Source organism: Ceratotherium simum, chromosome 12 (genome assembly GCF_057802395.1).
Source record: "Ceratotherium simum simum isolate JZ-2026a chromosome 12, ASM5780239v1, whole genome shotgun sequence".
Taxonomy (NCBI): domain Eukaryota; kingdom Metazoa; phylum Chordata; class Mammalia; order Perissodactyla; family Rhinocerotidae; genus Ceratotherium; species Ceratotherium simum.
Genome location: NC_141911.1, coordinates 48044219 through 48116307, shown reverse-complemented (window position 1 = coordinate 48116307; position 72089 = coordinate 48044219).

Genomic DNA, 72089 nt, shown 5'->3' with positions numbered 1-72089 from the left:
ATAAGAGTAGATTTTTCATCAATGATCAATGTACCTTTTCATTATAATTTTCAATATTTAAAATAAGTGAAATTATTACGCAAAATAGTGATTGTGAACATAAAAATTGAATAGCATATGAAATCTGATTTTGTATTTTTTTCCAGCTTCATTGAGGGATAATTGAAAAATAAAATTGTAAGATATTTAAAGAGTAAAACATGATGATTTGATATATATTGTGAAAAATGAAATCTGATTTTAAATCGCACAAGACTAGTGCATATAGATGGTCCTTTATTTGTAATGGTATGAGAATGATATATTTTAAAATGTTGGATTGTATCTGCTTTAATACATTAATACTTCCAATTTAACTCACATAACCTGATTAAATTCATACAGTAATTTGGCTTTAATATGAGAGATGACTGAAAAAATAAACAGATTCAACATACTTTAAAATCACAAATCAACAATTGCACATATCTTCACTGTCTTTTTATTGGATGCTAATCAATCTAATTTACTAAAATAAATCACATGTTATAATCACTAAATATCATGAGGAAAAGTTTATCATCCTAAAAAGTTTTTAGTGTAGGGCCGGCCCCGTGGCTCAGCGGTTAAGTGCGGCGCTCCGCTGCTGGCGGCTCGCGTTTGGATCCCGGGCGCGCACCGAGGAACCGCTTCTCTTGCCATGCTGACGCCGTGTCCCACATACAGCAGCTAGAAGGATGTGCAACCATGACATACAACTATCTACTGGGGCTTTGGGGGAAAAATAAATAAATAAAGTTTTTAGTGTAATGAAACACTACAATACAGAAATATGGTGAATATACAATATATAGAAATACACAAAACAAGTTAATCACCTTAGAATATCTATACAGGTAGAAAACATATTTGTCTTCAATAATTATAAGAAAAATTAATAAAATTTTGAACCATTTCTTTTTTCAGACTAGCAAATCCAGCAAATTACACACACACATAGCAAATTTGGCAAATTATACATATTGGGCAACGTATCTATATATCCAGATATAGACACATAGATATATAAAACTGGGCAAATTATATACATATATATACACATATATATTTGTCTTTTAACTTATATTCATTTCTTGTTTTTGTAATTCACCCATTAAAGTATACATTTCAGTATATATACAGAGTTGTGTAACCATCACCACGATCTAATTTTAAAACATTTTGATCATGTCTCCCAAATAAAACCTCATATTCATTAAGCAGCCACTCCCTTTCCTCCTCCTAATTCAGCCCCTGGCAAGCATTAATCTACTTTAAGTCTCTATAGATTTGTCTCTTCTGGACATTTCATATAGCAGAATCATACAGTACTCTTTTCTGTCTGGCTTCTCATTCTTGGCATAATGTCAAGGTTCATCCATGTTGCAACATGCTTTAGTGTGTTATTCATTTATTGCCAAATAATTCGCCATTGTAGGGATATACCATATTTTGTTTGACCATTCATCAGTTGATCGGCATTTGGGTTGTTTCCACTTTTTGGCTATTATGAATAATACTGCTACAAGCACTGTGGACAAGTTTTGTATGGACATATGTTTTTATTTTGTGGGGTACATATCTAGAGGTAGAATTGCTAGGTCATGTGGTAACTCTAGGTTTATATATTATGAGGATGTGGTAAACTGTTTTCCACAGCAGAGACATCATTTTACATACATACTAGAAACATGAGGGTTGCAATTACACCACATTCTCACCAACACTTGTTACTGTATCTCTTTTCTTTTTTTTAATTATTTCATGGAGGTCATATTAGTTTATGACATTGTGTAAATTTCTGGTGTACATCACTCTATTTCAATTTCTGTATAAACTGCATCATGTTCACCATAAATAGTCTAGTTTTTATCTACCACCACATATATGTGCCCCTTTACCCCTTTAGCCCTCCCCCCAGCCACTTCCCCTCTGGTAACCACTAATCTGTTCTCCTTATCTATGTGTTTACCTTCCACATATGAGTGAAATCATATGGTGTTTGCCTTTCTCTGTCTGGCTTATTTCGCTTAGTGTAATACCCTCAAGGTCCATCCATGTTGTCGCAAATGGCATGATTTTGTCCTTTTTATGGCTGAGTAGTATTCCATTGTGTGTGTGTGTATATATATATATATATATATATATATACACACCATATCTTCTTTATCTATTCATCTGTTGATGGGTACTTGGGTTGCTTCTATGTCTTGGTTATTGTAAATAATGCTGTGATGAACATAGGGATGCATAAATCTCTTTGAATTGCTGATTTCATGTTCTTTGGGTAAATGCTCAACAGTGGGATAGCTGGATCATATGGTATTTCTATTTTTAATTTTTTGAGAAATCTCTGTACTGTTTTCCATAGTGGCTACACCAGTTTACATTCCCGCCAGCAGTGTATGAGGGTTCCCTTTTCTCCACATCCCTTCCAACATCTGTTATTTTTTTTCTTTTTATTTGTGGCCATACTGACAGGTGTGAGATGATATCTAATTGTAGTTTTGATTGGCATTTCCCTAATAATTAGTGATGTTGGACATCATTTCATGTGCCCATTGGACATCTGTATTTCTTCTTTGGAAAAATGTCTATTTGTATCCTTTGCCCATTTTTTCATCAGGTCGTTTGTTTTTTTGTTGTAGAGTTTTATATATTTTGGAAATTAACCCCTTATCTGATAACGATTTGCAAATATTTTATCCCAGTTGGTGGGTTGTCTTTTCATTTTGTTCATGGGTTCCTTTGCCTTGCAGAAGCTTTTTAGTCTGATGTAGCCCCATTTGTTTATTTTTTCTTTTGTTTCCCTTACCTGAGTAGACATGGTATTTGAAAAGATACTGCTAAGACTGATGTCAAAGAGTGTACTGCATATATTTTATTCTAGGAGTTTACGGTTTCAGGTCTTACATTCAAGTCTTTGATCCATTTTGAGTTAATATTTGAGCATAGCGTAAGCTACTTTTGCACGGGGCTGTCTAGTTTCCCCAGCACCATTTATTGAAGAGACTTCCTTTCTCCATTGTATGTTTTTGGCTCCCTTGTCGAAGATTAGCTGTCCTGTGTGTCTTTTTCATGATAACCATCCTAGAGTGTGAGAAACGGTATCTCATTGTGGATATGATTTGCACTACCCTAATGACTATTGATATTGAGCACCTTTTGGTGTCTTTGTTGCTATTTGTATGTTTTCATTAGAGAAAGATCTTCAAATCTTCTGCCTATTTTTATTTTTTCAGCTTTGAGATATAATTGACTTATAACAATATGTAAGTTTAAGTTGTATGGCAAGATGATTTGACGTATGTATATATTGAGAAATGATTATGATAAGGTTAGTTAACACGTCCATCACCTCACGTACTTACCATTTTGTGCGTGTGTGGTGAGAACTCTCAAGATGTACTCTTTTAGCAACTTTCAAGTATACAATGCAGTATAGTTAACTATAGTCACTATGCTGTATGTTAGATCCCCAGAACTTATTCATCTTATAAATGGAAGTTTGTATCCTTAACCAACTTCACCCTTTTCTCCCACCTCACCTCACCTGCATCTGAAAACCACCAATCTACTCTCTATTTCTATACATTCAGTTTTTTAGAGTACACATGTAAGTGATACCATGCACTGTTTGTCTTTCTCTGTCTGACTTTTTTTACTTGGTATAATGACCTCAAAGTTCATCCATGTTGTCACAAATGGCAGAATTTCCTTCTTTCTTATGGCTGAATAATATTTCATTGTTTTTCTTTGTCCATTCATCCACTGGCAAACACTTAGGTTGCTTCCATGCCTTGGCTATTATGAATAATACTGCAATGAAAATATGAGTGCAGATATCTCTTTGAGATAGTAACTTCATTTCCTTTCTATAAATACCCAGAAGTGGGGTTACCAGATCATATTGTAGTTCTATTTTTAATTTTTTGAGGACCCTGCATACTGTTTTCCATAGTGACTATACCAATTTACGTTCCCACCAACGGTGCACAAGATTAAGTTTTCTGATCCATGCCCATACAATGTTTTTCCACTTATTTAGCCACTTCTTTAATCTCTTTCAAAAATTTTTTACAGTTTTCCTTATACAAACTTTGCACATCTTTTGTTAAATTCATTCCTAAGTGTTCCATTCTCGTTGATGCTATCATAACTTGAATTATTTTCTTAACTTAATTGTTGAATTATATACTCTTAGCATATAGAAATACAATTGATTTTATTATATTGATTTTGACCTCAGTAGGCTGCCTCTAATATTCTAATATTTCATTGTTGATTAGGTTGTGAATTTAGGGCTTAATTATATATATGCTTATAATATATCTCCATCCAAATTAAGGAACTATTTGTTAAATTTTTATTTCTTTGAATGTTTTGATAAAGAATGGGTGTTGAATTTTGTCAGAGGCCTTTTGAACATCTATGGAAATAATATGATTTTCCTCCATATATCTAGTGATGTGATGAATTATATTTTTGGATACCCTCATATTGGACATAAATTAATTTTGAACATACTATTAGTTTCTGTTTGTATTTTCTAGGATTTCATACTCCAATTACTCATTAGTAAGATTGGTTTATCATGTTCTTTTTTGTGCAAACTCTATTATGATTAATTAATAATATTCTTGCTTCATAAATATAGTTTAGAAGTTTCTCTATTCTATGGCAAATGTGTCTGTTTAAATCTTTTGTAATTTTTAGTAAATAGTATTTTTAAAGAAAAATATCTATTCTGTCGTTATACTCAAATTTATTTTTGCAGAATTTTGCCAAATAAACTTCAGTACTTTTTAGAAAAATTAGCATATTTCAATAGTTTTTGCTATTTTGTTATTTGTGTGTGTGCTACCTTGTGTTGTAACAGGATCCAAACTTCATATTTTTATTGTTTGAATTTGTTTTTATACTTTTATCCATCTGTTTATTTCAATTATTTTTAAACTTTTCATATAGTGGAAGGCTTGGTTTAGGTTTATGAGACAATCTGATTTTTTTTATTTTTAATAGGCAGTTTAAGACCATTTAAATTCATTGATATGTCTACATTTACCTCAATAATACATTCTTTCATATTACAGTTATTTTATGCACATGTCAATTTCCTGTTTGAATTTATATAGTTGGCCTTTTCCCCCTTTTCATATCTTCACTTATTTACAAAAATTTGTATTTTTCTTGTACTGTTCTAGTGAGTGAGTTTTGTTGTTTATTATTATTTTTTTTAACCATTTGATTTTATAATAGTCTTGGCCACTTTCATCTTACTTGAGTTTATCCTATTTGTTTTTTCTCATTTAAAATGTTATCTTTTATGCCTACCTGTACTTTATATATCAACTAGTGAGTTTGAGTGTTTCTCCTTTCTTGCTTTCTCCTATTTTTATTAGTTGTGTTACTAAATACTGCAGAACATATACAGTTTACATTATATTATTACTTGTCCTAAACTTTGTTTTAGTCTTAGATCTACAAAAATATATATTCAAACTTCATCATGAATCATTTGCCAAAAATTCTTTGGTCATCTCTTGCTTGAATAAAGCTCATCCTCTTGTAGATTCCCCAGGAATTGCGTTTGTTACTCCTGAGTTCTCTCGTGCTTAAAAATGATTTTCTTTAGCATTGATACTTAAAAGACAGCTTGACTGAATAAAAAATCATGGATCACACATTATTTCCTTCATTTTCTTGAAAATATTGTTACACTGTTGCTACGGTATGTTGCTTATGAAAAATTCTATTGCAACCAAACATTGTTTCCATTATAAGCAATTTGATTAATTTGCCTGGGTGCTTGAAAGAAGAAATCTATATATATAGAGAGAGAGAGAGACAGACAGACAGACAGAGACAGAGAGTTTTCAACTATTATTTCATTTTTTTTCAGGGACTCCAATTACATATATGGTGAATGTCTTTTCAATGACTTTCTTATTGACAATTTTTACCTATTTATTTTGTTTTTGAAATTTTATTTTTACTTCTCCACTTTCCTCATTAAATTTTCAGTTAAATCTAATTATCCTGGACTCTGGTATTTACTCTTAATTTCTGAAATAATTTTTTCTTCAATTTTTCCTAAGTTTGATCAACTATTACTTTATCTATTCCGAGTTTTTGTTCATTTCTTTTATAAATTTGAATTTCAAATTAGAGTTATTCTTCCATATCTGCAAGTGCTAATTGTTTAATGACATTTAATCCATGTTCAGCATTATGTTAGAATTACTAGCTGATTAATACTTATTTTGGAAGGATTACTTTCGTTAACTGAACCATCTTAATTCTAATTTTGATTCCCTTTTTCTTAAAGTAGAATTACATGGGTAATGACTGCTTTTTCTCTGTTTATTTTGAAATGCACGTAGTTTTCCTGGGTCAGCAATAACACTTGCTTCTGTGTAGAAGGCTTGAGGGATTGGGTGGATTACTAAATTTCTTAATTTAAAAATACTTTTTCCTGATGGAGCAAAAGTTTTGTTCTGTTTTTTTACTTTAGGGAAAAGATTATGTGCAAAATGTAAAGACATTGGAGTATTTTTGTTTTTAGATTCTCTTTTGCTTCTTTTGGGCTTTAATAATCATTTCTATTTTTTCTTTTACTTGCACCACTGCCAAGTCTTGCAACGGTGCTCGTCTTTCCAAATTACTTCTCTTGCTGTAGAAACAATGCCTTCTCAGGGCTCTGCTTCAGTGCATTTTTTTTTTTTTAATTTTCTTTTTTTTTTTTTTTTGTGAGGGGATCAGCCCTGTGCTAACATCCGCCAATCCTCCTCTTTTTTTTGCCGAGGAAGACGGCCCTGGGCTAACATCCGTGCCCATCCTCCTCCACTTTATATGGGACACCGCCACAGCGTGGCTTGCCGACGCAGTGCATCGGTGTGCGCCCGGGATCCGAACCAGCGAACCCCGGGCCACTGCAGCGGAGGGCGCGCACCCAACCACTTGCGCCACCGGGCCGGCCCCTGCTTCAGTGCATTTTTAAACCCCTTTCATTTGATTTCCTAGAAGCCAGGGCTCAGATGAGAATTTCGTTAGTTGAGTAAGTGCCTTGCTTTCTGGACATGATTTTGTGTGTTTCCTAGTATTGTGCCCACTGCCCTCTCCTGTTTGTCACACAACTTCCACCTAGCTTCCTGCTGAGTTCAGGCATTTATTTACCAACTTTACATCTAAGTTGAGACTTTTAGAATTGTCTCATTTCTCTTTATGCTGTAGGCATGGATATTGTATGGTTTTATTTGCCTTCTTATTTATTTGCTTTTTTTTGCTTATCTGGATAATTGTTGGAAGATGTGTGGAGAGATACATACTCTCCACACTCCAATTATTTTATAGAAATCTCTCATGTTAAATGTGAATCCTATTGATAAATTTATGTAACTATCAGTATAAGACTTCACATTATTTTTCAGCTTTATTTTATATAGAGGCACCTTGTTGAGAAAATAATTATTTTAACATATATAAGTTTGGTTTTATGGCTGTTTCAGATAATGGTCCAAGTACAATTTATTTACTTGGTAAAGGTAGTAAGCATCTTCCTACTCCTGAAATTGCAATGAGCAGATTTGGGAGAGAAAGATTTCAGTATATAGCTTCTTTCTTTCTTTACCCGTGAGTATAACTAATATGGCATATCCTAATCATGTCTACTCATTATTCCTGCAGACATAGTAATCTTTATTAAAAACAGAAATTTTGAAAGTGACAAGAAGATAACTGTGTTTTTTCTTAATATTTTCTCTAAATTCCTGACTATCTCTCTCCAAAGAGAAAAAACAAAAAATGCATTCCTCTGACACATTCTGATTTATTCCACAAAATCATTGAAGTTGTGAATAAATTAGTCTAAAGTTATAACTCAATACTTTCACAGTGAAAGCAATAGGGTTTTGCTTCTTTTCTCCTTTCTGGCCCTATTCGCCATTTCTAAGGAAACTAGCCTTTCCTTGCTTGAAAACTCTGCAGTGCCTCTCCTGAGGCAGTCAGCTTTGCAATGGGCCACCATTCTCCTCAATATTCACTCCATCCCCTCACTGCCTCCAGGCTTAGAACTAGAGGTCAGATACCTGTGCAACGGGATGTAAGAGAAGAATTGCAAGGTCTTCCCAGGAAGAAATAGTGAATAAAAGAAATATGTTCTGTGATCTTAACAGTTTATGTCTTGCAGGGATGTAGAGAAACAGTTGTGCAGTATAATAAAATATAATTTGGCCTATATAACTGGAAATATTTTTTTCTAAATTGTGTGTGTCGGCATCAAATTTGAATGATTGCAACTGAAAAGGAAGGTCTTGCAAAAGTTTCCAGATTCAAATGAATACATAGACCCAAAGCTTTTTGAAAAACAGGCTAGTTCTAATTAAAGAAGAATCTGGTTCTATTGTCATAAGTATATACTGTAAATCTTTCCTTAAGCCTTCCTCAGAGGGACTTAGCAGATGATCTCCAACTGACTTTGCACTGGAGAAATGGAAATATTCACGTTTTTGGGAATTATTAGACATTGGCTTTGGCTTGACACTAGGGGGCCCATCTGTCAGTGTATGGCCCAATGAATACCTGGCGATCCATGAAGTTTTAGATTTCTCATGATAAGAGTGGGCCCATTAGATTTACACATCACTCTCTGCTTTTCCTCTAGTTCCTAGGACAGATTTTACGCAACAATGAGTATAATCCCTAGCACCCTATGTGTTTTTCTTTGTTGTTAGGAAGAGTCAATTGAAAGCCCTTGGCCCTGACCCTTCCCATCAAAGGAATAAAGCAAAAGCGATATTATATTCAGTATCTGAGGGTGATGATAGCTACTACATTCCTGGTTAGCTGGAAAACAGCTGTGGATTATCTCAAACTTAATGAAATGATAAATCTAGTTGTAGCTACTATTCCAGTTTTGGTACCTTGGAGCAAGTAAGTATGGGCTATTGATTTAGCAATTACATTGCTCTCCATATAAATTAAACTAACAAGGACTTCCAGAAGTAGCTTATATTCACTGAAAGGGAGACCAGTAGATCTTCATGATATTAATCTAGGGCTAACTCAACTATTCTACTCTGTCAAAATATGCTACATGGAGTTATTGATTGTCTAGACAACCCATTAAGCATCACTCTTGCCAAGTCCATTAATGACATCATGATATTTTGATGTGGTGAGTAGAGGTATTAAATAACTGAGATACTTGAGTAAAACACTTGTGTGCCTAAGCATGATAGGTAAAATCTCAAAATTTAGGGATTTTCTACAATAGTGAAATTCCATCTAGTGGTTAAGTGCAGTGCTTCTCAAAGCCTGATGTGCATGCACACAAATCATCTGAGGATTTGTTAATAGTCATACTGTGATTCAGCAGGTCTGGGGTGAGGTTTGAGATTCTGCATTATTCACAAGCTACTAGGTAATGCTGATGTTGCTCTTGGTAAACCACACTTGAAGGAGGAAGGGGCTAAGGTTTTAAATTTAAAAATAAGTTGCTGCATCTTGTACCACTTACTAGTTAGAGGTACAATGCTAAGCAAGCCTCTTAAGATTTTAGAAGCAAAATGTATCATATCTAGGTGGACTTCAAACATTCATCCAGTAACTTGTGAGGTTTCTAATTTCTAGGGGTGTCAAAAACCAAAAGGTTGTGCGGCAAGTCCAGGTTGCAGTGCAAACTTCCTGTCATTTAGGCCTTAAGCACAGCATATCCAATGGTGACCCACATGTCTCCAGGGAGTGCAGAGTGGGACCTCTGGCAATCAGTTCCCGAGAGGAGAATGACAGCACACATCACAGGAGTTTTCACATAGTTCGTTTCTTTGTTGATAAACAATCTCCTTTAGGAAAGTAGCTTAGGTCTCATTTCTGGGCCTTGTTAGAGATTTTATGCTGTATTTGGGACTCCAAATAGTATGTATTGAAAGCAGCCTCTTATGAACTGGTTTCTTTCTCTTCCACAAAGCTGGCTGTGAATAGCATCTCTACATGATGAAATGGAAGTGAGATTGTGCACAGAGTTTAAACAAGTTTTGAGCAGATAACAGACTCTCACAATATCTCCTACCGATGCATAGTTGCCCTTGCGTTTTCCCACACTACCTACCTTATGAACAATTCACCATGAACAGTTGAGAGAGCAAGAGAAATATTTCATGAGTCAGTATGAAATTTTGCGTTTGGTAGAAATGGGCTCCTGCTGTACTTCAGCCCTCTCATGACTGGCCTGAAGGACAATGGTAAAGGGAAATACTTCTTTGTGCAGAATTTTGGCAGGACATCTGGTTGTGAATTTTATATGGAAGGAGAAATGACCAGAGTTTAACATGTATGCTAAATAATGTGCAATTCCTATTGATTTGGCTAGTTGGTAAGGGACTAGAAAGAAAATGTTTGTAAGATTTAACAAGAAAATATGATGAAGGGATATGTGGTTGGGTTTCTCAGAATGAGCACTGAGTGTGCAGATATTTGTGGCCTTTATGAAAGTTCACTTAAGTTTCTCCATTGCAGAGGAATCCATCGATAGTCAGGTGGACATATGGTTCACCTTTTGGATATTAGGCTGCTTCTATCATGAGCCTTCCTGGTGCTTATGCAATGGGCCCAGGTACAAAGTGGCCATGATAGCAGAGTCTAAGTCAGGCATGAGCTCAACAAACAAGATTTGTCTTTATCAAAGTCTGGTTTACTGCCACGGCTGAATGCCAAACTTGCAAAAAGCAGAAGCCAAGTCTACACTCTACTATGGTACCATTCTCCAGTGAGGATCGCTCACCCACCTGGTGGCAGATTAATTATATTGAACTCATTCCATTGGATGTCTTCCATCATAGAAGAGGCAACAATTTGCCCTCTCTAGTGTAGACATCTGTTCTAGTAAGCATGTTCATGCCCTGGGGGCAATTATTTTGCTAGCATTGCCATATAAGGCCTTATGGAGTGCCTTGATCATTGTCATGGTACTCTGCACATGTTTCCAAACAAATAACAGATTTCATAGCAAAAGAAGGATAGCAGTGTACTCATGCCCATGGAATTCACTGCCCAAATAACACATTTTAACACTCATTTAAGTCACAATTGGGGTGAATGGAAGGAAGTGAAAACCTTCATTAAGCTAAAAGATATCATGCAAAAAGATTGGAATGAGCAAAAACCAAAAAGGAACAGAAGATTTGCTTTATTTTTTATTTTTTTTGCACATGTATCCAAAAGTTGTAATCAGTTCATTGACATTTTATTCTCAAATTACCAGTACTACAAAAAAAATCTTTCAGGATTATTATTATTTAATTTGGGTTAATTTTACATGTATTTACTTCATGTCTAATTAATTTCACAAGAAAATTAGACTAGGCCAGTGATGGTGGTTACAAGGTAAACCTTTGCAAAGCAAAACATACAGATCTGTAAACTCAAATTCTCATAATTACTAACAGCATAGATATGCATATAAGAGCAAAATGCAGTTTTTAATGTATATTAATGATTTTATATCTCTGAATATCTCTTTAGAATTCAAATGCGAAGATAGTGGGGTAATTTATACTGTTTGTTAAATGATTTAAAATATTTACATAATGCCCACATTGAGCCAGTATTTTGCTTGATATTGGGTAAATAAGTCAATACAAATTATTAAGCTCAAATTTATTACCTTGGTGCAAGCCCCATGGCCTAGTCCTTCTAGTCCTTAAGTTTGTGTGTTCTGCTTAAGAGGCCCAGTTCACGGGTTGGGATCCCGGGTGCCGACCTACTCACTGCACATCAAGCCATGCTGAGGCAGCGTCCCATACAGAAGAGCTACAACTCTACAACTATGATATACAACTATGTACTGGGGGCTTTGGAGAGAAAAAGGAAATAAAAGAGGAAGATTGGCAACAGATGTTAGCGGAGAGCCAATCTTCCTCAAAAAAAAAGTATGCCTTTACAAAAAAAACAAAAATTTACTACCTTGACTTTTGTTTCCCTGTCACTACTCTTCTCAAATGTAGTCCAGTCACTAGTATTGTCAGTACTTTTAGAGCTATAAAAATTGAGGCCACAAGAACCATAGGCAGCCATAAAAAACTGATCCCAAAAAATCTGTATAGTGGGTCATCAATAATAATATCAAAGGCCAACTAAACATAGGAATCTCACGATCATCTTTCTGCAATATATTAAGATACTTCCCTTTAAAGCTATTTAAAATGTATTTTTTTACATTATGCTTCTCTATATCCTATCTACATTTTTTTCTACTGTGTTGATCTATTCATGATATTTTTCCCTAAGCAGAGTTCTCACTTTATTAGGCTTGCTTACTTTTTATCTTTTTTTCCTCCTTTTCTACTACATATAAGTGGCATTTGATCTTCTTTGCTATCAAATTTTGACAGGTGAATTTTTTTGCAAACTAACAGTATTCTTTAACTTCTTTTGAAAATTGACTTTGTTCATTACACTTGCTAATCAGCTCAACCATAGATTTGACATCCTCAACCATCATAGTTATCTCCAAAAGACACAGAACTCAAAATTAAAATAAAACATAATAAAAATGTTAAAAAGGTAGGAAAAAAAGAGAGCTAAACCCCTCCATCTTTATGATCTCATTAGATTCTCTTCTTGAACAAGATGGCTGTCAACCTTGCCAACTATAGCACTCTTCTTTTTCCTCTTTTCTTTCCATTTAGTTTTCTTAGTCAGCAGGTAGTATTTCTTTTCATTGTTCCAATTCTACTCTCTATCCTTGATCGATTAAATGCTCTTCGTGTGACATAGTCTACAGCGAACTGGAGCGTCACCTCCAGAGCTCCTCACACTGGTTTTCCCTTCACATCTGTAAACCCTTTTTTTGTGTGTGTGTGTGAAGAAGATCAGCCCTGAGCTAACATCTGATGCCAATCCTCCTCTTTTTGCTGAGGAAGACTGGCCCTGGGCTAACATCCATGCCCATCTTCCCCCACTTTTATGTGGGATGGCACCACAGCATGGCCGGACAAGCAGTGCATCGGTGCGCACCCAGCATCCGAACCTGGGCCACCAGCCGCGGAGTGCGCGCACTCAACCGCTATGCCCTGGGGAGGCCCTGTAAATGCTTTTCTGTACCACAAGCTTTTGCAGTTCTTTGAAGACTTCTCATTCTGTGGCTCACTAACTCAGGTCATGAAGCTGCCATACTTGGTGGGGGAGGTTTTCTGACTGCAGTTTGGATCTTTCTTGGAAGATAAACTTTTTATCCTTTTTCTAGACGTGTGCTAATTGGTGATCTAGAGGAGATCACAGAAAAATGATGTTGGTGTCTAGAGAGTTTGCTAATTCCAGTGAAACTGTTTTTATTTATCTAACACATATTAGATACTTGAGTATCATCTTGTTGAAGAATAATTATATTGTAAACTTTTCAATGCTAGTAGCTAAGAGATAAGATAATTTTGGAAGAAGAAAAATGCGTGTTTTATATGGATCTGTAACCTCTTTTAGGACTAACACTTTACATCAAAATAGTAATAAACAGGTTTAGTGAAATATCATATCTATCTGCCCTCTGTAAGATACTGATGTGGTAAATCATCAAGAGAGAACACAAAATGCATATACATTTAAAAGTTTCTCTTAGTTTATTACATACAAACATCTAAATGTATACTGATATATGCACAAATTCAATTGACCCCTGTGCTTATGTAGAGAATTTGAATGTTGGCAAGATAACTAAACATGAAGATTCTGTTTTTTATGTACATAATTATAATAATAATGAATTAACACCTCTTCCCCAAATGTCTCTATTTTCTATGTAGATATATATATGCACACATTCTTTTAAGTAATTTCCAGCTATTCTAGTTACTGATTTTCTTCTTCTTTTTTTTTTTGTTGAGGAAGATTGGTCCTGAGCTAACATCTGTTGCCAATCTTCCTCCTTTTTTCCTTTTTTCTCCCCACAGCCCCAGTAGATAGTTGTATGTCATAGTTTACATCCTTTTAGTTGCTCTATGTGGGATGCCACCTCAGCATGGCTTGATGAGTGGTGTATAGGTCCACACCCAGGATCCAAACTGGCAAACCCCTGGCCACGGAAGTGGAGCGGCAACCGAAGTGGAGCGCGACAACCTAACTGCTGTGCCGCCAGCCGGCCTCTGATTTTCTTCTTTATTTTAAAAAGATGAAATGCAAACCTCCATCTTCTTGTCTTTGGACATTTTTCCTCTGCAAGGAAAATATATTTCTCCCTAATCCTTCCCCAACCCCCAATACTGAAAGCTATTTTCTAACATTCTTCTCTCCACTGAATTCTTAAGACTCATATACTTAACAGCGTCCTTGACATTCAACAGACTTTTTAAGCTTACCAGGTCCAAAGAGAACTCCTGATTTTCTCTTAACGAGGTATTCTCCTTAGCAGTCCCCATATGAGTAATTGACATCATCATATACTAAATTTCTCGTAACAAATACCCTGTATCTACCACCCCCAATTCAGCAGCTATGCTTGTCAGCTGTATTTCTAAATACATTTCAAATGTGTCCAATGTTTATTTCCAGTGCCATCTACTTGCTTAAATTATCTGCATAATTTATGTGAACTATTATAATATCAATCTAATTGGTCTTTTTGCTTTTTCTCCTGTCCCCTGTAATTCACTCTTCTTAAGATGGCCAGAATACATTTTTTAATGTGAATTACATATACACTATTCTGCTTAAAATCTACCAGTGATTTCATGGCAAATAGAAAAATATAATCATATTTTGGCCCGAAAGACCCTAATTGATTTAGAGTCAGGCCACCTCTGTGACTTTATTTTGCTCCACTCTTCTGTGTTCTCTGTATCCACAGCAGCTTTTCTCTGTGCTCAGAACACGTCAAGTTTTTTTTCTCACTTCATATCTCTAGATTTGAACCATGATCCAGGTGCCATCCTCCATCTATTAAACTAGTCTTTTGAATGAGCAATTCTTGGAAAATGTTCCACACGATCAAAAACTTCCTGACAGTCAGATATTTGGTATCCTGTCAAAGAGAAGAATAATTATTAAACTCTGTATATCACTGTAGGGGAGGAAAATAAATCTTCCAGCCTCTAGGTCCTTCTGACTGGCCTAAGAATTAAATTGACATGACACAGAATAACAGGAGAAAATCAAACAAAGCATTATAACTTGTATACATGGGAGAAACTGAGGAAAACTGGGTAACTCACACGAATGGCCAAAGCTACCACCTTAAATGGCATCTTTAGCTAAAGACAAAGGAGGATGTTGGGGGTAGTGGTTTGGGAATTCAAAAGAGGGGAAGGCATGGGCCGGCCCCGTGGCTTAGCGGTTAAGTGCGCGCGCTCCGCTACTGGCGGCCCAGGTTCGGATCCTGGGCGCGCAACGACGCACCGCTTATCCCGTCATGCTGAGGCCGCGTCCCACATACAGCAACTAGAAGGATGTGCAGCTATGACATACAACTATCGACTGGGGGTTTGGGGGAAAAATAAATAAAAAAAAAAAAAAAAAGAGGGGAAGGCAATTCACAGGGAGATGGAAAAGGAAATGATTGGTAAACAGAACTTTAATAAGAATGGGCTTAGCAAGGACCCTCCCAGTCTATGATACCCAAAGTTATCTATGGTGATGCCTGTCCTGGGGACAGGCCTTTTATCTTAAATTCTTTTAGGCAGTTAGGGGGAAGGTCGAAGTTTCTTTCAGAGCCTTTGTTCTTAAAAATAATCAAGGCAGGGGCCAGCCTGGTGGCATAGTGGTTAAGTTCACGTACTCTGCCTCCATGGCCCGAGGTTCCCTGTTTCGGATCCTGGGTGCAGACCTATGCGCTGCTTATCAGACCATGCTGTGGCAGGCATCCCACATATAAAGTAGGGGACGATGGGCACAGATGTTAGCCCAAGGCCAATCTTCCTCAGCAAAAGGAGGAGGATTGGTGACAGATATTAGCTCAGGGCTAATCTTCCTCACCAAAAAATAGCAATAATAATAATAATCAAGGCAAAGAGACACATTTTGGGGTGGTCACTTCTGATCCTCCACATCACAGATAAAAAATTTTGTAAAATATTAATGTATATCTCAATTTATAGGAGAAAGATGATGTTGGCTAGGAAGAAAAGGTGTATATTAATAAACATCATAAATAAATAACATAATAATATCATATAACATATAACATATCATATAATATCATAGAATCATATAATAAATAACATAAATAGATATGTTTAGAAACTTCTATGTACCAGACACTTGGTTTAAGTGTTTTACTTTATCTCAATTAAAATAAAGATTGTTCTCATCTTAGATCTATCTCTACCACATTTTTGGATTGTCGCCTTATGCTCTGTATACTTTTAGTTTTGGACTTTGGGAGGAGTTTTGTAAAGTTTGAGTACCTGATCTGAGAGTACACTGATCCCACAGGAATTATATTAGTATATTGGGTAAGGCTTGATATTCCTAAGGAATCTATGCCCGCCAACAGCTGCAATTCCACTATAGAACAGGGAATCTTAACTATTTTAGGTTGAACACCCTGCTGAATATCTGATGACAGTTAAGGAAAATAACTCCTCACTGTACGCTTATTCACTCGTTTTTTCCCCCACACAATTTCAGAGTATTATGGACTGCCTGAAGTTTGTCCATGGGTCACAGGATAAAAAATCCTACTGCAGAGGTAAATTTTGCTGAATCAATTTTTAATGATGATCAGTTACCCTCAATACTTATGTTAATAAAATCCTACATGTTCCACCATCAGGCTCTCTATCTTTTAGGACCACTCTACTCAAAAGTCATTGCTTAAGTAACACCAGAAATATGTACCTCTAAGAATATTTTGTAAAATTCGTCTCTGTTCAATTCTTGGGTAAGACATAGTTTGGTTACCACTGTTTAAATATCTGACTGTGTTTTCCACTCCACAATAACTCCTGTTGATAAGTAAAGGTTCCATGGGACAAATAGTTGACAAAAGTTCACTTACTTTATCTTCTTTTTTTGTGAAGTCTTCTTTTGAGAGTGAATTCTTAAGTTAGTTTATCTCCTGCTTGATGCTCAAACAACATTTAGCCTAATATAAATATAATAGAATTCTTTAATTAAATACAATATTATATTCTATTACATATTTCTTAATTCTTTGACTGAATGATTGAGTTAGGAATATAATTTCTTACAAGTTCTCGGTATTACTACGTATCCAACAAAGCATATATTTCCTTCTCCACTTGTCTCACAAAAACCTGGCAATCAATGTGTACTTTGGTTGATCACTTCACTTTAGTTTCTGATGTGGTCCCAATACTGTTGCCCTTTCACTATTCTTAGAACATTCTATTTTAAAATATTCATTCTGAACAGATAGCATAATCTTTTATTGCCAGACCCCCACCAAAACCTCTCTGATTTTATCTTAAATGTGACTTTTATTATATTTCCATCTCTTAGTCTAGTGCATAAAAATGGAAGATGGCTCATTATATTTATTTCCTAGAAACTTTAACTCAACTATACCCTCTGTCAACTGTTCCTTTTTCTATAATTCCCCTCACCAACCCCCTCTATCTTTTCAACACCAGTGTATTATACTGGTATAAAAAGAGCTCAAGCCCCCTTCCTTTTAATCTTTTTTTATTTTAATATGTACTTAATGAACCTCAACCAACCTTAGAATTCAGGATATTTTGTTTTGATACATACTCAAATAAATATTACCTGACTTAGACTTCAATACCTAGGAAATCTCAATTCTTAACTGTCTGTGTATCTAATACCACAGACGTTTTTATTGCATCCTAGATTAATTCTCTGTAATAAATTGGGAAGAAGCTTGACCTTTATAGTCATTGCTACTCAAAAAAAACAAATTATCTATACGGTTCCTTGTGTAAATTGCAGTTATGCTGCAACTAATTTCCATATTGCTCAATGTTCCATCTCTCTCTTTCTCTCTCTCTCTCCGTGTCTCAAGAGTTAAAATCGTTTTGATTTCTAAATACTTGAAATCTCTGCCCTCTTAAGAGAGGAATCTTCTGTTAAATCAAAACTTCCTTATTATCAAAGTTAAACAAATAAATAATTAGGTTGAGCATCGGTCTAGCACATAAGAATTATGGCTTCAGATTTATTTAAATATGAAATTTCACTCTTCTCTAATATATAAGTTGTTACTGCTCATTGTTATACACTTTTTTTTGATGCGGGTAAATACTTTGCTGCCTGTATCACAGCTATTTGTGTGTAAAACATATTTTTACTTTTTAAAAAATTTATTAGAAGCCAGGAAGGCTTTTATGTCTGTATTTATTTAGACTTACTTTTAATGTAGACATATTTCTCATAGCTTAAATGAATCTGAAGGAAAATATTCTTGGCTTTATTAACATTTAAATTTAATGTTTATCTAGCCCAATCCTCTCACTGTCCTGAAAAGTAAAATAAATCAAATGCTATCAAATTTTCAGTTATAACATTGAAATATAACTTCTCATCACATAAAACAAAAACAGAAAAGTTTAATGAAAAGTCTTTATTTTAAAGCATCTTTCTAGTGTGTATAGGTAGGTTTCTCCTACACATTGTGATTTATGAAGTAATGGAGCCTTCTAGAAACAATCCAGATTTCATCAGCACAACCAGGGATACTGATGTTTGGTTGGCTTTGGATAAAATAACAATAATAATGATAACAATAATAAAGATTCACCAGAATTAGTACTTTTCATCAAACTAGAGATACTAGATTGAATCAGCCTTGCTGTCAAAATCAAATTGAATGCCTTTAAAAGTATTATATTTTTTATTTCATCCAGAAATGAGTCATATTTTCTAATATGAGTATATTCTAGATATCAAATAATTCATCTTAAAGTTTTTTACGTATATATGTAAGGTTACCTAAATGTGACAATTTAAAAAAACCTTTTATTTGCATTTGAAACTAGGTAATGTCAATCAAAGAAAATAAAATATCACTTTCATTTATGTCCCGTTAGCAATTTCAAAGAACAAAGTGTCTGGTAGACTTTGGGATTTATGAGTAAGCACATAATGAGCTAATGGCAAGGTGTTTGAGAAACATGAGGACTACTATATCTAACCAAAAAAAACTCAGACCAATTTTTGGAATTGAGATGCAAGATTACTAGGCTTAGATTAGGCAAGATTCAGAACATGTGATGTTTTGAGACACGAACCAGGAAGAATGTCTGATCACTTTATGCAGAGAACAAAGAATATGGTCTTCCCCATAGGACCCAATGGGTTCCATTTTGTTTGATCAATATTCTAGGTTGAGATTTTGTCATCCAAAGGAAAACTATATTCATTTAGGAATGGTTTATTTTTTGATGTATTCAGGTTTCATACACTTCAGCTGAATATAGAAAGTTGAATACTATTTAGCTGGGAAGATTAGTGAATCCTAAATAGGCAAAAACTAATAATTAGGAAATTACCATTAAAACAAATCATTTTTATCTTCACCAATAAATAGTCATAGACAAAATAAAAACCACATTTTCAAAGATGAGCATCTCAGTTATATCTATCACTGTATCAATGTTTCAAAATATAAATAAATTACTTCAATATGGAATAAAAGATGACTTTTTATAAAACAGTTCATCCATAAGCATTAGAATTCACGCTTTTGACCACGTTTGGATGTTTTATTACTAAAAAACATTCACATGTTTAAAATATTGTAAATGTCTCTAAGAACCTTGTGTTCCACACTTTTAAAAATTTGAATTCTTTCAAAGTTACCATGAAATAGCTTATCTTTTACAGTTATAGCCACTCTTTTTTATTACGCACTCTAGTTTTTGTATCTCTTATACAAATCTTTGAGTGTATAATCATTTCAGGTAATCTTTTCTGTTTTATATTTCTTGGTTTTTATAGTTTTCATTTTTCTGTTGATATTTCATTGTCAGTTAATTTATGCTGGCTATATTTATATTAATAATAGTTGTTTTAATGTCTTTGATGCTTACAATATGTGAGTTATCTCTGGATTAGTATCTATTTACTGACTTTTATCCAGGTAATGGATTCATTTACATGCTTCCTCATATATCTAATATTTACTTTATTGTAGGCTGGATATTGTAGATACCTCATTGTTGAGAGTCTGTATTCTGTTGTCTTCTTTTAAAGAGTGTAGAGTTTTGTTCTGGCAAGAGTTAATTTACTGGCAGCTCAGCTTTATCTTGCCACAACATGATTTTAGACTTTGCTGAGACTTTGATTAGAGTAGTCCATAACGATAGCCTAGAATGGCCCTGTTCCTAAAGCATGGCCTTTCCAGAGAGGCAAGAGAATGCCAGAGTGTTCGACAAAGTTTTCTCCACTGTAATGACTTTGACACTGTGCAACCTTTGGAATCTCTGTTCGTTTCACAGCTCCCAGGAGCTGTTCTTTGAAAATAGAAAAAAGAAAAGAAAAAAAAAAAAAGAAAAAGCACTCAGAGTCTAGCACTATTGATGCCCAGCTTAGTATTTGCCTAACAACCAAGGAGGACTCCTAAGCAGTTGTCTAGTTCTCCTTCTCTGAGTGGCTTTCTCAATTCTGTCACCCTGCCCTGCAAATTTCAACTACCTCAGTAGGCCCAACCTCCAATTTCTGCTTCTTCTGCCCAGCAAGACCCTCTTCCCTGTTTGGACACCACTTACCTTTGCACGATTTGGAAACTGTTCCAGGTAGAATGTTGAAGTGAATGAGAAGTTCACCTGTGTTTCCTTTCTTTCAATGCCCATAAACCTGCAATGTCAGATTTCCAATTCCTGAAATTAATTGTTTCATATATAGTCCAGCTTTATAATTGTTTTCCACATGAGAATAAGCCAGTGACCTTGAGTATACAATCAGAAAGAATTTTTTGAGAACGAAAATTGAAATGATCAATTATTAAATATTAGACAATTTAGGTATGTTGTCTCCTGTAAACTTCACAAAAAATTTATGAGATAAGACTGTGCTCATTTTACATGAATTGAATATGAGGTTCAGAAAAGTTAAGTAAAATCCAAGAATCATGTTTAGGAGATGTGGAACCCAGGCGTGACCAGTTCCAAAGGCTGTGTGCTTTACATTACTGCACCTCTTAACTACTTCTTCGGCACTCTCCATTCTAAACACTGCCTCAGAATCACAAAATAAGCTTGCTTAAACATCAAGCAATATTTGAAAATATCAGCTTCTCTAACAACTCTCGTCAATGACTATTTCCCTCATCGTCACCAGCAAGCAATAGTACAGACTTCAGCAATAGCAATAACAAATAAGTATAAAAGCAAAAGTTCACCAAGTGGTTACCATATTCCAGACACTGATCTAATTCCAATACATATAATTTTTAAATCATGAGGAAGATACTTCTTTATCATCATTTTAGAAGTGAAGAAATTGAGGCACAGAAAGTTAAATAATTTGCCTGAGAGTACGTAATCAATTTTAATATCTGTCTGACTTGGGAGTTCATCTAATTAACTATATGATGGATAAGAGTACAAATTGAGAATGATAAAACAAATAGGATACAAGGTAGATAAAAAATTATCAAATTAATTTTAAATTAGAAAGAATAGTACAAGGAATATTAGTAGTACACTTACTTATTTTTGTAGACTAGTAATAAATATGCCTATTTAGTTATGAAGTAAGAATTAGGATAATGGGTTTAGATTATAAAACAATGCCATCCATTTACAGATATGGAAAATAATTTCTCAAATAACTCAGTGAATAACTTAGTGAAAAACATTGAGGTTGTACCAGAGTGGATGCTAAAATTAATATTTTCAACTCCCAGTTGCTTTTTTTCTCTCTTATACTGTTTCTCATTTTGAATACACAGATATTTACTGATATTTTCTTGCTGATTGTCTCCTCTTTTTATCTGGGCACTTACTAAGTACTGATTACCATACTAGAGGCTAAAGTTTGTCATTTTCTCCCCACAGAAACCATGGAGCAAATATTTTCATCCCAATTATTCAGATAAAGCAAGAATTAAATAAATCGAAGTAATCTACCCAAGGCCCGTAGAATTAAAACCCCAAAGCCCTTGGTTCAATGATGATGCTGTACTGCCTCTTGTATAAAACTATTTTATTAACAAAAGAGTTTTAAGTAGGTCATTCGGTGTCTTCTCAATTGGTTTCCATCGGTTTTTGAGTTAATATAAAAAATGTATCATTTCACAAATGACCGAGCTTCTATCTAGCAACTCTCTCTCGCCTCTCTCTCGCCCTCTCCCTTGTTCTTCTCCTCCGCCTTCCTTCTCTTTCTCCTCCTTCCAGTCATTCTTCTCACTCTCCATCTTATTCTTTCCTCCTCTTCCTTCTGCTCTCTCTTCTCCTTCCTCCTCCTCTTCTTTCCCAACATTGGAATTCTGCCCCTCTCTCTCTTGGAACAAGTAGCTGCAGAAGTTTCTGAATAGCGCATTATCTGAACACCACTTACATATAGAAATATCGAGACTTAAAAGCATACTGCGGAACGCAGCTGTGTCATTTATTGGGAGCAGAAAAATTAACACTTTGGCTCTTTTATCTCACAAATGGGCAACATGACAGCATATTTTCTCTAGTAAATAAATGTATTTTCTTTCCCGATATTCTCCAGAGAAAATTTCCTTTATCGGCTTCTACCACACACCTGAGAAGTTTCCAAAGTAAGTATAGATACCAATATGTTTGGTAGAAAATATATACACTAATTTTCTCTGAGAAAATTATCCTGACTTCAGTTTAATTCAGAAATATTAATTGAACTACTATATAAAAAAGAGCTGTTATAGTTGGAATGCATGATTTTAAGCTTCTTTGATCTTCAACACTTTATAGTATTTCAACCAAATTGAACTTACAAGAAATCTTTTTTTTCTTATTAGCAGAATATGTGAGTTTAAGCTGAGTATTCAACTTTGAAACTGAATATTGCTATGTTTTCTGTCTCACCATTTTGCTAAATTTTGATTTTTTTTCTCAAAATGGCACTGCAATTCTTTTCTCCCCAGTATTGGTTAATAAATACTTCCCATATATCATATTTATAAAAAAATAGTTAAAGTAGGATGAAAAATAAAACATATATTTATTCCAAAATGAATAAAAAATACAGATTCTGTGTTTTTCAGATTATACACACACACGCGTGCGCACGATATGTGTGTATCTGTCTATCATCAATCAATGTATCTATCTATAAAATTTAGCCTTTAGAATATGTAATGTGTAAATCTTTGGCCTTTGTACTCATCTATAAAAACACTATTTTACTATTTAATGGAATTTTAGTATTGCTTTATATTTCATCACGCCAACATTGAATTCTAATATTATAAATACTCAAACAATGCATAGAAATGTTTGTAGAAGGCAGTAGTCATTATACATGGTATATGTGTTTATAAAGGAAGGTCAGTGTGGAAGCTCGTTGTGTGGGGTATTAGAGCAGCATAACACAGGGTGCCAGGCAGAGAAATTGATTTGAAAGTAAAAATAAAAATGTTAAAAATTTGCTTGAATTTTTGACAACTGCTTGTGTCCTGGTGGGCTCCAAATGGATCCCCTTATTGTTTTTCTCTAATCCATCTTGGAGATGACAGAGGTGCAAGTTGTGAGTCACAGCTTGCACATCATGCCTTAGGATGACAAAGCTCAATAAAAACAATTATTTCAAAACCCATATCTCATCCATTATTAAATCTATGAAAAGAGTTTTAATTTCCTGTGCAATTACATAGTGAAATGTCATACTCTGGATGAAAAAAGATTAATTGCTTTTGATAAAATACTGTGTATTTTTGTTTGACTTTTTGGACATCCATTTAATGTAGTAATATCATTTCAATCTAATGTGCTTCATATCATACAGAATTATTGTAATTTTGTAGAGGAAATATTGTTTAATTATTTTCTTTTCTCATAAAGGAGTAAGAATCAAATATTAATTCTTCTTGGCTCAAAAGCAGCACAAGCCACACTTTGTTTTTGAAATCACATTGGAGACTTACAAATGAACAATAGCAAAATTTGATTAATGTATTTTGCAAGAGATTCATAAGATTACCTCAAGTAACATTTATATGTCATGTGTAGACACAAATTACAAATTCTTTCATTTGTATTTGTTTTCTACTTACCAATGATTATTAAGTAATCCATAACAATGACCAGTCACTTGCTTCCTGTCACAAATATGACATCAATTTATTCTCTCATGGAGGCTAAACTAATGGCAAATGAATTTTCAGGAAAATAAACTGCCCAAATATTGTGAGTCGTACTCTGCATAGTGACAGAGGGTGAAAATAACATTTGAGAAATAGCAAACTACATAAGGCAATCATGACATTTTGACCTGTTGCATCTAGCCCACTAAATGCTTGGCTTTGATAGAATTTAATCATTCTGTTGTGTTTCTGAAAATAGCTGGAATAGGCATTGGACAGGAAATTAATATTTTAACAATTTCACCTTTCTACAGAGAAGATGTAAATTTACATTTGGTAGTATTCAGTCTTCAAGTGCCTACTATATTCACTGATGTTAAATAGCAAATAATAAAAATACTGAATAATATATAGAGAGAACATTCTGCATAATTACAGTACAAGAAAGGGACAACACTCTTTATGTGCAACAGTTTGACATGATTGGCAGTCCAGGCCTCGGCAAAATGTGTTGTAGTTCAGGAAGGAGTCTGATCAGCACGTATGCTTTGGAAAACTTACACAGTACCTCATCTATCTCTATTAAAAACGAATATAGGAAACTGTAAGCTCTAAAATCAGCACATTTATTTTTTTCCAGAATTACAAATCAACTAGAGTCATTTTATATCCAATGTTTTCTTCTCTTTTGCTGATTTGTGAAAAAAGAAAGCTGGAAAAAGATAAACAGCAGAAGATTGCCTTTTCAGAGGTGACAAGGAAGTGTTTCAGAGGGAGCACACTGAGTACCAGAGATAAAATTTCATATTCACTTGTAATTTTGAAATACCTATTTAGGTAAAACGTGAAAAGATAATTTACTTTGTATATGTCAGTCATTATTTGCCAGTAATAAAGTACTGGTCATCTCCCCATTGCTGTAATTTAAGGAAATGTCAATAAGTATATATCCATCCTGAAAATGTGAACTGGAAAATTGAATGGTTATTCAATTTGATGTTTATGTAAATTTAATCCTGTGATTCATAATGTAATTGGAGAAAAATGTAAACTTATGTAACGTTTAAGTATTACATTCAAATCTCCTTGTAATATGTAGATTCCTGAAATATTATACATACGTTAATTGACGGGTTGCAGTTCAGATATCTGAGCTCATTGTCATACAAAAATTGAAAAGCTTTTAATCTGAAATTATGCCTGATGTTTTAGATTCGCAGACCTTTGGTCCTAGATATTGGGTCCTGTCCAAAATGTCTATGGGGACATTGGGTCCACGCCAAAATGTCCTTGATATCTGCAGGATGATTTGTTCCAGTCCAAAATGCCCATCAGACATTTGGTCCATGCCAAAAGGTCCTTGATATCTAGTCATATTTGGTCCTGTCCAAAATGTGTATGGAGACATTGGGTCCACACCAAGAGGTCCTTGATATTTGATCCTGTCCAAAACCATTTAGTATGGACCAAATATGCTCATGGATGTTTTGAACAGGACCAAATGTCAAGGAACTTTTGATGTGGACCAAATGTGTGATGGACTAAATGTCTTATGGATGTTTTGGACAGGATCAAATGTCCTGCAAAGGCTGTTTTAAGGATGATATTTGAGCTCTGGATACAAACAGTGAAATATAAATATTTTAGTTTCTTGTGCATCTCCTAGGCATTCATACACAGACACATGCTATGATTATCCAATTTTATTTACAACATTTCCATAAATTGGTAGTTTCTTAATTTTAAACATGAATAGATAAATACAATAAATTTATGAAGGCCTATCACACAATTGCCATTTAATTTTATATCTTATGACTAGCACTTTGCTTGACCCATAGTAGACTTCATAAATACTAAGGAATGAAAAAATTAAAGAAAGCATTGAGATTATGTCTGATGATACTTAAAATAAAACAATGCAAGTCATTTTTTATTAAATCTAAAGACATTATGCATGAATGTATAATTTTCCATTATAATTCAGTATTCTTAAAGCTCTAACAATCATTGAATCAGTTCTCACCTCTTAAATGCTAAGCTCTCTTTCTATCATATCATTAAAATTACTTTTTTCAAGGTCAGTGATAACCTCCATCTTGCCAAATCCGTTTATTAATCCTCTTTCCCCAACATAATCCGTGTATCAGCTTGATTCTCAACATTCATGTCTTTTCTAACTATACTCTTTCTGTAGGTAATCCAGTGATTTAAATATCATTTTTGTACTGATGACTCCAAATTTGCTCACATAATTTTGTCCTTTCTTCTGAGCTCCTACTTGTGTATCTGATTGTCTACTCTCAACACTACTTAGATATCTAAAACATATCAAAGTCAACATGTAAAATACAGAACTCATAATCACAGATGCACCAAACTTTCTCCTACCACAGTCTTCCTTATGTCAGTAAATCTCATTCTCACAGTTGCTCATACAAAATATATTTGAAGATATCTTTGATTTCTCTGACACAGTATATCCAATTCATCAACAAATTTTTTAGTTCTACTTTCAAAGTATATGCCAAATATGAACTCATCCTACCAGCTTGAATAATATCACATCTATTCAAGTCACCAACATCTGCCTGTACTGTGATAAACTCTATTGGTTCCTATATGTCCATGCTTGCCTGTTTATAGTTTTTCCTCATACAGTGGCCAAAGTTATCTTTAAAAACAAAAGTTGGAAAACACTGCTCTCCTTACAATATTCCAATGGATACACGTTATATTTAAAATAAAATCTAGTCTCCTTCTAACGGTCTACAAGGCATTACGTGAACAAGTGCTGCCATCTTTCCACTTGGTTCCCTACAATTGCTCCCCTTGCCCATTGACTACGTAAAAACCACACTAAACGTTTTGATGTCCTTTGCAAATTCCATACTTATTCTTGAATTAGGAGCTTTATGTTAGCTGTTTTCTTGGCCTTTACATTCTTTCTTTGAATCTTTGTGTGGCTCACTCATTCTTGACATTACGTTCATTCCTTCGTAACATTCTTGGTCTTGGCTCAAAGGCCACATCCTCAGAAAACCCTACTCTAAATATTTTTTCAAAAATGGTTTCTTCCTCCAGTCTCTCTTTCCTAATACAACAGTTACCACTATCTGAAATTATCTTAGTTTTTGTTCTGTGCTCTTTCGGTACAGTAGCATGTGATTCTATGACGGAAAATCCTTTTCTTTACTACTATGTTCCCAAGAACACACTTAACATATTATAGTAGCTCAAAAAATATTTGCTGAATGTGTGAGTGAATGAATGAATGAACTTTCTGCACAATGCTACATTGAGTGAGATATTTGGTGAGTTTTTGTTCACTACTGTGGAACTGCCTGCCGTGGTAGCTACCACTCTCCCCCAATAAGGTCCATTATGACAGTTTGACTACAAAAAACATTCCCTCGACACCTACTTTTTCCAGGAAATGGCCAGCCATAGAAAACCTTCCACCCATGAAATTGAACAATTCTTTCTCCTTTGAAATGTCGCCAAACATTTCTTCCCCAACTTCACTAACGTATGATTGGCAAATAAAAATTATATATGTTTAGGTTGTTACAATGTCACTTTTTTAAGGTGTACCACGTGATGACTTAATATATGTATACATGGTGAAATGATTACAGCTATCAAGTTATTAACACATCCATCACCTCACATAGTTACTTTTTTTTTAATGTGGTGAGAATACTATATTTACTGGCTTAGCAAATTTCAGGTATACAATATAATATTATTAACTATAATCACCATGCTGTACATTAAATCCCCAGATCTTATTCATCTTATAAGTGAAAATTTGTACCCTTTGACCAATATTTCCTCATTTCTCTCACCCCTCAGACTTACTTGCTTGTCCCCTTGCAGTCAACCAAGGACTGAATGTCCATGAAGACTAATTAGAAAGACTCATCCACTCCCAAAGACCCCACTTTAATAGGATGCCTGCCAAAGACTGTCTCAGGCGTTCCTCTTTTTACTCTTTAAAATGCAATCTCTTTTCTAACTCTTTGAACTCCTGCTAAACTTAAGTGATGGCAAATGGGTTTCCTTGTCTTAAGTTTATAAATAAATAGGTTTGTTAATTTTGTCTCAGTTTTAGTTTTGTTATTGATACTTATAAAGAGAAATTTAGGAGAATCTACTGGGCTTCTAAAGGCATCAGCATAGAGACGTATTTGATAGTGGTCCCTTACCCTTAAGTTACTACCACCATCACAATTCTCAGCCTGAGAAATGAGCAGATGAAAAGTGTAGATGAAAGGAATTGAATTCACTGATCCTTCAGTTTGCAAAGTTTAAGAATTCCTGAAAAGTTCATGGAGTACATATAAAATGGGTGTATAACTTAATCTAGTGCTTAATCTAGCATCATTCATATGTCAATTCTACTAAAACTATCCTCTCAATAAACTCATTACTTATGAATCCTATATATATATATATATGTTTTTGAATCCTGTTAGCGCCTCTGCGGCATTTAGAAATATTGTTAACTTCCACCTTTTTGTGTGGGCTTCTGTGTCTCCAGATCTCTAATGTTAACAAGCTTTCCCAGGCCACAATGGTCTATAGGTAAAAAATGAAATCAGAGCAATAGTGATACATTAGTAACACTGGCTTACAAACTATATTAATCAATTAAGAGACTCTAGTTCAAACTAGTTTATGCAAAGAGAAAAGGGATAAATTGTCTTATATGAATGAAAAGCCTGATAGTAACATTGGAAACAGATTCAATTGGATCTAGATATTCAACTGCCATTAGGATATTATCATTTAGACTCTATTCTTGTTCATCTTTTAGGTTTTTTCTTTCTTTTGTGTTATCTTTATTCTTGACGTATTCGTCTTGATGGGAAAGATGGCTACTGGTAGTGCCAAGCTTACAAGGTCCTATAATTTCCCAGCATTCATATCAATTATCAAAACAAAACAAAACAAACAAACCCTGATTGGTCCTGCCACTTGGGACATGTGCTCGCCCATTCTTCAATCAATCACTAAATTCGGGGAAATAGGTGTTCAGGGGTATTCTTGATTGACCAGCCTGAATCAATCATGTTATGCATTCCTAGTTCCTTGGAAAACAAAAGGTAGTTGAGAGACGAGAGAGAGTGAGCTTGAGAGAGACCTCAGTACATAGAAAGGGAAAAGGATTGGAATTCTTTTGGGTTAAAAAAATAGTTCTACATATAGTGAGGGATAAAAACTAGACTATTGGTAGTGAACACTATGCAGGATATACAGAAATGGAAATATAATACTGTACACTTGAAATTTACACAATGTTATAAGCCAATATGACCTCAATAAAGTAATTTTTTTTTGTTTGTTTTTGGTGAGGAAGATTGGCCCTGAGCTTATACCTGTTGCCAGTCTTCCTCTTTTTGCTTGAGAAAGATAAGCCTGAGCTAACATCTGTGCAAATCTTTCTCTATTTTGTATGTGGGATGCCACCACAGCACGGCTTGACGAGCGGTGTGTAGGTCCACACCTGGGATCTGAACCCACAAACCTCGGGCCGCCTAAGCAGAGTGCATAAACTTAACCTCTACGCCACTGGCCCAGCCCAATAATTTTAAAAAATAGTTCTAAAATATTCAATCTTTTGAATGCTAAGCATTCATTTATAGCTTTATTGTAATTTTTTTTAATTCTACCTAACAAAATATTACTATTTCAGATCAAACCAAATATGTGCTTTTATTTTACCGCAAGGGACAATTCAAAGACTTATTTAGTCACTACACTAAGCTCCAGTCACAGGATTTCTGGATGTTACGCATTCCTATTATTCAGGCCTGGATATAGTTCCTTATTATTCTGCTACTTATCATAAGTGGTAAATTATATGACCATCAACAGCACTCTATAGCAGTACAAGATATATAATTACTTGAAAATTACCACATCCATTTTCATAGATGGAGAAATAAAATCAATATACACCATTTGCCAAAAAAAAAAAATCAAGGAATCCTAACTACGATAGTGCAATGAGTTAATGGGTAAGTCAATTTGTCTGCTCTCAGTTTTGTTTCCGGGGGATTATTTTTGCCAAAAGCCAATTGTGTGATGGCTCCTGAGAAATTTTTCTTTAGGCTGTGAATTGTCTCAGATATTTGCAAAGATTGACCTTAATTCATCAATTTAGGCATCTGGCTGACAATGCATCTCCTTAAAGCTGAGCTGAATTAGGAGCCCCAAATGTTTATTTTAATATCTTTACTCTTGAAATTAGACCTTGCACTTGAAGATTCTAGGTATGCACAGCAATCTTCAGGGCTTGATAGTCTCTGTTTAGCTTCTGCCTAGGGGAAGAATGATATAGACTATGAGGGTGTGACAGAGCCTGCTGCTCTGGGCTGCTTCACTGGGGGCTGGTTATCAACTTTGTCATGAGGGTGATTTGGTGGCCTGGTGCCTTCTCTAGCTAGATGTCTTTCCTCCTTGCCTCTGCTTATGCTAAGCTTATATCTGAGCAGAGAATGTGGCTTTTATAAACTTTCAAAGTATATGATTATCTGATGACTCCTCCCAGAGGTGCTGTTTCCTAACAGTAAGGACCAAGCCTAGGAAGGCTGCACTTTGGACTCAGAATTACAACATGTTTATAGGATGGCAACAAGAAGTATCTCAACATCATTAACTATCAAGGAAATGCAAATCAAAACTACAATGAGATATCAGCTCACACCCATCAGAATGGCTATAATTAACAAGACAGGAAACAGCAATTAGAGAGGATGTGGAGAGAAGGGAACTCTCATACACTGCTGGTGGGAGTGCAAACTGGTGCAGCCACTATAGAAAACAGTATGGCGATTCCTCAAAAAATTAATGATAGAACTACCATATGATCCAGCTATTCCACTGCTGGATATTGATCCAAAGAATGCAAAAACACCAACGCGTAAAGATACATGCACCCCTGTGTTCATTGCAGCGTTATTCACAATAGCCAAGACTTGGAAGCAACTTAAGTACTCATCAAGGGAGGAATGGATAAAGAAGATGTGGTATATATACACACAGTGGAATACTACTCAGCCATAAGAAACGATGAAATCCAGCCATTTGTGACAACATGGATGGACATTGAGGGTATTATGCAAAGTGAAATAAGTCAGAGGGAGAAGGTCAAATACCATATTATCTCAGTTATTATGTAGTAGATAATAACAACAACAAACAAACACATAGAGACAGAGATTGGATTGGTGGTTACCAGAGGGGATGGGGGGAGGGAGGTGGGCAAAAGGGATAATTAAGCACATGTGTGTATGTGGTGATGGATTGTAATTAGTATTTGGGTGGTGAACATGAGAACATGATGTAATCCATGCAGAAATAGAAGTATAATGATGTACACCTGAAATTTATACAATGTTATAAGCCAATGTTACCACAATAAACAAAAATAAAATAAAATATTCAGTAATGGTAAAAAAAAAAAAAAAAGAAGTAGCCAACAAAATCCAACATTCTTCAAATTTCTATCAATTCACCTTTAATTTCAATCTCAATACGCTCATTGTCTCAGTCCCTAAATAGAAAATTATCCCACTTAACAAGGTGCATTGCTGCCCCAAAATATAAGTTGACAGGCTCCAAGCTAAGGGTTGAGTTATAACCCCTACACTGTGTTCCTATTTTGACTCAGTCAATCTTACGGTAGGGATTTTTACTTACAATACCTCCAATGCTTCATAATTTTTCTGCTGACCAAGATTCCTCAGGTGCAAATGACCAAAACTCATGACTAACTAACTTTAGCTAAAAAAAGTCTATCGTACTTGCTTCCTTAATTGGACAGCACAAAGTTGCGTGGGTTCTGCTATTCCCAGTGTTTCTGGAAATGCCTCTCGTTCATTCTCCGTCTCTTATAACTCAGTTTTCCCACATGTTGGCTTTGTTCTCAGGTAGATTTTCTGTACTTGGTGGCTAAGATGAGCAATTGTTCCATGCCAGACACTTTCAGGCAGAGAATAGTAAGGGAATGTTGACCCTCGGGCTGTGCAAAGTGGCAGTGCTCTAACTAGGCACTGAGGGTTAGTCAGGGATCAGAAAGACAAAATCCATGCCCAAAAGGAGCTTAAATCCAGGGACGTAAGACAAACAGTAAATAAATGAATGTGTAGAATATGTATTATCTCATATGGTGATAAATTTTGTGGGGAGAAAAATTCTCTGTAGAGAAGGGAACGTTCTTGAGGCGTGCCAGGAGTAACGTATTCTAGAGAAGAGCTTAAATTCTAGCAAGGGAAGATAATAAACACTAAGTAAATGGGTAGCATATGGACTGTTTCAATTGATGATTGGTTCTGTAGAAAGGATGATTTAAATGGTTGTTTGTAGGGCCGGCCCTGTGGCTTAGCGGTTAAGTGTGCGTGCTCTGCTACTGGCGGCCCGGGTTTGGATCCCAGGCGAGCACCGACGCACCACTTCTCCAGCCATGCTGAGGCCGTGTCCCACATACAGCAACTAGAAGGATGTGCAACTATGACATACAACTATCTACTGGGGCTTTGGGGAAAAAAAGGAGGAGGATTGGCAACGGATGTTAGCTCAGAGCTGGTCTTCTTCAGTAAAAAGAGGAGGATTAGCATGGATGTTAGCTCAGGGCTGATCTTCCTCACAAAAAACAAACAAACAAAAAATAAATGCTTGTTTGTGGAGGAAAGAAAGTTCTTAGGGAGGGCCGGGGAATTTGTCTCAGAATATATAGCTATGTCTATTCTCTGTCCTGGATCAACAACTGTCTCTTGGGAAAAGGTATCTGTTCCTTATCTGTCACCGTGTCTGATGTGGGAAAGCTCCTTGAATGACTGGTCTTTCATGACTTAAATGCTTAAGAGTAGCATTTAAGAATGGTGCTTCTCCAGAACTATTTCTGTTGGTATCAGTACAACACTGCATCTATATGGGATTAGTTTCAGAATCCTCCTAAAACTGCAAACCCTTATGATGCTAAAATAACGCTGCAATCTTCATTGAGCTAAAGCTACTCTTTATTTCCTGTAAAAATGAAATAAGTCCTTATTTTCTATGATCTCTGTTGTACTTATTCCTTTGGAACATGAAGGAGAGCTTGTCTTGCCACATATCACAAAGACAGTCGCTCTAGCTTCTGTCTCCACCTCTTCCTCCGTAGGACTCACATGTTGGAGGGTATGCCAAAGAATAGATTTGTGTTGCCCTCACAAACTCCAGAGACATCTCCTAGACACCTCCATTCAGGAAAAGCAAACTTTTATTTGAGGCCCTATCCCCAACACAAATCAACTCAAGCAAAAATTGACTACAGGTTCTGAATATACAATTGCCACAGAATCAAAGTTTGGGATTTTCTGGAACATCGTTGCCTCCCCCTCCAGAACTTTCTTCTTGTCTCTCTCAGCATGTTATTTCTGGACTGTTTTGGGAACTTTTATGGCCTCGATAACAAAATAATTTTCTGAGTCTTAAAATATTTATTTCCATGCCCTTAAAGGCCACCGTTTTCTTGAATCTTACTATTGCTTTTCATTTCTACTTGCAAACCAGCCAATTTTTGTCTAAACTTATCTCTTTCTTATTATACCGGATTTTGTATGGCTAATAGTAAGCAATTATCACAATTATCTGATTCTTTTTAATTCCCTAAAAGTTATCATGGAGCAGTGTTGCCAAATACTTAACTATGAAATAAAAGGACCTGTCTGCTATCTGCTATCAAATGTTAAGCCAATTACTCTTTTTTCCCTTTTTTTCTTCCTTCCTTCTTCCTTTCCTTCCTTCCTTCTTTTTCTTGTTTTCTTTTCCTTTCATTCCTTCCTTCCTTCCTTCCTTCTTTCTTTCCTTCCTTCCTTCTTTTCTTCTTTCTTTTTCTTTTCGTTTCTTCTTTCCTTTTCTTTTCGTTTCTTCTTTCCTTCTTCCTTCCTTTTCTTTCTTTCTCCTTCCTTCTGTTTTTGAATGGCATAATCTCATTTAAAATATAATTTCTATATCATTTATAATAGGATTAGGGCTGAAACAAGTTATTTCCAAATTTTAAGTAGTATAACAAAATATCTTTATTCTTTGCTCATAACAAAGTCCAATCTGGCTTAGTTGGTGGGGTTGTTCTGCTCAATGAAGTTATGGAGAATTCAGGTTTCTTCCATCTTGTTCATCCTCAAAGTCCTCTCTACTAAGCTAACGGATGGAGAAGTACAGTGATAGTTGAGGGATTTACATTTTTATGATCCAATCATGGAAGTAGCACATCAGCACTGTTGACCAGAACTTTGCCACAAATGCACAGCTAACTGCAGAGGAGGTATTCTTGTCATCTATTGCCAAAACTAGCGATTGAAAATTTTTTAGTTTCACTCAAAATTTTGAGTGAATTCAGACAGGGATCAGCCGTCTTTCTATTTTTGCTCCACACAGTATCAGCTGAAGTAGGGGATCCCGCTCTATGATAGCTCACCCACATAGCTGGCAAACTGGTGCTGGCAATCTCCTGGTCGGTTAACTGCACTGTGGGACAGAGACCTCATTTTTTCTCCATTTGGTCCTCTCTGCGGGGCTGTTTTCCAATAAAAATGTTTCAAGAGACCAAAGCAGAAGTTGCAAAGAATGACATTTCATTGCCCAGAGATTATTTTTCACCTGATAATACTAATTATTACCCAGGACTCCATATATACTGAACCAGTCTTGAACTTTTAGTACTCCACTACTTTTTAAAAAAATTCCCTATTTCTTGATTATTTGTGTCCTAATTCCAAGTGAAGAAATATATTTTATATTTTCTATTTTTTTAATGATTCCATAACTTACAATTAAAGTGTTCCACAGATCCTTAGCTGATTGCCTCTTATCTGCATTCATGTGTATGAGTGGAGAGTTGGGTAAGGAGTTACATGGAAATTAACAAAAGAGAACATAAGTACGTTTTATTTCATTTTCTTCTTTTTTTATCATGGAGGAATTTTAAATTAATATTTTCAAAATGAATAAGTATGTGAATAAATAAATGGATGGGGAGATAATTGAAGCAAGCTCAATTTCCAAAAGGTAATTCAGAAATATGGGACTTATCTCTGGAGTGATACAGCGAATATTCAACATTCAAAGATTTGCGTATTTTTCCTTTAAAGCAAAATTCACCTCTATGGATTCATAAGTTGATTTATGCAACACTAATCAATCCCCTTTCATGTCATATTAACTTGCTCTTTTATGAAAACCAACAGATATTTTTTTTCTGTAGTGTCTTTAACTACACAGTTTGATATCCTGAGATATTCCTGCCAACATTATTTACAATGATTTATAATGCTCTAGTATTACAAAATCTCTGACCAAAATTTATCATTTTCTAAAATAACGTTATGCATGCTTTAAACATAAAATCTTCCGGTTGTATTTAACTTAAAAGTAAGATGTGTGCTTATAAAGCTCAAGGCAAGCCAATGCCTTTCAATGTCATGTGTGATTAGCTTTCTTTTCTCCCTCCCTTTGAGTAAAAGGGCAGCCAATTTAACACATACATTTTCAAGTGGCTAATTTTATGTATCTTCTTAGGTTATGAATAATTATGAAAATCCAATATTTGATGTTTAAAGTGGGGCTTTAATTTACCCCACTAATTAATCTATATTCTTCTTTCCTTTTCATAAAAGAGTGTGTGTGTTTCTCCCAAGTCTTATTCTTACAGTTGAGAAGAGGAAAAGGCCAGGGTTTCCATATACTTGATTAGAGAGAAAAAATATCTCACATAAGCAGTGGCTTACGCCCACTTAGCATACTGAGATAGAAAATGTGATTTTCCTCTTCATTTTGACACATGACAATTTAATTTCAAAACTGGCTGAAATGAAGTGTTTTTTTTTTCCTTTCCACAATCTGAACCATGTTCCCTTCAAAGACTATAAAGACCCATACTAGTCATCAGAACGGCTCAGACCAGACTCTATGGTAATCCATGTACCTATAAGGGAGCCTATATCCTTTTCCTCATGTGGATATGGAGTAAGAAATATGGATTATGAATGTGACCCAAGTCTAACTGTGACATCATTTCAGTTGTTCGAGTTTTACAAATTGTTTGGAGTTTTGGAATCCATTTGATATTTATCATTAGTCCTCTTAGACTTTCACTGATTTTCTGTTTTCCTTAGAACATTACCCAGATTTCTCAAATCCTAACTGCCTGTCAAATAGGATAAGCTGATATGGTTCTGAGAAACAACCATCTAATGACCTGAAAGAAGGTAACAATGACAGTCTCCTCTGTTTGCTTAGTTGGTCTCATAACCCAAAGACTTTCCTTTAATCTTTTTATTTAGCTCTAAAAATATAAATATTCCCTTACTTTTATTTATACTTTATTGAAACATACTATAAATAAATGTAATTAAGAACATTAAACAACTATTTTACTATACTAAGTTTTGATGTTTAGCTTTGTCATTGTATTGAAAGAACATCACATTATTTTGGTCTCAAAGTACAATAAAGACAGGTGTAGGGGCAGTTACATTTCCTACTGAACTTCTTGACATCAACTCATTGTGAATGTGTAGATATACTTACTCAGTTATTTTGGAGTATTTAATCTTTTTATTTTGTGAGTAAGATCAGCCCTGAGTTAATATCTATTGCCAATCCTCCTCCTTTTTCTTTTTCCCCCTTTTCTCCCCAAAGCCCCAGTAGATAGTTGTATGTCATAGCTGCACATCATTCTAGTTGCTGTAGGTGGGACGCCGCCTCAGCATGGCTGGACAAGCAGTGCGTCAGTGCGCGCCTGGGATCCGAACCCCGGCCACAAGTAGCGGAGTGCATGCACTTAACGTCTAAGCCACGGGGCTGGCCCCTGTAGTATTTAATCTTAACCTATAATAATTAGTAGCCAAATTACTAATTTTCAACTAGTATCAAAAATATGAAAGATATTGTTTCCACAGATTTACTTTCATCTATTATTTTACTAAAATAGGAAATCTTTCAGTCAGACAAAGAAGGTCATAATGAATCTGTATCTTAGTAGTAATTTACCTTTTTATTAGTTTTTTGTCCTTCTTTTAAAAAATCCACTTGAAATGAGTAGGAATGCTTACTAAGATATACAGAATTTATTGCATTAACAATTTTAAAAAGCAGTTCACAGTTCTCACAAAAAACATCAAATACAATATTATAAAATTGAATATATAAAGGTCTTTGATAAAGTAAAAAGTTAAAAATGCTTAGTTTTAGGACATCTGTTGCTGTTATTATCCACAAAACCCATTAGATGTTACATTTTTTTGCTATTTGTTACATATTTCTAATTCTATTTTATTATCCTATTTAATTGTCCTCCCATTTCCATTCCAAGCATGATATGTTAGAAATATGTTAAAGTAAGAAATCTAAGGTTTGGCTCCCAGATCTGCTGTCTCACTTGCTCCACACAATTTCCTTCTCCAAATAAGCTAAAAATTTAAATACTATCATGATCTTACTCTTTTTAAGATTAAAAAAAGCCTTTCAATAGCTTCCCATTGTAACTTAAAATGAAATATAAACAGTTTATCATGGTCTTATTATTTTTTTAAATTTCTAGATATCCAAGCTCAGAGCTTTTACACATGTGATTTACTTCTTGTGTAACTTCTTTTGCCTCTGTCTTTCCGTGTACCACAAATTTCCATAATTCAGATCTAAATTTAAGAACTTCCTCAGAAAGTCCCTCTCAGGAACTATGTCTACCACCATGCTCCCAGATTTCTTATTATTGCCTGATACATAGATATTCATTAAATACTTTTGAACAATTACATTAGGTGTGAGCATTTGCCTACCAAGAGTGGGGTGATGGGAGCCATCTCCCCAGGTGTAGGCAATAAGTGGATACAGAATCTGTAGATAATTTTAAAAAAATAATAAAACCAACTAAGTGTCTATCTGCTTTTTATTATCACATGCCTGCAGTTCTAAACAAATTGATGATAGAATTTTCCTCCATGGGAAATGTTTCTAATGATCTAAGTTGTAGGTAATTGCTGTGGTTACTGTTGAGTTTTAATATACACATGTAACCTCAAATTAGTAATGTTTATTACTTTAATAAACTTTGCATTCTAGCAGGAACTTAATTTGTAGTATTCCCATTTATAGAGTCATCCCCAACACACCAAGAATCGGCTATAGGGATTTATTTCAAGAGTAAGTTTTCAATAATTTAAAAGCATTCAAGTTCACTTTGAGTACACATCATGTGTCCAACCTCTATGGTACTTCAGTAGTCTTGAAATAAACACAGGGATTGTGAGCATGAAGTAACGGAATAGAGAATACTTCAGTCCTCTTATTCTATGTGACAATTTGGAATTTTTATTAATGTTTAATATTTAAAATGGTAAAAGGTGCAAAGTGAGGTATATTCTTCCTTAAAAAATAAACTAATGTAAATGAAGGTATTATCTGATTATTTTTCCTTTTGTATCATAAAATTCGTTTTATTTTTTATTTTTACTTAAAATTACTTGGTTTATTCTACATACAAAGTTAAAGAAAAAATATCCTGCATTTCTTTTCGGGCTATTATTAATATTATTCACTTAATTTTATTATAACAAAAACAATTTTATCCATAGAGAAGGTGGGTGTTAAAAAATGATCTACTCTGAATTTTGCTATTATTATACTTTGGGAATGGCATCTAACTTTTTTGCTCCCCATGTTATTATCTGTATAATGTAGCTACTGAATATTTTGCTTTCTTCCCAGAACTACTGTAGAAATAAATTGAATTAAAGAGTTTTAAAAACTACATAAATGCCATATCATTAAATGAATTTAAAGGAGTTTGGCGCTCTTAGGCTGCTCTCCATCCATCAGTTACACCAGTATTCTTTTTTTTTTTTTTTGGTGAGGAAGCTTGGCCCTGAGCAAACATCTGTGCCCATCCTCCTCTACTTCGTATATGGGAGGCCTCCACAGCATGGCTCCATGAGCGCTGTGTAAGTCCATGCCCAAGATCCAAACCTGTGAATGCCGGGCTTTGGAAGCAGAGCACGTGAACCCAACCACTCCCCACTGGGCCGTCCCCCACACCAGCATTCTTAAATTGTTTGCACTTCCATCCTGAGAATGGAGAAGACACATATAATCTATTGATTGTGACATGTAAATATTGAAAGTTTTATTCTAGGAGATTGTATTACTTATTGAATTGAAAATCTGGATGCAAAATATCATATTGTTTAAGATATGTGCTGTCTCACCAACAAATCTGGGTTTGGTTCGCCTTCTGCCTTTTCACCAACTAGCTGTGTAACGGGGAGATTTTTATCCAACCCACTTTCTGCTTTGGGGAGATATAAATTAATACTTACCTTATATGTTTGTTTTGCTGATTCAATAAGCTCAGGCATATAAAGTATTGACATAAAATAACAATTCAGAAATGGTTCATATGATTTTCATTTCTAGCAACTGTTAGGATTATCAACATAACTAACAAAATGAAATACTTAAGTGAGCATATTACGGGGAAACATGGATATCAAAAGCAGCCTATATCAATGCAAGGGCAAGTGAATTAGCCTGAATCATTGGTGCAATTCTTAATCTATAGTAATAGTGTTTCAACTTGAAGAAACTTGAAGAAAAGAAAAAGCATACACTGAATCACAAATCCATTCTATTCCAGTATTATTGTTAGACAACGGAGAATATAAGATTGTATTTTACATTAAGTATTTGGCTATTAAAAGGAATTATATGTACCTATGCATGCATTTATAGGTATGAAAAGAATATTTAAATTTGGAATATATATTTTAGCTGTTGCTTTTCAGTAATTAATTACATAGAATGCTTTTATTTTATGGGTAACTAAGATGAACCGAAATGCAATATACAAGCTGTAATCTTTGTTTTCAGAATGAGGGAGAAATCTATAGTTTACTCAGAGATTATATTACATTACTTTTTAGCTACGTGTAGTATTATAGAACATAAAACAAACACAGTGGTTCCTAGAAGATGGGTCTGTAAAATTAGTTTTGGGCTTGTAAATTTTGGAAGTATGTACAGAGACTCAAAAAAGCTGTGCTCAATTCCTGGACTTAAATATATAAGCTCTCTGGAAATCAGTGTTTGATTTTGCAAAATGGAAAGAATCATCTTTTCCAATTTTCTGGAGAGGCTCTAAGCAAGTAAAATACGTTGAACACATTTAGTAAGGTTAAAAGTGCAACAAAACCCTAGTTTTAATATTACCAGGCAACATAATAATAAGGAAATTTGAATATCTCTAAATTTATAAACTAATCATCATCTTTTTTTCTGAATTCCATACTCACATTATCACACTGTAAATCCAGAGAGTAATAATACACTCCCTTCTGCCGATTTTCAATAACAAAACTAGCCTTTGCCTGTCACGTTTTTTTCTAAGTGAGTAGGTGTCCTGAAGATGGCTATTGCTACAACAACTGGGTAAGTTGTAAAACTTGGATGTGTTTCATGCATTTGTTGATAACTGATTAATTTATCTCACCTGGCTCTTGATCCACTCCCTCTAATAAAATGATGGACAATGCTTTGCAGTATGGGCAACCACATAAAGATGCTACAGAATATCACAGCAGCATCTGCTATTACGAGTCAGAGAGCAGAGATAAAAGCTTCAGTAACAGGCTTAATAGAAGCCAGCGTTTTGTATTCAGCAATGATAGATGATAATGAAAGAAAAGAAGTAAAAATTGTGTTTTATATCATTATTGTTTGTTACTCACAGACCCTCGGTCAGGGGTATGTGTGTGGGTGTGGGTCATGGAATTCTGGGTCCTTTGCTGTACTTGGCAGGTGAATTATTTTAACATCTGAATACTTAAAGCTCACTAGATGCACAAGGAAGCCTAAGAGAGGAAGGAACTATTTTTAGGATAATGCATTTGTGATCATGTATAGATTATAATCAGAAATGAAAAACTTTTTAAAACATTCTGTGAAATGACGCTAGACCAGCTAAAGCATTTCAGTGTACGCATTAATAATCCTGGGCCCACTAAACAATTTTGCTAAAATAATAATATATACTTGAGATGAAAAAGTGATTACATGGTAGGATAAATTTAATTGAATGAATTATTTCAGAATATAATTTAGTACACTATTTAGACATGTTTAATGTTTAACAACTATACATGTTTGCATCTGGAATGTCCAGCTAATCATTTTTAAAAGTGTAAAAATGATAGTTATGAAGATCCCTCCTCATCCTTGAAGATAAATTGCTTCGTTTTTCAGGCAGGGTCAGTTTTTCTTCTGCATGCATTCAGTTTCATTCTCTGGTTACAGAAGGTAAATCTTTATTCTTATGGATTTGACCTGTGTTTTCTTTTTACTCCCTTTATGTCAGAAATGTACACACTGTGAAATCAAGCTTTATCATTCAGTGATTTCTTAACACATTCATTTAGCAACTCAACACAGAAAAAGTGTTGGTGTCTTCTTTAGTCACTAATAAAAAGAAGTCTGTGTTTAGCGGCTGCCGGGGAAAGATATGATTCCTGGGAAGATTGTGTTTAAAAGAAGATGTATATTCACAATGATATCCTCCAAACATCAAGTCTGTATATATACAATGCACGGAATGAAACAATATTTGCTCTGTTTTCTGGTAGAAATCAGTATGCCGTGCTTTACTTTGGGATACTTATGTTATTTTACCTTTCAAATAGCTGAACCACATCTCCAAGTGATTGCTCTTGAAAAATCCAGGCAGATTTAGCAGGATGTCTCTAAATGTTCCCTCTTCACCTGCTAGCGAAGGATCCAAAGATATCTTTATATATTTAACTCCATGAGCTGTCACATGGTGAATCTCTGAGGGAGAGAGGCCTGCAGAGGTCTCATTATGAGGGTCTCCTAAAAGTGCGACAGCGGTGGTAACACACAACAAGGCCTAGTGTCATGGATAGGAATAAAGTATTATTTTGGACTCCTAATGCCTAATTTTAAAATTCAGATCTCCTTTGCTATATTTGTTATGGAAATGCCTCACTCACTCTTTTATAGTTATCGCATATATTCCCCCCATCAGAGAATCTTATATGCTTAGGTAACTGATAGGCAGGCTGAAGGGAAGAGTAGCAGCTGGTGAAAAGCAGACACTTAAAGGATGTGATAAAAACAAAACAAAACGAAACTCCTATTACGGGTGATACTAATACTCAAATTCAAATTTCTTTAGCAAATAAATATACTTCCCATAATTATTTTTAATTATTTTGAAAATGCCTTTCCCATTATGTCTTCCTCCTGAATCTACTTCTCCTTTACTTTCCTATTGTTAAATCCCCTTGTACGAATTTGGCAGAGAGACTTGCAGGCGAAGGATCACAGTGGTGCCTGACAAAGATGGGGAAGTGGAAAGCTTTCAAAGCTCACTGTTTATTAGCTCAATATATGTAGTTTTTCAGTTGGTATTTTGTGCTTTTTACAATGATTTAACTTATTTTATGCACATTCTAAAATAACTCCTGTTGGAATATTAAAATTGAAAATTACAGTTTCATATTTTTGTTATGCCCACTTTCTGTGTAACACCATAGTTATTTTTACAGTAATTGCTTTCTAATTGTAGCAGTCATAGAGATATATCTTGAATATTATTCATAATAAAAATTTTTTCATTTCTACAAAAAATCTATTCTTTTCTATTTTTTGAAATATGTGTCCTTTTCATTTTATCTTAGGTTTTTTACACTTTTAGAGATACAATATGAGAAGCCATGGCCTGGTCTGATATTCAGTTAACCAAAAAACTCAGAAATCTGTTATTGCAGCATAGCTACAAATTTCCTTTTATGAATATAGGTATTGAGGTATACGCACCAGCTGTAAATCCTAGCCCCATCCCCCCACTTTTAAGAGCCTATAGCTCTTAAAAGACAAGAAAACTATGGCCTGGATTCTTTTAACCTTGCAGAATCCACACTTTGCTAGGTGTTTTGAATGTATGCCATTTTCTTTTTTTTAATCTTTATTTATATATTTGTTTGTTTATACTGAAGTGACATTGTTTTATAACATTATGTAAATTTCAGGTGTACATCATTGTATTTCGACTTCTGTATACACTACATCGAGTTCACCACCAGAAGTGTAGTTTCATTTCCATCCTTCACCATATCCATCCATCACCATACAAATGTCCCCTTTCACCCCTTTTACCCTCTCCCTACTCCTGTCCGTTCTGGTTACCACCAATCTGTTCTCTGCATCTATGTGTTTGTTTGCTGTTTTTTTTTTTTTTTTTTTAATCTTCCACATATGGGTGAAATCATACAGTATTTGTCTTTCTCTGTCTGATTTATTTCATTTAGCATAATGCCCTTAAGGTCCATCAATGTTGTTGTGAATGGAAAATTTCATCTTTTTTATGGCTGAGTAGTATTCCATTGTATACATATACCACTTCTTCTTGATCCATTCATCTACCAGTGGGCACTTAGGTTGTTTCCATGTCTTGACTATTGTGAATAATACTGCAATTGAACATAGGGGTGCATATATCTTTTTGAATTAGTGTTTTTGAGTTCTTTGGATAAATACCCAGGAGAGGACTAGCTGGATCATATGGTAGTTCTATTTTTAATTTTTTGGGGAATCTCCCTACTGTTTTCTATATTAGCTGCACCAATCTACATTCCCACTAGCAGTGTTCAAGAGTTCCATTTTCTCTACATCCTCTCAACATTTGCTATTTCTTGTCTTTTTAATAATAGCCATTCTGACAGGCATGAGGTGATATCCCATTGTGGTTTTGATTTGCATTTCCCAAATAATTAGTGATGTTGAACATCTTTTCCTCTTGGCCACCTGTATATTTTCTCTGGAAAAATGTCTCTTCAGTACCCTCTTTGACACGGATCTTAGCAATATCTTTTTGGATATGTCTCCTTGGGCAAGGGAAACAAAAGCAAAAATAAGCAAATGGGACTATATCAAACTAAAAAGCTTCTGCACAGCAAAGGAAACATCAACAAAACAAAAAGACAATCTAACGACTGGGAGCAGATATTTGCAAATCATATATCCTAGACAGGGTTAATATCCAAAATATAAAGAACTCACACAACTCAACAACAAAAAGCAAACAACCTGATTAACAAATGGGCAGAGGAATATATGTCATTTTCGAATATACGTCTATTGTGACCCATGGACTTAAAGCAGTAATATCCACCTAAATTGCTATTATTCATAGTTGTAGGAAACTAAAAGCTCATATTATAATTTAGGAGCCCATAAAGCTCATATTCTACTCTCCAAGAAAGCTCCATTTCTATTCCTTCATGATTATTGTTTCTTTAAAAGTATCATCTATTTTGTTACAAAATTTACATAAAATTTTAAGTGCTATAAATCAAGCTAAGCTCTCCATATGTGATGTTGGCTAGATAGAGAAGACTGCATTAATGATGAGTTAGGAACTGAAATGTTTGTCCCTCTAATCTTGGATATTTTTCAGTTCCCACTACTATGAAATTGTAAGGATGGAGGACAGGTAATTTATAAATCTCATCTCATCTTTAAACCTCTCTAATTCAATGAAAACTTCTCTGAAAATTACTATTAGCAACAGAGATAGAAAAGAGAGCGTGAAAGCACCCCACGATTTGGGAGGCAGTGATGGGGCAAATAATTTAGCTTAAGACATCTAAAAATCAAATCTGAGTTATGTCTTAATCAAACTCCACGCCTGGCCAGTGTTCTCTTTTGGCTCTCTAAAGGGGGGAATGGAGACACTTGTCTTCGATGAGATAATGTCTTTATTTTTCTGTCTACAGCAGCCAATCTGATGAAATTGATTTTTCTTTGGCAAATAGCAAAGTTAATTTCGTAATACATCATTCACACCAAATGACATTTCTGATTTTTTTTTTATTAGAAACTGATGTAACATATTAAGAATACAGTTTTATATAATTGAATATACGTTCCCAAGGAGAATATCAGAAAACTTTAATTTCTTAAACCACTGAAACCTGGATCCTTTTTTTTCCCTCTATGACTGAAAGGAAATTGCTATAAAATGAAAATGAAACTACATGCTTCGGAAACTTGGACTTAACAAGGAATGCTAAAATTCAACTTTGCATTAGTCATTATAATTTTTTGACACTGTCTTAATGTGTGAAGGAAGAATTGAACTCTAGAGCTAGAAAGGGCATCGTTAAAAGACAAGATTGCCTTTCTGGATGACAGATATTAATATTAGATCATTTGCTTAGCTAGGAGCAGAGTTTATGAGGTGTATGGAGGCCACACAAATTTGGTTGAGATTGAAAACCTTTCTTGCTCTATTTCTACCTCCTTCTTCTATACTTTACCAATGAGTTAAAAGAAATACAACTGAGTCTTAATTGGTTTTGCTGCTGTATTCCACATTTGTTACAGAAAAAAGTTATTCCTTTGAAATACTTGATTCAAATAAGTGCATTTTGCCTGATCCTATGGGCTTTGAAGACAAAATATTTTTTTTTATGTTTTCAGAAAATCCAGCTTTCATAGAACTTAAGAAATTCCCTTATTTGCAATGTTTCCCTTCTGCACATATATACACCAGACAGACATAACTCAAAACAGCCAGTTATTTTTCTTCAAGATAAAAGAAGAGGGTTTCTGATTTTGTGTATTATTTTTACCATCAAAACACAAATTTAATTAAATCAGGAATCAAAGTGAGCCAGCTCAGAGAAATATACATATTTCCTCTTCTAAGTACAGTTAAGAAAAAAAGGAAGAAAAAAAAAAAGAGAGAGAGAGAGGAGTGATTTTAAGCAGACGCTCATTCACTAGTCGGCCACAGTCTCTTCTCTATAGACAGCGGAGGATCGCAGTTAAGACCAATGAAGATGCAGCCCAACTGCCTGAGTTCACAACCTGGCTCTACTACTTATTAGATATGTGTCCTGGTACAAGTTACCCTCTCCAGTCTTCAGTTTCCTCTTCTATTGGATAAAGAGAATAATAACAGTTCCTCCTTCCTAGAGTTATTTTGCAATGATCTAATATTTCTATATTACATAGTACCACATAACTTTTTCAACATAAATCACTGCTCTCTGTTGTGCCGCATACATGTTGATGTATGCTTTTTGTAACTTTCCTAGCTTCTGAAGACATTTGAGTATGTACTTTTTGACTTAAGTGCAGACCTGAAATGGTACTGACCTCGATATCAAATAAAGAAATCTTCTTGATACTGGTGGTACCCTTTGGGAGATAAGTCTTCACGGATTGCTTCCATTTCTGTATATCTGGCCAGCAGAGAGAGAAAATGCCCTTTGTCTTGGTCCGTTCTTGTAAGGATATTTGTGTAGTGAGTAGCCTTTGAAGACAGGAAGAAAGGACAGGCATGCTTCCTACCCATTATAAAAGATTTGGTTTCCTAAGCTCAGAGTTGTTCCTCTGTGATGCAATAGTCTGTGTGTATGGCATCCAGCTGGTCCATCTGCATCGCCCCTGTGAGAGGTGGACAAAAGAGGAACTGATACAAATAGGCAGATGTTCACGGTACTTGTGTCTAGAATAATAAAGTCCTTTCTCTCTGACCCAGGAGTCTGATTTCTGTATCCATGGAACTGTGGCAGGCTGTCTGGTTAGCTTGCAAGTAGAATGAACTGTCAGACCCTTTGTAGTTGTCATTGACAGACACTTCCAAAAATCATAACATAATATGGTTACATGTGTATTGGCATCTTCTCCATTTTGTATAAATAACTGAACAAAACATTTGATCTAAACATAAATGGACCTTTAAAAGGTAATCATTATAGTTAATTGAGATAAAGACATTTGATTAATGAATATCTGTTTGTGAGTGATGGATAAGGCCAATGTGTAGGCTCGATAATGTCCTCAAATGCAGTTTCCCAACTGTGGGCTGTGGCTCATGGATGTCATGCTGGCTGGTGTGGCATAGCTCCCAGATGTACTATTGCCCACAGTGGCATGAATATGTCTTATTTGTCCAAACATATTGGTATCCTCAGGTCTTGGACAAGGTAAGGCCAGGGGCCCTCTAAACCCCTAGTCAGTAGTTCTGGCAAGAGCAACCTCCTCAGCTTACCTAGTGTGGCATACTTAAATGCTCCTTTTCTGCGTGGATGTGATGTTTTCACAAAGCTTGAGAGGCACAACTGCGTTGAAAAATGAAGAACCAAAAAGAACCTTCAAATCATATAAATATGGGCTGAAATTAATTCTAATGTTATGTAATTAAAAATTGAATATCAAATCCCCTAATATTTTAAATGTCAAATTATGAAAAATGACATAATGAAAATGTCTTGAAAAAGCCATTGCATTTATTTAATCTAAAATGCCCTCTTAGGGGCCGGCCCCGTGGCTTAGCAGTTAAGTGCATGAGCTCTACTACTGGCAGCCTGGGGTTCGGATCCTGGCCGCACACCCACACACCGCTTGTCTGGCCATGCTGAGGCGGCATCCCACATACAGCAAATAGAAGGATGTGCAACTATGACATACAACTATCTATTGGGGCTTTGGGGAGAAAAAGGGAAAAAAAGGAGGGGATTGGCAATAGATGTTAGCTCAGGGCCCGTCTTCCTTAGCAAAAAGAGGAGGATTGGCATGGATGCTAGCTCAGGGCCGATCTTCCTCATGAAAAAAATAAATAAATAAATAAAATGCCCTCTTAACCTAGATTTGTAACCATTTAAATATTAGATCTTTATGACCTGGAGATATTTCACAGTATTAATTACTTAGTAAGTTTAACACTTCTTTTGTGTCTTCTATAAATACATGTCACACCGTTATACTATTTAATATGTAAGGGACAAGCAACTCTCTTATTAAATCATAGAAAATGGGTCATTTTTTGCTCCTTTAGATAAGTCTTCCCAGAGAATAGGAGAAGAATAATTTCTTTTACCTTCCCATTGAATTTTCTTCTTAGTATAATAATAGTAATTTCTTCTATTTACTGCATTTCAATCTATGTTGGGCACTATGGGAAGTGCTTTAAATTTATTTTATTAAATTTTTACTAACTTTGTGAGTTAAATATTATTATCACCATCTATTATGTAACCAAAATGAGACTTAAAGAAATTAAACAGTGTGTTTGAGTCGTAAAGCATGGAGTTGGGGGTGGATGGAATGCTTTGGAAGCAGGACAGAGATACAAAACCAGGGATCTCTGATGTCGACTCTAGAAGCAATAGCATATGAGAGGCACTAATCTCAGTTTCTACCTAAGAGTAACACAGAAAAATGTCAAAGAATGTGTAAACGTTTGCTTTCATCTGCATACTCAATGTTATGAGGCACAAACATGCCACTGAGTTCCCTCTTCACCTGGTATTCGCTTCCCAACCAGCATGGTAGACATGAATCAGAGGATTCTAATGGAGGTGCCCAGCTTAAAGTTTACATGATTCTGATCTTCAAAAATTAAGCATCCAGATGTTTAAATGATTTTAACTTTAATTGTCATATAGTCAGAGCTCAATAAATAGTTGTTGCATATGTTTCTGAATGATCTGTAATTAAGACTTTATTTGCTACGATTTGTTTCTTACAACTGATTCACTTTATTTTACATATTGGGAAGGAGGGCTTGAGATTTTCTGCAAAGAAGGGAAGCTTTAAAGTCATCCATAAATGGTGAAGCCATTTTGGTGTCAATAACCAATGACTGGCCACAAAGGAAATTTAGCAGACAGTGAAAATGCATAAAGGAAAATAACAGGCTGCCACGGGGGATGGGGCACCAGGGACTCTGCTAAATGCTTCCCATATGTTATGTGTTGGGTGAATGACCTATGCTCTTTTGGCTCTAGTTTCTCATCTTTGGAATGGTGTGATAAGAACGCCTAATCCACGTGATTGTTATTAGGGAAAATCATATATGTAAGGTATTTGCAGTAGTGCCTGATTCCAAAATTTGCATATAATAAATTTAACGGCAATTATTATTTTTATTATTAAATATTTATGATAACTCTGTGAACAAAGATAGTATTATTTTCTTCAGTTTCCAAAGAACAAAATTTAGACTTAAAAATAGTAAGTAACTTACCCGAAGTTGAACAGCTGGTACGTGGTATAGCTGAGATTCAAAGCCAGGCAGCTCACAGTGACTGTGCATGTAATTCTCCTCGAAAGCTTGCAAGTCACTTGGGGTGTGAGGCCACGATGCTTTTCAACAATGTGTTGCTTGGTAATTACTCTGGCATCCAAAAGTATATTCCAGAAACTTTAGGCTAACTTCAATATATTGTTGTTTATTTTATCATTATATAAGCAGTATCTGTTATATCAGTTTTGATAGTTTCCCTTGGTATTTTTGGAAAACGTAAGAAGTAATTTATGAAAAGGAGTCATTTTTCTCCATATTTATCACTGCTATGGTAAGATTGTTATATCTTTTCTTAACAACTGTAAAACTATATAATTAAATATTAATTTGAAATTCCATGTGAATATAATTCAGTGGTTATGACAAACCACAGTTCTCTAGTGTAAATTTGTTCAAGTCAGATTTTGCCACAGGAAATTAAGACCAATCAGTAATGATTTCCTTTAAAATCAATTGTAAGGGCTACTTATTTAGGTTCTGGATTAAAAATGCTGATAACGCTGATCTATAAGGATGCATCACACATGTCCAAGTGATATAAGTTAAAATACAAAAATTCAGATGCTACTAACCTATAAAGTTTTATTTAGAACTAACAGCCTTAAGACACACTGTTATGTGTGCCCAGAAGCTCATCATTTAAATAAATTTATCCTTTCCTTTCTCATAACCACTTTCTTATTGTTCTTTCCAATTTGTGAGCAAACTCTCTCACACATACCTCCCAAAATCAAGCCCCAAATCAAATTGTACCTTCTCTGTGTGCAAAGGTGGCTTTTTTTATATCACGGATAATCAGGGAAAAAAAAATTGTAAGTGAGGGAATATGTTTTTGCTATTATGATTACAAATATATTTTAAATTTCAGTTTCAGTGCTGTGTAGTCTGTATATGTAATATGAATAAGTTTATGTTATATAAAACACCCATTAGCTAGTCAACTAATCAAGTTTTCCCTTCAATATGTTTTATGTATATATATGGGTGTGTTTATATATATATATATATATGTATACACACTGAAAGGAAGTGAGGGTTTTGTAGATAATTGAAAATTAAAAATAATTCCAAATTAACTGATATTTCATTCTGCAATGCCTCGGAGGATTTTAGCGTCTCTAATTATTTTTCCTGTTAGCTGTGGTCTTTACTAGGATCAGGAGCCAAGGGACTGATTACTTGGGGATAAGTTTTCCATTTGTGCCTGTCTGAATGGAAAATTGTTTGCCAGATTTACTTACATATTTTACTAATGATTTTCTGCTTCAGTTATACCAAATCAATTTTGAATTCCTGAATACATTGGAAGGCAGGGAAAGGCAAACCAGCAAAATTGACTCAAACACATATCATATATAAATGTCTCATTTCATTAATTTAATAAACAACTGCTAGTACTTAGTGGACTATATGATACATCGTAGTCTTTTACAAATCATTATGGAAAAATGATCATTTCTCCAAGTACAGGTACTGACAATTATTCTTTTGAATTCTCCAGGACTTTATTCTCCTCAAAATGATGAATACATTCAGATTGGTGTTACTCTTAAACATTACTACTAACAATAATCACCACAATATATGTATTTTTTACTCTGTGCTTGCTATGTGTTCAGGCACTTGATGATATGACCTCATTAAATTAAATGCTTACATTATGTATTATGATAATCCTGATTCAAAATACAAAGGAACAAAGACAAATGGAGGTTAAATACCTTTTCCAAAGTCAAATAATTAATGAATGTGAAGTTGGCATTAAAATTCAATCACTCCAACTCTGCTACCACAATCACCGCTGGGAATTCCACTCTTATTCGTCAGGTTACACTCTCTCTATTCAGTAAAGCAAATAGGACTTTAATTAAGTGAATTTTTTACTGAATTCTTGGGAGATAGTTGTGATGTGGAGTAAAGAGCATTGAGTGACTTTTGCCTCTTGCCAGCCATACAACTTTTGGTAGTTCATGAGAATTTGGAATTCTTGGGGCTTCAGTTGACTCTTTAATAAAATGGAAATATTATCATCTCACAAAGTTGCAAGGGTTTAACAGTAAAGAGTTGTAAACTTTAACACCTAAAAGAAATAAGGTGTTTTTACATGTTCAAGGGATAATACATTCCTCAAATATTTTCTCATTTATTTCCTCAATTACTTCTTCAATTTTGTCTTAAATACCTTTGGTTCATCACTAGTAAAATTTTATAGCAAAATACACTAACTTATACAAAAAGGCTGAAAGTCTCTGCTAAAGTTTATGATCACCACCCTCTCATGGTTCTTAAGCATTGCCTGACAACTCAGTTAAGTTTCTCAGTCCAACTCACCCCCTTAATTTTCATGACCTCTTTAAAGCCATTTCCCTTCTGAAATGTCCAACCCATTTTCTTTTCCCTCACACGTCGCTGTCGCTGACAATTGTGCCTCCTGCTTTGGAGAGAAAATTGAGGCCATCTAATAAAAATCCCTTCCAGGATTAAAGGTACAAGCCTACCTATATCTCCACCCATTTTCACTTCCTTCCTTTCTGATAAACCAAAGAAATTCTGCCTCTTCCCACTTAAATCCAATCCACCCAAACCTTCCCACATTCTCTGAAATGTTGAAAACTTGACAACTCTCTGTCTCAGATATTCAGCCTCTCAATTGATTCATTTGTGTTGGCCTTAAAACACTGTGGCTGACTATTACATTAGGGACCTTAAAATGAACTCAGTCTCTGAAAAGTCACCCTCTCGTGTAGCCTCCTCTCTCATCCAATTTGAGTCTGGTCATATGGTTTGCTTTGGTCAATGGTATATTAGCAAGCATGAGACAAGCAGAGGCGTGATAAATACTTGCACATTAGGGCTTCTTCTTTTGGGTAACTCCTTCTTTGAATCCAGCTGCTAAACGGTAAGAAAACCAAAGTTAAACCCTATGGTGAGATAGCAGTCATGAGGAGGAGCACTGAGACACCATGCACAAGAGGTAAATTCTTCTCGGACCTTCCAGCTAGACCCAGTGACCAGCTGAACATAGCTGTGAATGACCCCACTCATCTGTCACATGGAGCACGTAAATCACTCAGCAAAATCCTGCACAAATTAAAGATCCACAGAAATACAAAAAATAACAAATTATTGCCATCTTAATCTGCTTCATTTTGATGTGGCCTGGTTTGCAGCAAAAAAATAACTAAAACAAACATGCTAAAATATTTCCTCTTGAAAGAACAAATATAAAAACTGTAGCAGAAAAACAATTATGGAGACATGAGACTTGATTTAATTTCATATCGTCTTCTAATTAGCATACATACACCCCACTACAAAAAAAAATTCTCAAAACAGTTTTCATCACTCACTATTTGAATATTTCACAGTCACAAATTCAATCTTCAATACACATAGATATGTCTACTTCCCCATTCCTCCAAGAGCACAGCTCTACTGCAAGAGAACCAGTGGCTCTTTCTGCTAAACTTTCTATTTCTATTGTCATTTTAAATGATCTCTTAAAAGCACACAACTCTTTTGCAAAATCCCTTCTTAAAACATTTCCTTCCTTTACCTTCTTTTACGTTTCCTAATTTTTCCTCTTATCTTTCTGGCAGGCTTGGGAGTGTCTTTTGAAAATTTATCCTTCCTTATTCTGAAATTAAATGTTAAGAGATTCTACAAGGATCCATTCTGGATCTTTCCACATTTTCCTTCTTGTCTCACTGTCTAGGATCAACTTCCTTGCCTGATGTTCAGTTTACCACCTTACTGAAATGGGGATGTTTCTTATTTCAGTGAAAATTACAACCATTCACCCATTTATGCAAACTGAAGTTCATCCTTCATATCTCTCTATTTCAAACCTCATATCAAATAAGTCCAAAATTCCTTCTGATTCTACTTCTTAAATATTTTTAAAACACCCACTTTATCCATAACCACAACCCAAAGTGATACATATATAATTACTTTTAATGAATATTTGGCATACTTTTGATGTTAACTTGTGCCCATTTTGCTTGATCTATTAAACATAAGTTTGGGCATTCAAAACTCGAAAATGGTAAAAAAGAAGAAATAAGTGAAAAAGTATATGCTTCTGATATTGGGTATGATGTTTGATCCCTCAGAGAGGCTAAAGATGAGGCCCTACTCTTAACAAATGTTTTAGAGCATAGCGTTTGTTCTAACATGATTTGATTGATTGCCTATTCTGACTCTTGCTATCTGAGAAGTTAGAGTTTTATCACTTCCTAAACTTTTCCTTCATGCCCATCACATGATCAAGTTGTTAATAACAGAACTGAGGCCCAATTATCTGAAGTGGTAGAAACAATTTCCTCAAACGTGAGAATTCAGAAAAAGGAAGAAATGGTCTTTCCCTTTGTATATGAACCTGTACTATTGACAACCTATCTGCATACAAAGTAAAAAATCAAGCTTCCCAAATAATTGATATTTTCTTATAGCCATGATATGAGTTCACATAATCACAGCCCCTACTCCTCTCCTTGTCTGACTTGTTTTCTCCCAACTATGTGTGTTTCCAGCTTTGGAATAACTTTTAAACTATTTGATCATAAAGCATTTCCTTGTTGACAGATAGTTATTTGGCCTTCGATTTTTGCAAGCAGTCAGAGATACCAATTGCAAAATATGGTTTTAAAATTGCCATTTCCTGGGGGCTGGCCCCTGGCGTAGCAGTTAACTGCATGCGCTCCACTGCTGGCGGCCCAGGTTCAGATCCCGGGTGCGCACCGACGCACCGCTTGTCAGGCCATGCTGTGGCGGTGTCCCACATAAACTGGAGGAAGATGGGCACGGATGTTAGCTCAGGGCCAGTCTTCCTCAGTGAAAAGAGGAGGATTGGCATGGATGTTAGCTCAGGGCTGATCTTCCTCACACACACACACACAAAAATTGCCCTTTCTTGTGCTTGGCAGCTATGTGAATTCTCATTAAATTTGTTTATAATATTTATGACTGAATGCATGCATGAGAAGATCTTTGTTAATGCCATGTATATAGTGAGGCCTACAAGAAAACCCCTTCCTTTGGATATAAATATAGCCAAGAATACTAAAAAAAGAAAAAAGAAAAGAAAAAGTACTGTGACAGTGAATCCATGCTAAGGCCATGGAAGTCTACTTTAAATTACATACAAACTGACATGCTTATCCTTGACATACTCATCAGACCGTGATTAATACATATTTCACTTTTTATCATGTGAAGAAAAGATGGAATTATGGTTGAGCCCCAATTCCTGTTTTATGTGTTAGTTGCAAAACAGAAATAAAGATAGAAAAGCTCAGAGTTCTTACTAATGTGTATTCTTCAAGAAGAACCATAAGTTATGCTGGTTTAATAGAAATCACTATAGAAATAGGACAACTAAAAGTTACTGCTAAAAAAATATTTTGTTTTTTCCATAAATAAATCATTAACAGAGAATAAATTCTCTAATTTTTTTCAAAGAAAGACTCCTACACTTGCTTTAGGGTTCTATGGGACTATAGATGACACTTAGGGGATTTAGCAGGTCTCTATAGAAGGCAATTATATTTTTATTATTCAATAGAAAGAGGAGCAAGTGACTAGAAATATTCTTATTTCTGTGATTTTTCATAGTTCGAGACAGCAAGCTTTTAAAAATTTTTGAGTGTGTTTTTTAGTAGTAGTAGCAATGTTTTTAAAGACTTTTAAAGAGTGTTGTCTGTACCTCTCCACTGTTTGCTATTAAAAAGTAGGTTTTATAAGATTTCGGTAAACTATTTGCTATTGTTCTCAAAATAAATATCTTGATGCATAATCTTTGTGAGTATATACATATGAACTTTTACAAAAATGGGTATATTATATTTCCCTATTAGACAAATGTGTTAATGCTTGTTAGAAAACAGCATCATAATAAATTTTGGGTGAATTGATTAAAGGAAAAGCTATAGTAAAAACTCGCAATGATTGGTGAAATTTCCCCAAAGCAGAGAAGTTTGACAACGTATGGTGTAGATTTTCTACGGAAAATTATATCCATGGATACGTGCACACATTCACACTTACTGCAAAATCTGAGTCTCACATCAGAGGCTAAAAGTCTATCAGGAATTTTAACAGGTTGGAATCCAGTTCCTGAATTCACCAATAGTATAAATGTCTCCAGATTCAGAAATCTGATTAATCAGCTCACAAATGCTGGATTTTCCTCTTTGGAATAGAGACATATTTTTTATGCTCACAGATATAGATGCAAATGATACTTTACTACTTTTAAGTGTGTACGATAATGTTAAAGAGATTCAAAGACAAATTCTCTGGAAAGTGAATGATTTCTCTATAAGTAAATTATAAGAGGAAATCAAATTATAGTAGTAAATTTATGGACTTAAGACATGGGAGTTTTATCTTTGCCACAAACTTTACTCTAGCCTGAAACCAAAGTCAATTTTTTAGAAGATTTTGACTGATTTTAATCTTATCTAATCTGATGATTGATTTTCATAGTTTAATTTCCAGGAAACAGAATTATTTTTAAATTCATGATGGGAGGAGGGACCTCCATGAAGTTCCAATACTCCTGCCTTCTCATTTTCTACATCTGACAGATAATTGGTGTATACTTTATATTAAATGATTGAATAGACAGTGGTTTTCTCATCTAAATATCTATTTTTCAGAAAACATACTCAGTGGCATAGGTCCCCAATTTGTCTGATTACTAAAATGTCCAACCTTTTCTGCCTTAACTTTGAATTTGATCCATATATTCATTTATCAGCTTAACTCTTATTTTTTATAAAAAGCATATGTACATATATAAATTTAAGATTATCAGTCATTCTAATGCTATGGAAGCATTCAGTCCTGAAAAGCAAACACTCAAAGAGACAAACTGGGTATTTTGTACAGTTGGACATTATAATCAATTAAATGCAGGTTGATTTGCAAATGTATAAGCACAAATAGAATTAAGAAGTAATATAATCAGAAATTGCCTATAATTAAATGTAGATTGCCTTCCATTCAGAACTCGACTGTAAAAAGCTTTTATGTAATATTCTTATATGAGCTAATTTTTCTTATGGTGTAATATCATCATCACATAAAATCTGTGAGTTAAGTTTTATTTTTAGCTCAGGTTTTCAGATGTAGAAAATGATCGAGTGACTTGATCTCCATAATAGCAGAGGGAATTCATTAGAAGAAATTTCCAAAAGGCCAGGACCTCTCATAGTTATTAACTTTAAATGGGTGAGGACAGTATTCAGAAGTCTGCAGGATCTACTCACTCTCCTTCTCAGTCCCTTCTTCTCTTTATACAAATGTAAACACACAGGCACACACACACGACTACCCAAACATAAGTCCATGTGGCTAAATTCCCTCTTTCTCTCTCCTTCTCTCTGCTTCCTAAAATTTTTACTTATTAAAAACAACCCTAACCCTTGCCCTTATAAACACCTGGAAAGGACAGATCCTACTTGCCCCTTACAGGCAACATTCTGGTGCTCCTAACAGAAAGCCACAGTATAAATTACACATAACTTAATGGTTCACCTCGTCTGTGGTGTTCCACACACTACACAAGTAAATAGAGCATTTGTGTGCTTATGTATTAAATGAGTAGTGACCTGACAGAATAAACCTGAAGACAAGTTAAATTCTCTGTGCAGATTATTTTCTTTAGTTTTCTCTCGCCAACTTAACAAATGAATATAAAACCGCTATGTAGAAAGTAGGATAAATTATAAGATTTTTAATCATTAACACAGTAAGTATGTGCTCTGCTGTCAAAATACATCTTAAAACAGTAGTTTGCCATAAGCTATCTGTGCAACGGGCATATGGCAGAGAATGTTGCAAGTCTTATTCTAGAAGGTCTGTTCTTAGATATGTCATGAAGATCCTATAGAAATACACTTCTGTAATATTTCTATCTCGTTCACCTCTCAGACCACTGATATATTTCTAGAGTAAACGGGTTTCCTTACAATTTCAGAGGGTTAATTCTTTGTTCATTGTCATCCTGGAAGAAGAAAGGAAATATATATTTTTATTTTAATATATCAAAGCGATTCATTTCACTGTTCAGTTTTTCAGTTAATTTAATGTCCTAAGAATTCACACGGGGGTTTTGGCAGTGGTTGTGGCATTAAACTGCATTTTAAGTGCCTACATAAGATGCAATAACATCATTACCTTGAATTAAAGTTCAAGAAGAACACTCTACTGGGAGCATTATGGTATCCTACATGAAGAAAATAATTCATGAGTACTCTTCATAAAATTGGCTTTATTTCTCCATTCTAGAATAAATGATAGAGCATTCTAAAGAATATGTCCTAAATCAGTAGCAAGCTGCCCCTCCTAAATCTCAATAAGCATCTAGGGTAATCTTCGACAGCTGGGTGCTATCAGGATTTGTTCTAATGGTGACAATGTGGAATACGCTAACACAGAGCTTATTGCCACTTATCCAGCAGGGGCATGAAATGAGGTGACATGGTAATGAGTTGATACAAATGACTTTTGTAACTTTCACACTGCTACCAGGCTGGAGCAGGCAATCAGAGAGAAACTATTGTCTGCCTTTCGTGATGGTTTTAACATGTTCCATTTGATTTAATACTGCTGGTAGGCAAAATGTGAAAGGAAAGTAGGTCACTGCCTTTTTGCTTTGCTCAGATATCAGGGCAGGACTTACCTCGTTTATCCCAAGAGTTGTATTTACTTTCACTGATGGCGAAAAGATATATTTTGAGCTAGGACTTATGCCATTCTTTGTAAATATAGCTAGCAAAAACTGTTAAGCGTAATTATTAAGTGATACTAAGAAAAAAATCTCATTTAGAAATAATAAAAATTTATTAATCTAGAATTGAATTTAGCTACTTCCATACTCACTGAGAATAAAGGACTCCCACATAGATAATCATCATTACAACTCAGGAATTTCTTAAGTTAGGAGTCTGATATAGTTTGTGAACATATGTAAGCCTTTTTATAAGTGCATCATTATCACAGACAAACTTCTAAATCAGAACACTTGGTAAATTTGAACATAGCATTTGTTAAAATTTTAACTACATATAATAAAAAGGATATTTTTTGGATATCTTCCACTTTCTTTTAATTGTCCTTTTGATGAAAACTTAGCTTAGAATAATTAAACTGGCAAATGTATAAAATGCTGACCGCATTAGAAAAATATGTCACATTTGTTGGCCTAATTCTCTCTCTGCTTGCAGAGCTTTTATTGACTTTTCTTATAAATGTCATTTTATACTAAAGAATTAAAAATCAATATATTGGTTTAGAAGTTTCTATAAAGGCAAATAATATATTATGAAGAGAGAACACACATTTTGCAATGATTTCATATATTGTGTTTGTTTTACAAGTATCAAAGCAACTTGATAAATTTTAGAAAAATAGCTAAAATATAGCTTCCATAATATTGGTAACTTTGAATGCATACAGTCTTAATTAATATAAAATGTGTCATTTAAAGGATTTGTTTAACTTTTTCCCCCTCCTTCCTAGCACAGAAAAGGCAGGTTGGTGTGAGATTAACTAGATAGATGTTGGATGCTACCTACTCATTTGTGGAGGGAAAACCAGCTCCTGCCGTTTGCATTAGACGCTGGAAGGATGCTATACGCCCGTATCTGAATCTGCGCCCTCCGCGGGAGGCAGCTAGTGAAAGCCAGCACAGCCTGGGACAAATTGGGGGCAGAGCCGCCGCTGCCGCCCAGCAACTTCTCTGTCCAGTTGCTCTCCTGGGGAGAAATTATCTTTTCTTTAAAAAGAACTTTAGCTATTTACCCTCCATTGGCAGCCTCGCAGTCAGGGACAGCCAGGCTTTATGCATTCATCATAATGAGAAGGTCTTTTGTTTGATGTAACAGCCTGGCTGGAGACGGGAGAGACGGGACAGAGGTAGGGAGTTTAATCACCTTTACTTTTGTGTGAAGGACAATTGAAACATCCTCTTTTTAGGATGAGAAAAGGTAATTTCCTCTATAGTAAAATTGAGGAAAATAATTCATTTCCGGAGCAACAAGTTTCTACAGAACATGTAAGTGAAAAGCAATGTATAAAATACTGAAGATGCTAGAGTGAGTGTTATGCAGACAAAAAGTTCTAAGTCAAGCTTCACAAGTTAAAATGCTGTTCTAAAAAAATCTCTTAAGAATTTCAAATTAACCTCATGCTTTTTTGGGAGTTTAAGCAGTATATGAAAATTGTTGGAGAAATTTTCTTCAAAATTTGAGGGTATGGTAGAGATGACGTGATTGAGAATGCAGGCTATGCTGTATACTAAACTTTCACTTTGGGAGTGGGGGAGCCTTGAGTGATATCCCAGCCATAGGATGACTTTCTCCTGAGTAAAGTTGTACAAAATGCCAGATGCATCCTGTTAGTGAGTGGTGAATTCTACTTAGTCATTCAGACCAACAATTTCAAAAATAAAAGGAAATTAAAAAGAAAAGAATATTACAGAATAGCAGATAAATAAAACTAGTACAATAAAAACGAAAGAAAATCCAGGGCGGCCCCATGGCTTAGCGGTTACGTTCAGTGCACTCTGCTTCGGCGGCCTGGGTGCACAGGCCCGGTTCCCAGGCAAGGACCTACACTACTCATCAGCTGTGCTGTGGTGGCAACCCACATATAAAAATAGAGGAAGATTGGCACAGATGTTAGCTCAGGGCGAATCTTCTACAAGCAAAAAAACAGGAAGATTGTCAACAGATGTTAGCTCAGGGCTAATATTCCTCATGAAAAAAAAAAATCAAAGTGCATCACAGCTAGCAAAATTAATTTTATTTCTTGAACTTTTGCTTCAGTTGTGTGTATGTGTGGTGTTTGTCATAGTTACAATATAATATATATATATATATATTTTTTTTTTTTCCTCTGGGTTTTGGTCAAAAAAGTTTGAAAATCTTTGCTCCAGAGTAGCAGAAATTGGAGTATAACAAGTAGCATGTTTGACTGCCGGTAATGAGGATCCGTGTGTATGTGTTATGATGCCAACGATGGAGAAAACGAATCCTGGTTTAAATTTGTGCCCCAAAGTGAAGGTCACAGGTGTTCAGAACAGCCAGGCTTGACCTGAAGTCCAGCTGCTGCTCGGACAGCGGTCTACTCAGTGGGCTGCGAAGTAAGTACCTGTAGAGAAACACTCATTTTACCATGGATAATTATTCCCCTGGGCAATACACTGGAAACTACCTAGGATGAAATAGTTTTCCTTTTTTCCTCAGTACAATGTATATTTATGGAACACTACTCTGGGCTGGGTGTTTTAAGTTGTAGGTAGTAAAAGAGTAAATACTATGTATTAATCATTTTTCAGTACCTTAAGAATATACATTATGTAAGGAGAATATTTATTGAATACTAGAATTTTAAAGCCCTATGTTAAGGTAGTCCCATACCTTCAAAGAGATCATGATGTATAGGTAAACATAAATCGACGAATAAATACAGAAACTATAATACAATGTGTTAAGTATAAATACAGCATGTTTAAAAGCAAGTAGGAGAAATAAATCAGAGAAGCATTTTAAAGCATCATTTGAAATAAATGTGATAGAATTATTGAAATTTGGTAAATTAAAATAGGAGAAGAAAATTGTAATAACTTGAAATAGTAAAGTCACTGAAGTATGAATATATTGGGGGAGGTTAGTAAGTTTTACTGTTCAACTAATAATTGCGTATGTAAATATATGAACATTATTTGTATATTATGCCATATATATTATTATTATGTATTGTGTAATATAAAATACTACAGTTAAATACCAATAAAAAGTCTCCAAAATGATGGTGATTTTCAATCACTTTGTTTAGCAATTTCTCATCATGTGCCAGGTATTGTCCATACCACTTTCAAATAATAATCTTCAACAATATTATCTCTCTTTTATAGATGAGATAACTGGGGCCAGAGCATGTAAATAATTTGTCCAATGACACTGAGCTAGTAAGTTAGAAGTCTACTCCTGAGTATGTAACCTAAATCAATTTGCTATTTTGTCCTTATGCATGATCAGGTACATTTATCTTGATCATATGTTTTCTATATTTTGTGCACAAATACACTTGCAATTAGTTATGTACCTTTAGACATTAGTAACATATATCTCCATCATCTTCAAAAACAGGTATGTGTCCAAGGAGCAATTCAAATGCACGAAATTCTGAACAAGCGTACCTTTGCAAGCCTTCATTTTCCATAAGGAAACATTGGATGCAAACTAAATATGTGCATCAGACAAGCAGATACAGCATTCAAAGGCTATGAAACAGTTTAATAACCAATACATATACTGAACTTTCCAAAAGGTAGAGTTGCTGTTTAATTGTATTCATAGCTGTCAAGTACCAAAGGCCACAAATAATAAATTCAGAATATTAAAAATTAGACCTTAAATAGAGTGCCAGGTAGATGTTTGCAAGATTAATAACAAGTTATTAAATTTCTGTGGAACAGTACAATACAGAAATAATGGTTCTAGATATAACAGTATTTTGGGTTTTTTTAATGTAGGAACCATTTTGTGGGCATTTTGATATAAGTAATTGAGCTCATAATATTTTATCTAATTCTCATGATTTCTTCTCTTTTTTTGTTCAATATTTGAATTTTTATGACCCCGTCCCTTTTTCTATTGCACACTTCTAACTGCTTTCTCCTTTTGTTCTTTTTCTTTTTCTTGATTCTTACTGTGAAAGTATTCACTACTTTTTTTTTTTGCTGCATGTAAAAATCTAGTAATCAAATTCATACACTCTATAAATATACTCATCATGCCATTTACAATGTTATGTCATAATTTTTCCCAGTTTCTACTTTCTTTTACACATAGAGTATTGTCCCTTATGCTCATGTTCTCCTGTCCATCATGCAGAAACCAACACTGCTGTGAAGAAACCACACCCACTTTTAATTGAGCCTCCACACTTCCAAGTAAAATCATTGTCTAAGCTTACAAGAGCTTTCAAATCATTTCTATAGAAACTTTTCCACTCTTTCCTGAAATCATGTATTTTGTTTATCAATGCTATGGCTTTCTTCCATTTGCACGGACAACAAAAATGCCAGGGCAATATTTTTGTTAATTAGTAGAGCAGAAGACAGAAAGTATGGCAGCAGAGTCTAAAAATATCTAAAATATTCCCAAAAAGCAGCATAAGTTTAGGGAGATTGTGTAACAACATAGAAATTTTTAATTTACAAGATTTAAGCACAAGGTCTTGAACTTTTTATAATAAGTTCTGTCACTTTGCCAAGAAAGGGATCAGAATAGATGGGATATAGTTAAAGGTTAATGTTTGCATGCCACTCAGGTCACAAATAAATGTTTTATTTCTTTGGGAATCCCAACTTTCCTTGCTATAAATAATTAATTGCAAGCACTAGATGATAGTTTTAAAGGTCATAATGGAAACAGGATTTTAGCTTCTTGTTAGTAGAATTGTGCAGAGGACTTAGAGAAACTGCTCAAGTATTGGTTCTATACCAACAATTAAAATGAAGAATGGTGAGGAATGAAAGTTTTTGTTCATTCTTTGTTGGTGTAATGAGAATCCAGAAAACACTTCATAAGGAGTTTCTTTTCTTTTTTGTTATGCTTATAGCTTCATATGTCTAAAATTTTTCAGAGACTATTTGTCTTGCATGTTCATTTTTCTTTTTGCGGCTGACTTTTTAAAGTACCATTCCCACACCCATGATTATTCCGCTGGCCTCCTATGGCTGAACACTGAAATCATCTCATAGGCTGCAAGAACTTCATTGCTACTATGTTTACCCAAACTCTACCCTACCTCCAGAAGTTAATTTAACATTGCAATAGTCATAGTAAGAGAGGATTACAAGAAAAAAATTGCTTTATTTGTTTGCTGTTTGCAATTCAGATGTGGGTACTGTGTAAATTGTAATTGCTTTTTGGAATAAAATTCTTTATTTTGCTTTTCAAATCCAGAGGAGTGATAGGAAGTTGTAATTTTAGGCTAGTTATGAAAGGCTTAACTGTCTAGTTAGGGAACTGTCTCGACTAGGAAAGACAAGATAGTTGGTTATAAGTGTGCTATCCCACAAATATCAACATGTATATATGACTGACAATTATTTCTAGTTTTTGAATTTAAAACCATTGTCTTATTTACATCTTTTGCATCATATCCTTTTATTCCAAATCCTTTGGCCAAAGCTACTTCCTATCACAACCCTAGCTGCAATGTAATTGGGTAGTGGAATTTTAAGGAAGAGAGTCAATTCAACTACCTACCATACATACGTTCATATTTTTATAAGAAAATTTAAAGTTAATCATGATCTCTTCCCTCCTTCTAATTAAGGCAGTTAAGTTAAAATAATACAATTTACTTCTAAATGTATCCAATTCCAGCATGTATAATATAGCTGTCTGGAATTTTGTTCTGCCTTTTACAGGTAAATATAACATTATAGTCAATGTTTACTGATTAACTAGCATATTATAGCTCACATTTTTCTCACAATTGCGTCTTTTTTTTTTTTGTGAGGAAGATCAGCCCTGAGCTAACATCCATGCTAATCTTCCTCTTTTTGCTGAGGAAGACCGGCTCTGAGCTAACATCTATTGCCAATCCTCCTCCTTTTTTTTTTCCCCCAAAACCCCAGTAGATAGTTGTATATCATAGTTGCACATCCTTCTAGTTGCTGTATGTGGGACGTGGCCTCAGCATGGCTGGAGAAGCGGTGCATTGCTGTGCGCCCGGGATCCGAACCCAGGCCGCCAGTAGCGGAGCGCGCCCACTTAACCGCTAAGCCACGGGGCTGGCCCCTCACAATTGCTTCTTGCTTCAGTGCTCTCTCTGATCTCAGTTTCATTCTAAATTACATATATGTTTTTCTCTCAGTCATGATGTAGGAGTAGTAAGTGCACTTAGATTCTAATATATGAAAATAGTTTTATTTTGCAGTTACTCTTCAATGATAATTAAGCTAGTGAGCCTGTCTAGTTTGGGAGATATTTTTCCTAATCATTTAAAGCTATTATTCCACTCATTACTGCACCTGTTATTGCTGATAAGAATTCCATTATTTATTGCTATTTCTTTCTAAAGAATCCACTCTTCACTTCTGTTATATTAAAATTTTTTGCCTTTGAATTTTTTACATGTAAGGATAGTATGTGATAAAAGCAGATAAATCTATATATAATTATATGAACATATAAATTTTGCTAGGGAGTCCTTTATTCAGTTTGAGAACCCATGCTTTTCTTCAATTCTGGGAAATTCTTAGCCATTGTTTCTTTAAATTTTGATTCTCTCAATCTCCCTATTTTCTCCCTTTAAAAGGCATAAGTTGGATATCCTCAAGCTAGCCTTCATGTTTCCTTATTTCCTATTCATGCAATCCATCTATATATCTCTGTGCTCTATCAAAACTGATTTCCTTCAACTATGTTTTCCAATTTATCAATTTTTTCTTCTATTCTGTCTTGCCAATTGTATAACCTATTTATTGTTAATTTCAATGACCATCATTTTTCTTTGCAAGCTTTCTATTTATTCTTTTTTGTGCTGTTTATTCTCTTTTAGAATATCTTGTTTTCTTCTTGCTTCTACTGTTTTCTTTATCTCTTTGAACACTGTAAACTTACTAATTTTAAAGATGCTTGAATACTGTGCTGTAGTCTTAGGATGCAATACTGCCTTTTTTCTGACTGCTCATTATATTTCATGGTGGTTTATTACCCCATATGTTTTGTATGTTTTATGTTATCTTCAGGTTCAGTTATTTTTCTTTGGAAAACCAGAGTTCTGTGAGTTGTAGGTTGCTATGTGACAGCTTCCCATTTGCCTATGTATGGATTCTACAGGTTTCATTGATTCAAGGCTGGTTTTTATATTGATTTCTTCTTGGGTTTCTGTTGATTTTCTTCTTGTGTAGTGAAAATTTGGATCTGCACACATGAACAATGCAGGCTTGTTTTTTTATTTTCCATCTGTTCATAATTCTATACCGTTAGCTAACATACTTGCCAAATCTCCAGGTTGGTCGGCATAATTATTTGACTTCCTATTTCTAGGAGAGAAGAACCCTTCGTTTTTCCAGGCTTGTGTAGGAAGGTAGTTCGAATACTATTCCACACAGCAAAGAGCCCTCTCTTACTTTTCCTATGAGTGCCTTAATACCCCAATTTATAGTTGTATAGCTAATTCTGATGCCCCCTTGGGGAATATTTTCTCCCCATGGGTAATTATATTTAAAAATTATTTGTTGAAGTGTTACATGAATATAGAAAAGTATTATGTTACATGAATATAGAAAAGTACCTATGAGAATTGAGCAGCTTGGTGACTTTTTAAAAATTACACATGCCTGTATAACCAGCACTTCAAATAACTTTTGAACTAAAATAGGACTTTTACCTTACTCACAATCCTAGCTGTGTGTGTATTTGTGTTTGTATGAATGTTTTCTGATGCTTGAGAATTTCCATTTCTTCTTCTCAAACTTTATTATTATTTTTAAATACAATATTATATTCAGTATTTCTGAGTGTGTGTGTGTGTGTGTAATGACAGGGCTGTTTCTCCCCTCAGTTTAGTCCACTACATTAGTCAAATATCACCTGCCCCCTCATACACTCAAAGCTTGTTGTCTTACTGACTATGAGAAATTTGAGTCCAATATTCAACTCTAAATGCCCAAAATTTTTGCAGAAATTCAGGTCTCATCACATTTGGTTTTCTGATGGACGCTCAGAGCTTCTTGCTTCATTGATTTTGGAATTCCCTTCAACTTTGGGTGAGAGATACCCTCTAACATCATCCCTGTAGCATGGGTCTGTTCTCAGCTATCTACAACCACAGGAGAAAAATAAGACTATGAACTTTTGTCTGGTGCTCCTTTATATTCCCCCAAAGGAGACATTATGTAATTCCTCTTAAATCTGAATAATACTGACACATTTGGCACAGAAGGGATAAGCCTGAAAAAGTTGCTGAGTACAATCAGATTCTCTTATGGTGTGTAGTCTACATGTATGCATCTTTACTGCATTATTACTGATTCTCTTTCATTTCCTTTTCATTTTCAAAAATAATTTCCAGATTGAACTCTGAAGACATTACATCACAGTTTTAACTTTTAAGTTTTATTTTCTTAAGTTCTATACTTTGTCATTATTAAGTAAAAATGGAACTATTGTTAAAAAGGTAATATCTCATATAAAGTTAATATAATAGCTTTATTATCCTTAAAACTAATAAAAGTTTACTTTATATTCTGTTATATATTTTCCATTTCTTCCTTAAGCAATCATTTGCTTTGAAGATTACTTGAGTGAATTTCAGAACCATTAATTTGAAAATATGCTTCTGGCTCCCTATAATTAAGACAACATTGAAAATGATCACCTGAATTTTCCCATCAAGCTTTAATTTTTTGTTTAAATATTTTTAAAGCTGGAAAACCTTAAATTGTATTTTTATTATTACAAAATATATTGTAATGTTAAATAACTGCTAAGGTAAGCATTAATAAGTCAATTATGTGATTTACCATAGTGGTTCTCAAAGCTGAAGATGCATTATAATTACTTGAGCACGTTTAAACATACCAATATCAGAGCCATAGAATTTCTGGGAGTAGGGTCTAGATACTAGGTTTTTGTTTTTTTTTAACTCTTCATGTGATTCTAACAGGTAACTAAGGTTGAAAACCACTCATTGATTGTTATACTATATTGTGGTATATAAGCTATAATGAATCAGAGATTTCTAAAAAGATAGGAAACCTATGCTAATATTTTGTGTACAGAGTACTACAAGTTATCAGAAAAACATAGGACTTGTGAAGAAACACAATAAGGTATAAACATTCACCAGGAATTCTAAGGGATCCTACTTTGACACTGAAAGGCAGCAAATGATGCATAAGAACAGTCATTTTCAGGGAAAATTAATATCAGTTTAAGAATTTCAACAAAAGCTAATTATTACCTGTTTTAGAAAGATTTGTACATTTACAATCAGTAGACTTGTGGATATATTTTTATTTGGGGAGATGATGGCTATGGTCAGGATTTTTAATGACATTGAGGCAACAAATTTTCTATAAGTTTAACATCAAGAACTTCCAGCAGGCACACAGTGTTTTGTTTGTTTGTTTGTTTGATGTTGTAGTATTTATTTCACACTCCCCTGGTGTTGATAAGTGTTTATTTTCAATATGATTAATGATGTTGTGTTAAATTTTTACATATATAATACGTAGTCTGCCTTTCTGACAATTTACTTACATTAGACTATGCGCTATAGAATGGTGGACTTGATGGACAATAATACTCTGACAAGATTGACTTCCAGATATGCTGTTACTTAAATTATGTGTTTGATTTTTTTTTAGATTATATTTTTAGTTTATAATTAATTAACTGGGAGGAGGTAGTATTGAAATGTTATTTGTAGTTTTGGAATTGAAGCAAAATAGAAAACAATAGTATCCTCTAGAATCCAAACTCTTATATTTTAAGTTCCAACTCATCTACCACCTGTGTAACATTACACCAATTAATTCAATTTTCTAAGCCTCAATTCCTATATCTACTAAATTGGATAAAAATATTCTATATATCATTCAATTTTTATGATTATTAATTTTCAGAATTTCTTTTATATAAGCAATCACATCATCTGCAAATAATTACACTTGCATCTTTGTTCTAGTGTTACTATCACTTAATATTTTTATTGATTGTTACATTGGTTCATCCAACTACTGGCAATCTTGTTCTCTTTCTCTCCCTTCAAAATTCATTTTTCATTTAACTATCTCTCACTTGCATGTCAGCTAGCATCCCTCTAACCTACTGCTCTATCTTTCCTGGAGTATCACAGTATTTACAGGTCTTTACTGCAATTCTACTGCAACTCACCCCTAGAAGTCTATTTTTCCCACAGAGACCAAAGTTTTAATTTTTATTTCAGATCCCTTCTCAAATTTATGAAATTAATGTAATATTTATTATTATATTATATAACATTGTCATATTATGTAGTACATCAGTTGCTTTCTTAAAACCTTGTAAAAGCTTCCCATTACATTTAGAATTAAGTCAAAATTTATGAATTAATTTGGATTTAGGTCATCCACTAAGATAGTCAACAAATCCCTACATTACGTGGCCATGACCTTTTCTCTATCTGTTTTTCATTTTACTCACTGTGCTACAGCCATACTGATATTCTTGTTTTTAAATATCTTCTCTTTCCTTTGCCTGTAATGTTTTTTTCCAGATATTAAAGTGACTTGCTTCCTGCTTTTTCTCCTTGTCGCTTCTGAAATGTCACAATCTCAGAGATGATCCCTTTCAATACCTAATCTAAAACCACATCACCCTGTCACTCTCTCTCTCTACTTACCTTTATTTTTTCCTTATAACACTTATCGCTGCGGGACACTATGCCTTTTCTGTCTCTGCCTCTAAAATATAACTACAATGGGGGTTGGGATTTTTTCTTTTATGTTCACTGATGTACCCTCTGCAGTGCCTAAAACTGTTCCCAGTGTATGGTAGGTTTGTAATAAATAGTTGTTGAATGAATAAACTAATGCATGAATGAATTGGTGAAAACTTCCTGAACAATACTGAATAGTACTAGTGGTAGCTTGTGTTTCAGTTATGCATTGCTGCATAACCAAAATCTAGTGGCTCAAAACAACATCACCAATCTAGAATTGGGGCAGGACCCAGCAGGGTCATCACTGCTTCACCTGGTATCAGCTGAGGCAGCTTAAAGCCTGGAGGCTGGAACAATCTAAGGCTCACTCTCACATCTCTGGTGGCTTGGAGATCAGCTGGGATTGGGGAACAACACCTACATGTTGCCATTCCATGTGGCTGCGTGGCTTCCATATAGTGTGATAACTGAGTTCCAAATAAATCATCACAGTAGAGAGAAGGGAGAGACAGGTAAAAGGTGTATTGCTTTTTATCATGTCATCTCGGAAGTGAAACAATGTCACTTCTGCCCCATTCTATTCATCAAAAAATGTGACTTAAGCTGGCCCATATTCGAGTGGAGAGACATTAGATTCTAGTTTTTAACAGAAGGAGTGTCAAATAACTTGCTGACATATTTTAAAACTATTATACAGTGCATTGTTATTTTAGTCCCCATTTTAATGGAATTGCCTCTAGGGTTTTCCTATTACATATATTTCCTGCTCAACAATAGCAAAGACAAGACTGATAGGCCAGTTTATTACCAATGAATTAATGCATATGAGAATTTGGTATACATGTAGGACTTATTTTCATGCTTCATCAAAGAAAAATTACACCTAAATAACTATCGACGCATATTAATTGGTAAAAAAAAATCTAGTAAAATATTTTAGATATTTTGAAATATGATACAAGCAAATTATTCAGTGAAATGTACTAAGTGTAATTTGTCCCTACTGGCTCAACACATGTACGCATTCCCCTCTTACCCACATTGGCTTCTCTTCATCTGCCATTTTTATTATCAACTTGACAGTGTCTATGCATTTATTGACTATTGTCAGGACTGGGAATATTTTCAATGTGATGGCAAAATTCATACCTGAAAAAAATTTTCAGGCTATTAGTTGGTGCTCCTTTTCAAAAAGCCAACTTCCTCTCAGCAAAGTAAATCTGAACAAAATGAAAAGTATTGGTATTTCAGGAGTAAAAATGAATAAAATTTTCTACTTCTATCACTGAGTATTGGGTTAGTCACATAATATTTAGATACAATATTAATTTTCATGAAAAATCTCTTCTTTCCTCTTCCAGTAGTGACTTCCTTCTGACATCAGCTGCTGTCTTTTTTCACTTAGCTCTACAATGCTGACACATTTAGGTATTCATGGAGAGGGGCTACCTACACGATTGTACATATACTTGGTAAATGAAAACAAAACTTGGAAGTGTTACTTCTCTTTAAGGATAGGCAGATTCATTAAATAAAACATATGACTAGATTCAATAGTATATCTCCTCATTAAAAAAGGAAAAAATTAGTCTTTAAAAATGAAAACGTAATTACAAAATTAGACATAGTGAACAATTAAACGAAGTACAATCAACAGTTTTACCACAAATCTGACACTAACATTATTTCAAACTATGGAGAAAATTGTCATGTGAATGTTTTAATAGTTTTAAATATATTTATGTTTTATAGTATACGTAATCGATAGTCAAAAGAATATTGCAATGCCTTTTCATGATACTTCCTTATTACATTCTCAAAAAACAAAGGGAAAATTTAGGATATTGAAAGACACATTTGATTCTCACAGGAGATTGTGAAACACTTGTCTTTCTTTTGGGTAGGTAGAAGTAAACTTCCATTATAAATGAGATTTTTATCATTAAATTTTTAACAGACAAAGGATGTGTATGGCTTCAAAAAGCCAACGTGATTTTAGCTTCAAATTCTTTCTCCTCCTCAAATATTAAAGGTATTTGCAGATCCTTAGACCTGTTTGTCTACTTAGCGAAGTTAAATTAAAATGCAAGATGATAATCTATTGTTAGATTATTTTTTCCAATATTGACAATCAGTTCCTTTTCATAATGAACTTTTCTCTGTGCTAGCTACTTCAAATCTTTTTATCCTGTACCCATAGGATTGAACATGATTATGAAAGATAAACCTTAGTAATAAAAGATGAAAAGAGGTTATGACATTCTTATTAAACAGAAAAGGCAACTTCTTTTGATTCTAATCTTATAGTTACCAGCATTATTAGAACGTTATTAGAAGTACAGGAAATAGGCATATTTATTCATAAGTCCTACTTTCATAAATTATACTTTGTAAAGAGTAGAACTTTTACAAAACTACTGCATTATGACTCTTCTTTTGTCTTATAAAATACATAATTTAAATTCTATTTTTCTATAGAGGAAATAAAAATATGAATGTTTGTTGAGAATTAAGCTAAAATATTAGTGGAAATATCTAATATATTCAAGAGGGTAAAGTAATAGAAGAAGAGAAAATTAATATTTTTTGAGCTTATGCATTCCAGACAATTTAGTTTTTTTTTTTTCTTTCCCAAGAAGCCAAAGAAGAGGTCAAGGTATTTATTTGTAGGTCACAGAATCCAAACTAGCTAGTTAAGTAGAAAGGGATTTATCAAGTGGTAGAGATAGCTCACCAAACCATTGGGAGAGATGAAAAGACTCTAGGCTTAGCTTCCAGGATTACAGAAATGGGCCACCATAAGAGCCGTTGTCAGGAACCTGCAAACTCAGGAAGCTAATAATGCTGCAAACTCCAGAAGGAATCCCTTTTTGTGACAAACCCAAAACTACCAATTGGAAAGTTTTCTGAAAAATTAGGAAGTCATCACGATAATCACCAGTCTAGAACCATACTACTCTGATTAAATTACTCAATTCTTAAATCAGGCCACCATGAATGAATCTAATTACAGGAGCCAACATCACATCTGGTACCCTAGCTGCAAGGTAATATAGCAAATGTAATTAGAGTCCAGACTCCATATGCTTGAAGGGCTTTGGAGTGGGTATTGCAAATGTGTCAACTCTGTCCACCAAAGCTCCCCCTCCATTTGGTTATTCAGCACCGGTAAAGATTCTGTTCCAGTTACTATGGTAGAAAAACAAATTATCTCAAAACTTATCAGCTTCACACAGCATTTTATTTTTCTCATAGTTCTCTTTTGGGTCTCTG